Genomic DNA, 56,393 nt, shown 5'->3' with positions numbered 1-56,393 from the left:
ACGCAGCGAGCCATGGAAAGAAAAATGATAGGTGTAACGTTAAGAGAACGGAAGCGGGCAGAGTGGGTGAGGGAACAAACACGGGTTAATGACATCCTAGTCGAAATCAAGAGAAAGAAATGGGCTTGGGCAGGGCATGTAATGCGAAGGCAAGATAACCGCTGGTCCTTAAGGGTAACGGAGTGGGTTCCAAGAGAAAGTAAGCGTAGCAGGGGGCGGCAGAAGGTTAGGTGGGCGGATGAGATTAAGAAGTTTGCAGGCAAAGGGTGGATGCAGCTGGCAAAGGATAGGGTTAATTGGAGAGACATGGGAGAGGCCTTTGCCCTGCAGTGGGTGTAGTAAGGCTGATGATGATGATGATATTGCCACACTGCTCACATTCTGCAAGCGCCGCCACGCGGCCAAGCGGCATGACTGGGCTCGTGTGGGAGCGAAGAAGACAACGTTCCTGCTCGGACGCGCGCTGCTGTTGTTCTTGGCCATCTGACTAAAAGGCCCTTTTGCATCTCCCTGTGTTTGTCGGTGAGATTTTGGTGGAGGTGCTGGGTTTCGTCCCATGAACGCTCACCCCGAGGAAAAATCTGACGCTTATCAGCGACGCTTGGAAACAACACCCGTCCACAAAGCGAGCCGCCGCCTGCGAGGCCTGCAACGTGAGTGTAAGCCACTGACGAGGTCGGTGCGTACCATGACGTCCACTACTGGCAGTCAGATAGGTCAGCCTTCTGGCAGTGTCCCACCGGTTGTAGTCCTCACACCTCGCTCGCCGCCATCCTTTTACGGCGATCGGTTCAAGGATGTCGAGGACTGGTTGTCCAGCTTTGACCGTGTGGTCACTTTTAACCAGTGGGACGACGATCGAAAACTACGAAACGTGTATTTCGCGTTCCAAGACTCGGCGGAGACATGGTGCGAGAACCATGAGGCATCCTTTACTAACTGGGAAGCGTTCCGTCGTGAGTTGCACGCTACCTTCAGCACAAACGCACGCAAGGAAAACGCCAAAGTCGTCATTCGCTCCAGGGCACAGCAGTCGAACGAAAGCGTCGCCATGTTTATCGAAGGTATGGCACGTATCCTCAACCGGGCTGACCCTGCCATGCCCGAGGCTACGAAGGTGCGCCACCTTATGCGTGGTGTGGAGCAGCTCTTCGCTGGCCTCACACGCGACCCTCCAAGAACCGTCGCTGACTTCGCCAAAGAAGCCACAGGCATGGAACGTTCCTTGCAGGAACGCAGTGCGCAGTACGGTCGTCAAGGAAGTCTTGCGGCCACCAACTATTGTGCGTCACTACCAGTCGCCGGAGACGAGACGCTTCGGGAACTTGTGCGGAGTGTGCTTCGCGAAGAACTGCGCAACCTCCGCTTTAGCCGATGCCGTTCGTGACGGAATTCGGCGAGCGGTCCAGTCACCACAGGCACCACAGCCGAAACCGTACATCGTGAGCTACAGCGAAGCCCTTCGGACGCCGCAGCCGGAGCCGTACATAATGAGCTACAGTGAAGCCCTGCGGAGACCTGCGCCAGTGCCACATGCATTCCGCCCTGCTGCCGAACCAACGCAGGGGTACCTTCCCCCTCGTTAACCTTAACGACCAACATTGATCTTCCCTACGCATTACATGCCCTGGCCAAGACCATTTCTATTTGATTTCGGCCAGAGTTGGATGCAACTCAATACCCAAAGCGGCCCTCCAGCCAATGGTGTCGACCGATTTTCACGACGCCGCGGTTAATCCAATTAACCCTTGACTATTCCGCTTTCCCAACTGTTCCCAATTCAGGCCTCGAAATACCTCCTGTAAACATGCGGTGAACAGCATTGGCGAGATCGTGTCTCCTTGCCTGACGCCCTTCCTTATTGGAATTTTATTGCTGATTTTATGGAGGACTATAGTAGCTGTGCAGTTGCTATATATATCTTCAAGTATTTTGACATGAGGCTCTTCTACCCCCTGATTACGCAATGCCTGTATGACTGCTGAGGTTTCCACTGAATCGAATGCTTTCTCGTAATCAATGAAATCTATATATAGAGGTTGGTTATATTCTGCGCATTTCTCTATCACCTGATTGATAGTGTGAATATGATCTATTGTGGAATATCCTTTACGAAAGCCTGCCTGATCATTTGGTTGATTATAGTCTAACGTTGCTCTGACTCTATTAGCGATTACCTTAGTAAATACTTTGTAGGCAACGGATAGTAAGCTGATCGGCCTGTAATTTTTCAAGTCCTTGGCGTCTCCCTTCTTATGAATTAAGATAATGTTTGCATTCTTCCAAGCTTCTGGTACAGTCGAGGTCATAAGGCATTGCGTATACAGGGTGGCTAATTTTTCTAACACGATGTCCCCTCCATCCTTTAAGAGATCTGCTGTTACCTGATCCTCCCCAGCTGCTTTTCCCCTTTTCATTGCTTCTAAGGCTTTCTTTACTTCATCTTTCGTTACTGGTGGGATGACGGATTGCTGTGCACTGCTGTCTTTCTCATTAACGCTCTGATTACATTGGCTACAGTACAGGTCTGTGTAGAACTCTTCGGCTACGTTAACTATCTTATCCATATTGCTAATGACATTGCCCTGCTTGTCCTTAATGCATACATCTGGTTTTTACCTATGCCTAGCCTCCTCTTCACTGTTTTTAGGCTACCTCCGTTCTTTATAGCATGCTCGATTCTCTCCATATTAAACTTCCTTATGTCGGCTACCTTGCGCTTATTTATTAACTTTGATAACTCCGTTAGTTCTATTCTATCGGTAGGGTTAGATGCCGAGTTGGGAATAAGAATAAATGGAGAATACCTAAATAATCTGCAATTTGCTGATGACATTGCCTTGCTGAGTCACTCAGGAGGTGAACTGTAAATCATGATCAATGAGTTAGCCAGGCAGAGCAGATCAATGGGTCTAAAAATTAACATGCAGAAAACCAAGGTAATGTTCAACAGCCTAGCAAGGGAACAACAGTTCACAATTGGCAGCGAGAGCCTAGCAATTGTGACGGAATACGTCTACTTAGGGCAGGTAGTGACAGCTGATCCGGATCATGAGAGGGAGATAACTAGAAGGATAAGAATGGGGTGGAGCGCATATGGCAAATTCTCGCAGATCATGAGTGGCAGTTTACCAATTTCCCTCAAGAGGAAAGTGTACAACAGCATAATCTTACCGGTACTCACCTACGGGGCAGAAACGTGGAGGCTAACGAAAAGAGTTCAGCTTAAGTTAAGAACAACGCAGCGAGCCATGGAAAGAAAAATGATAGGTGTAACGTTAAGAGATCGGAAGCGGGCAGAGTGGGTGAGGGAACAAACACGGGTTAATGACATCCTAGTCGAAATCAAGAGAAAGAAATGGGCTTGGGCAAGGCATGTAATGCGAAGGCAAGATAACCGCTGGTCCTTAAGGGTAACGGAGTGGGTTCCAAGAGAAAGTAAGCGTAGCAGGGGGCTGCAGAAGGTTAGGTGGGCGGATGAGATTAAGAAGTTTGCTGGCAAAGGGTGGATGCAGCTGGCAAAGGATAGAGTTAATTGGAGAGACATGGGAGAGGCCTTTGCCCTGCAGTGGGTGTAGTAAGGCTGATGATCTTGATGATGACGATGATGATTCCGCTTTATCTGTCACCCCTTGCAATTTCTCCCCAGCAGGTCCAGAGGGAAGAATCGGTCGACGTAATTGGCTGAGAATTCCAACTATTCGCGGTACAAGTGGATGGACGCCTCGCTAACACATTTGTCATGCCCTAATCTCGCGATTTCCAAGCCGTCGAGAATTTCGCGTCCTTTATTTTTCCTCGCACATTCGATAACCTTAGTCGGGCCGAAAATCAGAGTGCATTCCTGGTTATCATGCTTGCCGGACTTGCAATACTTAGGTATATGCTCTAATAATTCGCATGCTCTAATAATCTTATTTTTATGCAACGGCCCGTTTGCCTGGCATACACCTTATTACAGCTGAGAGTAATCTCAGATTACTTTCGACCTCCAAGGCCCAAACACAGTCTGCTTGTCTTTGGGCGAGACCATAGGTGATTACCTTGGAAAGAGGAGCGTATGGTGAGAGCATAAAGCCCAAGCGGAAGGTGATTGTGACGGGAACCACCCGTAGTGTAGGTTTGGTTTATGGTTTATGGGGGTTTAACGTCCCAAAGCTACTCAGGCTATGAGAGACGCCGTAGTGAAGGGCTCCGGAAATTTCGACCACCTGGGGTTCTTTAACGTGCACTGATATCGCACAGTACACGGGCCTCTAGAATTTCGCCTCCATCGAAATTCGAACGCCGCGGCCGGGATCGAACCCGCGTCTTTCGGGCCGGCAGCCGAGCGCCGTAACCACTCAGCCACCGCGGCGGCTCCACCCGTAGTGTAATTACCCAGGATGGAGGAGGGTTACTCTGTAAGGAGGACATGGCGAGAGCGCAGTAATCCTTACTCGGAGTGTGCTTATCGTAGAAGGAGGAGGGAAAGTATGGCGAGAACGGATGAATGTGGCATTTTACATCTGCGCCAGCTGCTGCGAAACGCGCCGCTGTAGGAAAGGGTCATCGGTGTCGCCTCGCGCATGGAGTGGCGAAAAGCGAGTATAAGTGCAAAACCAAAAGTAGCTCTCTAGAACTTTGCAGATATGAAGTCGCTCTAATATACTCTACCTCATCATATCGCAAAATATAAATACCTCAACAGCTGTCGCTGAATGGCGCGTTACACAGTGGTAACCATCGTGTCATTTTTTGCAAAAGTAAACATCGTGATAGTCTTCGCACAGAAAGGACTGCTAAAGTTGCAAACAAAAATTAAGCTTACTGAGCACGTTTTATTTCCGATCATTGCCGTTCACCAGCCTGCACTGTGCCACGCTCTCTGTGAGCGCTGTGAACATTTGTCCGAAGTGCTCCTCGAACTCCGGAAGCTCCCGTACAACTCGGTCGTGGTATTCCCCCAGTTCCTTGAAGTGCTGCACTGCCTCTCCACCTAGGCCCTATCATGCCGGAGGGAATAAAAGGAGAGCTGATTAGTGCATCGAAACTTTGAAGCAGCTCAAGTGCGGCTAAAAAGTCCACTATCACAGCACGTCGACAAATGGAAGAATGTAAAGCGCAGCGCGAAAGTATTAAACTATGTGACTGGTTGGAGCGCGATAGAAGACCACACGTAGAAAAGTGCAAGAGCACCGCGTTGGACGACCTGCGGGTTAGGGTGCCGGTCGAAAATACCTTAAAGGTCTGTGCCGCAGGGCAAGCCCTTACTGTATCGAACCTGAAATCCCTGGTGCATCCAGATGACGGCAGACAAAAAATGTGGAGATGCCGTCTCATGATCGTACATCGTACAGTTATCAGTTTCTTATGCTCTACAATGAAGGTCTTCTTAAAGCAGGAGAGTAGTGTGCATTCACATGTAAATAACAAAGAATCGACCATCGTTTTTACAAATAGAGGGGGAACGTTTTTTTTTTTCATATATAGATCAAGTGCTCAGACACCGTGCGCCAGGTGAACCACAGTGACTGCGCTCTAACAGCTGCGCCGACTACTGGCAGACAGTCCAAGAGATGGGTAAGGGGAAGGAGGTAATGGGAGGGGACAGGGCGAGAGGGCAGGAGAAGAGAGAGCGCTCTAGACTATCGTAGGGAGCACGGAAGTTGAGCCAGGAGAGGTAAGGAACTTAGAAAAGAAATATATGGGCGAGTGTAAGTACGGTGTTAGTGGGCTTTCCAGAAATTTACGTCGTCTAGCCGAAACATAATAAGGCGACAACTGGGCCTAGTTGGTATTCCGTAGCTGTAGTACAAATGCGCTGAGTTTTTAATTACAACAATTTTCACGACCGGACGAAGCGCACCGTGCGCTTCATCCAGCGGCTTATGAGCCGCTTATGTTCTACAGCTACGAAACATATATAGATGGCGATGCTGGGCGTTTTCAATGCGAAAGCCCTTCTAGTTGCACTCCACGTGCTTCAGCGGTGTCCGTCTGTGTGAATCCTCTGAGTAGAAAGTGTAGCTGGGTCACTGGACACCTCTGTCGCAGTGTGAGTAGGCGTCGGTGTCCACCTGCAAAAAAACCGAGCTTTCGCACAATAGTTCCTTAGCAATCTAGAACTGGTAGCCATTTTTTTTTGCATTTCTCCTCGGCTCTGCGACCGAGCTTGAACCTGGCGGCGGCGGCCACATTTCGAATGCGGCAAAATGTAAGAATGTCCGTGTGCTGTGCGATACTAGCACACGTTAAGGAACGCCGGGTGGTCTGACCAGCTTATGAACGTTACACCTCACATAGCAATACCTCTAAACACTCCACAGAGAGCTGGAATGAACGTTTCACTGCAGCCGTTGTGTTTTGAAATGAAAGTAAAACTGCAACAAAGAAAATGAACAAAGGGGAAAGCAGATATGGCAAATGAGGTTGGAAAGACCAATTTGTAGAAACAGACAGGAATAAATATATGATTTTCTACTGCTGTATATTATCACACCACCCACTGAGTGCTGGAATATTAAAGTAGTGCGACACGAAATGGCGATACCTTTAGTGTGATTCCAAGACTCAGAGCAAGTCCGATGTCGGGCAACGTCAGTTGATCGCCGGCAAGGAAGCTCTTGGACCCCAGCAGTTCCACCGCCGTTCGGAGACCGTTGTTTACGATCTGCGCTCTGTCGTCGGTTAGACTTCCCCGCTTGATGACGTCTTTCTGCGTGGTGAAGGGGGTGGAAGGGGAGAAGGGAAACGAAGGGGGCTTTGAAACAGCCGCGCTTTTGCCGCTGTTGTTGAGGTTTTCGACATCGACAGGCGTCAAGAAAGGTCATATGCCACAGAATGACTGCAACCCCAGCGCTATGCCGTAGTGATGATCTCTCATGAACGCTTTCGTACGGCTGATCTGCCATGCTGGGATCACAGAAAATATGAAGGTTTTACTGAAGATTAACGAGAAGCGGGAAGTAAAAAAAATTGCTAGTGGTTTAGTCTGGTTAACCCTACTCGAAAGCGAAAAGATGCATCTCCCTGGCTACGTTTGTGGCCGAGCGACCGGCGGTTTCCGTAGATAAGCATCTTGCTTTCGTCGAAACGACATTAAAGGCGCTCACACAACACAGTAATAATAATAATAATAATTGGTTTTTTGGGGGAAAGGAAATGGCGCAGTATCTGTCTCATATATCGTTGGACACCTGAACCGCGCCGTATGGGAAGGGATAAGGGAGGGAGTGAAAGAAGAAAGGAAGAAATAGGTGCCGTAGTGGAGGGCTCCGGAATAATTTCGACCACCTGGGGATCTTTAACGTGCACTGACATCGCACAGCACACGGGCGCCATAGCGTTTTTCCTCCATAAAAACGCAGCCGCCGCGGTCGGGTTCGAACCCGGGAACTCCGGCTCAGTAGTCGAGCGCCCTAACCACTGAGCCACCGCGATGAGAATTGGTTTTCGGGGAAAGGAAATGGCGCAGTATCTGTCTCACATCTCGGCGGACAACTGAACCGCGCCGCAAAAGAAGGGATAAAGGAGGGAGTGAAAGAAGAAAGGAAGAGGCGCCGTAGTGGAGGGTAATATTAATAATTATAATTAATAATAATAATAATAATAATAATAATAATAATAATAATAATAATAATAATAATAATAATAATAATAATAATTGGTTTTTCGGGAAAGGAAATGGCGCAGTGTCTGTCTCATATATCGTTGGACACCTGAACCATGCCGTAAGGGAAGGGGTAAAGGAGGGAGTGAAAGAAGAAAAGAAGAAAGAGGTGCCGTAGTGGATGGCTCCGGGACAATTTCGACCACCTGGGGATCTTTAACGTGCACTGACATCGCACAGCACATGGGCGCTTTAGCGTTTTTCCTCCATAAAAATGCAGCCGCCGCGGTCGGGTTCGAACCCGGGAACTCCGGATCAGTAGTCGAGCGCCCTAACCACTGAGCCACCGCGGCGGGTAGTGGAGGGCTCCGGAATAATTTCGACCACCTGGGAGACAGGCGTCTTTTTCCTATCCTTAAAACCTAGTTTATTTCAATTTCCTTCCCTTACGGCGCGGTTTGGGTGTCCACCGAGATATGTGAGGCAGACGTCATTTCTCATGGCGTGACTTCTACCTACATTGAAGGTGAAACTTGCGGCTACACTGACCACTAGCTACATTCAAGGTCAAACATGCGGCCCCGCTGACGTCTCGAAAAGCTGGCGTAGTGAAGCTTTTCGCTTCAAAAACAAGTTAGTAAAGAGGACAAAAACGAGACACTTCAAAACGGTTTGCAGAATCTCCAGGTAATATTATCGCCTTTGACTGTAATAACGGTTCGTAATCATTGACGCTGAGGTTTGCATACCTCAAAGCCCTCACGAGCACTGCATGTAGGTTTGGGCGCATAATTATCCTTGAAACGTATGCACAGACCATACGAAAGCTGTTGTGATTGTGTGCGAACGACTCAAAGGACAGTTTTTTTTCTTTCGTGATGAGAGAGTGTCAATCGGTGAAAATGAATGTGGTAGGCATTGAAACCTTAACACGATACTGACACATAAGACAACATAAGCAGCAATAACAACTTAATTCAGTAGGCCTGACACGCGAGGAATAGCCATGACAAGAATTCTTAACTGCTTTGTTTTCTCAATATTGTCACACGAAATTGTGTACCAGATTAGGGTCACCATACGCTCAGATTATAGCTAACTTTGTTAACAAGCGAATTGCGCTCAGAAGCCCAAGATGTTTTCGTTGGGTTAATAGACAAAATCTTCCTGGAAAATCTCACCGAAAAGTTGGTGGAGATGAACGACTTATATAAAAGCTCGTTTCGAAGAACTGACTGCGCCGAGCACTGCTTTTCCCCAGTTTTTTATGCTTGTGCAGCACGTAATTTCCGGCTTATACAGCGCTGTTGTTTATTTATTTATTTATTTATTGCAAGTACCTACAGCGCCCATGAGGCATTATTGTAGGGGGATATAGCTACATACAATAACGCATGCAAAGAAGATATTGGGAAACATGTTATCAAGGTAACAACAATACTATAAGTAGACTAAAAAAAACGCAACATAGATCGGCACAGCGCTGCTAAAACGTACGAGACCTGGAAGAAATACATTAGATCACCCTTTCAACAGCACTTTGGAAATAAGGTGCACAAACCACATCATTCGGAAGCTTATTCCAGTCCAGAATTGTGTTAGGGAAAAACGAATACTAAATACATTAATGCGGCATTGATTACTCTTAATCTTTTTCGTGTTGTCTAGTCTCTCCGAAATGTAAGATGGCTGCTTTAAATAAGTGTTTTTATTAATCACGTGAAAAAAACCAGCGAGAAAAGACGCAAGACCAGAGGAAGACACACAGACCGGTACAATCATTGTAAGTGCTATGCAAGAACTTCAGCCTACAAATTTTTCTTTGGGTTGCCAAAGTCTTCCACCCAATACGGTCGCGAAGTTCTGAGCTTTTTATATGAAAATTATAATTCCCAGTCACAAACCTTGCAGCACGTTTCTGTACCCTTTCTAACTTGTCAATGAGTGTACTCGTGAAAGGGTCCCATGCTACACAAGCGTATTCTAGCATTGTCCTGACATTTGTTAAATATAATGTTTCTTTTAGTACCTGGGCAGAGCTTTTGAAATTCCGTTGGAAAAAATACAGAAGACGAGAAGCTTTTGCAGTTACATGTCAACTTGGGCTATCCAATCTAGGGATGTTGTGAGTATTACACCAAGATATTTAACCTTATTTATAGTCTGGATAGTGTCATGGTTTAAGAGGTATGATCATAAAATTTTCTTTTTTTGTGTGTGTAAATTGCACATGGAAACACTTAGATACATTCAGTGCCATGCCCCACTTCAAGCACCAGTCACAAATTTTGTCAAGGTCAGCCTATAAGCCGCACAAATCATCAAGGCTCGTGACTGGGGAATACAAAACGCAATCGTCCGCACACAGTCTGACAGTGGATCTGAGGCCGACAGGTATGTCATTGATGAATATGAGGAACAGTAACGGTCCGAGCACAGAATCCTGTGGCACTGCAGATAAAACATCCACAGGCGATGACGACGCACTATTTATTACCACCTGCTGCTGGCTTGCGCTTAAATAATCTTTCAGCCAACCGAACAGGTAGTCAGGAAGGCCAAGGCATGATATTTTTTGGAGAAGAAGGTGGTGCGGCACATCATCAAAAGCCTTTTTAAAATCTAGAAAAATGGCGTCAGAAAAATGCAATGTCATGAATGAACTCAGTTAGCTGCGTTGCACATGACAGCCCTGATCGGAAGCCGTGCTGCGCTGATGTGAAAAAACTGTTATCCTGAAGGTGTTTTACAAGTCCAGAATAGATTATGTGCTCCAGGGTTTTGCACCAGGGTCTTGCAGGGCCCTGCAGTTATTGCTAATTAGTCTAGACTATAAACAAGAAACGCTGTTAGCCTTTCGGTAACTCGTTACTGTCCCTTGAAAGACGAGGAATACATTCAATCAAAAGTTTTGTGTTGTTTCGGCGTCCAACCGTTGGTACGGTTGCCGTTTTGAAACAACCATATTTAACAGTATTTGCGGTTGTGTACCCTGGTGATGAGTATTTTTTAGCGTAATCGACAAAAAACAGCAAATAATGGCTTACCAGCGCGGGGTACGCGTTCTCTTGCATAAATGACATCTCGAAGAAGAGCATTCTGTCCACGACGGCCCTTCGCTGCGGCTCCTTCGGGTACAGGGTGCTCTCGGGGGCGTACTTGTTCACCAGATACATCCCGATGGCGCGGCTGCGAACGCGCACGTGCAACATTTTCTGAAGCCTTATCCTTGGAAGTGTCGGCGTAACGAGTCTTTTCAGGTACAACAGGACATAAAGAATGGAGCGAAAGATCACCGCCAGGCCCAGTACGGCCCAAGGCAAAAGCCTCGCATTGGTGCACTGAATTTCGCCATGAGCCAGTTTCACCCACCTCACTCCCTGTCGCCCTCTGCGTGGTTTGTCTTCTCTTGGAATGAACATGGTCACTCAAAGCGACTACGCGTTATCAGCTGTGCGCCTTACATAACATGGGACAAGCGCTTCTATTTCCTTTGGCTGCCAGATCCTTTCTGAAGTAACCTTTAATAACATTTTGTTTTCTCGAAGTCATATGCTCAAAACAGCAACTGAATGGTAGCTTGCACAGCAAGCTCAATTGCTTTATAGGCATTAACTTTGAGTGCACACAGCACCTTTCATTGGGTGGGCCATAAGTCATTAAACCTGCTCACCGTCAGTTGTCGTGGCAAAGAGGCAAATATCTTCAGCGATGACAGGACACTCTGGCACATCATGAGGTTACTCTTTCATCACACTTTTTTGTAACAGTCTCTGAACAACAGAGCAGTGTGGCGTAAGAGGGCGGCCTTGTGTCGCACAAAAGGTTAGTATGTCGTCCAACTCATCCGCCTGTTGTACAAAAAGCCAATATCTCGTAACAACAGGGCAGTCTTCTGTTGTAGAACGCGTTAGTGTGTTGTACAAATGATAGTGTGTTGTACAACACAAGTTTTGCTTCTGTAGACAACACGATTTTGTGCTGCTACAACAGGATAATTTGGCTGTATTTTTAGATAGGGTGGCTTTGAACATTAAAAAACTGGCGCGTTGTTATCCGTACAGGCCATAAGAAAGACAGCGAATGTGCGAGTTGCTAAAGAACAGAAGGTGATAGGCCTCTAGGCTAAGCGGCACTTGCCGGGCGCTCTAACACAGGACGAGACTTGGATGACAGATGAGAATAGACCGACGAAAGGCAGACCGCGTTACAAATTCCCAGTCACGCTCTCTCCCAGTTCACGCTCATTCTCGTCCCTTTTCTCCTAACTAAACGCTACTATACAGTAGCACGCTTGCCGAGGCCGTCTTGCCGAGGCCGTCTGGCTTACTTGTTAGTCATCTTGCTATCGAATTCAAAAGGAGCAATGTTAAACAGGGCTTACGGAGCAGGTGGTAGGAATTTGACACTCCAGAACACGTTTAACGGATTGGCATAAGGATTGAGACAGCGAATTCGTTTTACTAAGAGGCATGGTAGGCAGTTTTTTTTTGTTCTGCTTTTTGATTAACTTACGAGTGAAGCAATAGCTGGCTTCAATGTAGTACACTGCGTCCGCTTAGTACAGAAATGATTAAAAGGAGAGCTATTTTTGTACGTATTTGTAAAAGAGTTATGGACTAAACTCTCCAACTTAATCCGTCAGGAAGGCACCTTGCTAACGATTCGTTTTCGAAAGTTTTGCATATCTGATGTTATTTAGAGATAAAGGTCGAATACTCGTGCTGACAAATTATACACTTTTTTCCAGTGCATTAGGACGATCGTGTGACAAACAGGTCAATTAGGCTAATTTGTTGCACCATGGAAGGCGCACAGCAAGAGAGAACAAGATCATTTGTAGCTTGCGTTGATAATAGAGTGCCGCCATAAAAAGCACAAGAGCGCCTGAACAAGAACACAAAACGCCGCGTTGGTGTCATCAAACACGGTCCGGTCATCGCGCATTGTTTTGTAACACTACGCTTGACATCTCAGTATCGTTTGCTCTGTCTCGAAATTCAACTTCTTTCGTTCAGGTACGAATTTGTCGGGTGAAAAAGATCCTTCCACTCCAAACAAACGGATAAGTAGCTTAATAGGATTTATTATTCATACGCACTAAAGAAATCAAATGCCCCGCAGTTGAGCGTATAATTCCTTTGTTATATCTCACCTTTCGGCCAGTACGAACCCATCGTCGTCTATAATTGGCACGGTACGCTGGGGATTCATCTGCAGAGACCAGTAGCATAATTAACACCACACGCTTAATCGCTTCGCAGAATTCCAGAAGACTCGCTTTAAGTCACTTCTCAGAAAGAACTCTGCTACTCATTTCTTTGTCAACGACGTGGTAGCGCTGGCAGATTAACAGGTTTTAAAAGCTCTTAGGGCACTCTGTTAGTAACGATCTGAAGGGAAAATGGAGGGGTGTGGGTTCACAGACAGCGTAAACTTCCCGCGCGACCATATTAGTAACTGGCTGCTGACAGCAGTTCCGGTAATCTGTACTTAGCTGCGGGCACTTATGCTGGTAATTTCTCTCACTGCATATAGACCGGTATAGTTATTATATATAAGCTACAGTCTTTAGATGGTCTTCGTTCTGAATGGATTTTTCTAAGCTCATTCTGGGGGATTTAGCTTACTGAAGGCAAAATTACCACCATCAGCACATTTAATGACACAGCCTTGCGCATCAGTCAGTAGTAAAGGTTTGAACAGAAACATTTCCTTAGCCGCCGTGGCTGAGTGGTTATGGCGCTCGGCTGTGGACCCGAAAGACGCGGGTTCGACTCTGGCAGCGGCGGTAGAATTTCGATGGAGGCGAGATTCTAGAGGCCCGTGTACTGCGCGATGTCAGTGCCCGTTAAGGAAGCCCAGGTGGTCGAAATTTCCGGAGCCCTTAACTACGGTCTCTCTCATAGCCAAGTCGCTTTGCGACGTTAAACCCCATAAACCAGAAATATTTCCCCGCAGTTTCAGCGCCACTTTTGGGGCAATTCGTGCATGAAATCTACTGCAGCAAACACATGTCTGAATCCTTTGATTACTACGTGCACATCAGTGCTTTTGAACGTAATGAAAAAGCGGAGTTTTGTATAATAGAATGTTATAAAGCATATCTTTAGCGTCCGCGGAAAGCCATGCCGCAGGCTTCCTCTGCTGTAGGAAGGCAATTCCTTCCTCCGAGCCTTGCACCATGCCGATGTCTTTGGGAGGTGGGGCGGAAAGGTGAGCCTGGAGCTACTCGGCTATGTGCCTTAGTCATGCAACCCTGTCCTTGGTGATCATGCCGTACCGGCTTCCTTTGCGGATTTTTTGAACGGGAATGACCTAAAGCAGGCCATCTCGCCCCCTTCACTTCGTTACTGAGCTTGTCTAGCCCCAGACATCCATGCATCTGTGCTTCCCTAAGCAAGTTCTTGCGGTACATCGTGGAAATGGGGTTTAACTGCGCTCTATAAACGTGGTACAACAGAAACAGAAGGGACTGCCTCAGGTAGTACCGTGACAGCTGTTGACAGATCAGGCACGCTGGCAGTTTGTCCACGCGCGTGTTCAGTTGCAAGTGTCAGCCACACTTCTCAATACAGTACTGCAATACTGCTTTTCAGATAGAATTGAAACGTCACTTATGAGCCATATACACTGGCGTCTGCAAGAGCTGGGGAGTGCATTAGCGTACTTTCAATGGCGCTGATAGCAGCAGAAGTAGAATTGTAGCGGGTACAGCAGTTGGGAAGAGAGTTTTAGAATCTGAGCACCCATACTTGAAGTGCCTGATATTTTCTTACCTGGTTCGAGCTTGTTGACATGTACCTGACTCATGCTCTCTGTATAAGGGATTCCCAACTACTACTGAACAGTCCATGCTACGATCCGAATGTTACCTATCTCGTTTTCCGTCCTTTCGGTCTTGGTCGTTCTATACAGCCGTGCTTTTTTTATGTTTGCTGCTGTCGCTTTACTTTCCACCAGTTATTCGGTGTTGCCTTTTACTTCCGCAGGCCTCGCGAGATTCTAGCCAGTGTATACGTGTCTCTTCAATCTATCTAGGAGTAATGGCGCTGCAGGAAAGACATTGACGAAAGAAAGAAAGCACACACGCAAGTGCCAAAGTGTTTTATTTCTTTCGTCCGTGTCTTTTCCTGCCGCTCTTCCTCCCAGAGCATGTCGCACCAACTTTCCCAAACCTTTACGCCGCTCTCCCTTATCTGATAAAGCGCGTCGCCAAAAAGTAAGCTAGTTTGCGCCATGGCTCATTGGTACAAATCAAATCAATGCAAGGGAGACGAAGTGAACTGTGCCTTAGCGCATCATTGTTACAAATCGAATCGATACAGCGGAGAGGAAGTGAACTGTACCGCCTGCGTTATACAGTTCCCATGCACTGCCTAACCGGTTGCTCACCTTGGCGAATTGCTCCTTGGACGCGTCTCTCGCAGCGGCGTTGAGCGGATGCAGTCGCAGCTCAACTCCGATCCTCTGAGCAACGATGCGCACGAAGGCGCACTGCGGACTGGTCGGGTAAAAGTACAAATCGACGGTCATCCTTGTTCACCGAAGCGATTCCGATGCTGCGCGCTTCCTTCCTATCCGACGCGACCTGCGCTAATGGCAGCGAGTGGCAGTTGTCTGCAGCTGCGCTCGCGAGGAAAGAAAGATGTGACGACACCACCACCCGCCGCTAAGCTGCTTCTGCGCCACGCCTACCTCACACTCCCCTCGTCTACAGTTCTCGCAAGTGCGATGCTTCGCTAGAAACGCCTGCGACTTTTATGTCTATAGATCTTGCGAACGCGAGAACAGCTATGATGAGAAACAAGCCCGCACAACAACGCGTTTGAATACTGAACCGAGAAGCTGCGTAGCTAGAAACTCAAACGCAAATTTCATAATTTATTTTCTCGCTTATTCATGATTTGCCGGGGACTTGCGAATATTGATAACGTGTTCTTGAATTGTCCTTCTGAGATTAACGTTTGTGATGGGAGAATAACAAAATAGTACTTTTCGCAGCAAGCTAAGAGACGTGGGAAAGCTGTTCACTTTGCTGGAAACAATAACGTTTCGTTTGAAAGAGCGCATTAGTGGGTGCCTTTCGTTTGCGTGCCTTCCTTCATGGCAGAGACAGCGACAGTAGCGAATCGCTTTCGAGCGACAGCATTCATTTTTGGCTTTATTAGTGCTGAGCATTTGCGTTCTCAGGTGTTCTTGCAATAAAATCTCGGCGAGCATTTAAATTACCCTAATCTCGTCCACGTAAGATTTCGAAGGATATTTTGTTTCATCCAGAGCTCTTGCCAATCCCTCAGTCTTCACCGTACATGGAATTCGCACTTCTCTGTATTTCAATTTAATCAATTCTTCAAGAACCCCTTCAGCAATGGGCATTTTTGTCGCTTGTAGGCAACCCTTCACGGCCTACATGGTGCGCTGCGCCGCGTTTCACGTGAACGGCTAATTTCTAAATCCGCTGGTAACAATAGCTTGGAAGTGCTGTGTGCATGTTGCTTATTCTCAGACAAAAATTTTGAAAATTGGGAAATTGTAAGACACTTTTAGCGAAATATTGAAGGTAATGGTCCATTGTTCTGCTACATAGCAAACTCTCTCTTTTTTAAACTGTCTCCATCGATCTCATCGAACAGTTATGACTGCCGTGGAAAACCAACGGGGAACGCTTTTGACGATTGCAAATACATTAATAGAGAAAAATATACAAGACTGCCGTCGCGTGGTCTGCGAATATATTGATTGCTAAGTGAAATCTTACATTATATCTGGAAATTGCATTCGTAAACGCAATTTTTCCGCTGAAAATTGCTTTTGTCTAGAATTGCTCGGTGCAAGCTGAAGAGTGACCTAGCGCGCCGAAAAATACACAGTTGACGAATGAATATATTTTAAGTAGCAAAAGTGATAAGCCTTTCTGGCTCAAGGAGCCTGAAAAAATATTTTCGTCAGTGGCACAGTAAAAGAAAAACATTTACAGGGCGATCAAGTAACGTGACGCAAGAAAGCTGCAAAAGAGATGTATTTGCTGTCGATGATTATTTTGATGCTTTTATTCTGTGGGTGGAGGTGTGGTTTAGAGGCGGCTGGCGGGTGGTGCTTCTGAAGGGTGGACTCCACTCGGATAACGCATGCGTCCGGCAAGGGCCACTGTCGCAGTAAAATGCGACCTGTCGAGGTCGTGTGCATATTGTTAGTGCCCACCAGACCACTCCCTTTGACGTCACACTTTTCCAAGAGGGTCAGTTTTGTTATTTATTTAATTTAACCTTTATTCTCCTAAACAACCCCCACTGGGAGTAACACATATCACATGGGATAATACAACGTCCAATGCTAGATCATTTTTATGCGAGGTTAGCGGAGATACTTTCGCGGATATAAGAGGTACAATTGATGCCCGCGATGTGGTGGGGAAGGCCGTTCCAGTCGGCAGAATGTCGAAAATGTGGCGGCACGAATACGTGGGCGTGAAATTTGAAGGGGGTGTCCGGTATGGCAAGATATGCGTGGAGCTGGTGCGCAGATTCTGGGTTTCGTGATGAAGTGTGGAATAGAAAAACTTGTAATAGAATGCAAGGTACTGTAATCAGATTTTAAAGAATAAATCCCGACTTTCTTCGCTTCTTTCTTCGTTTATTTCCTTCTTCCTTTCTCTCTTTCTTTCCTTCTTCCTTTCTATCTTTTGTTCCTTCTTTCTTTCTTTGCTGTCTTCGTTTCATTGCCAAGAAGTGCGGAGGCTGAGGTGAAGCCCGCTAGCAATTGGCTTTACTTAAAATGTAACAATGTAGTAAAGATTTACTACATAAGATTTACTGCATAAAAATGTAGTAAATCTAGTGGCTCTCTCTTGAACAACGTCTAGAGCATTAGCGAGGTGTACTATATGTGCATGCCAGACTGAGCATTCAAATTCGGCCAGACAAGGATTGTCTGAGCGAGTAGTCTCATATGCTGAGGGCCATAATAAAGGTGGCGTCATTTGATACCAGCGTGGAATGCTCAGTCACGAATTTGGTCTGAAGCCGAGGAAGTTTCCGTGAAGCTGAGGAAGTTTCCATAAAATTAAAAAGCTTTGGCTCAAACATTTGCAGGAAGTCTAAATGCGGCGACGGCCTTGTGGCTTTCTCTTTTCGATGGGGACTGCAAGCAGCGAAACGAAATTTGCGTCTACTTAAACTCTTGCGGTGATTGAAAGACGTAGTGCGAACTCTTGATAGCAGATGTGTTGCTGTTGAATATAATTTAGCTCTAGAACTTGGGAGTTCATCCTAATTATTCCTCTGATAATTAGCAGTCGCAGTTTAAATAATTAATGTGACGCTGCTCCGCAGCCCTTGCGGTTGCTATTGGAAATTTGAAAAAAGCTGCCTTTAAGTGAAGGCTGGTGGAAATTGGCGAAAACAATTGCAGCCAGTTCGCGCTCTTGCATTAAGGTTTAGAACACTTGAGAGGTCCCTTGCGATAATAAAATACTCAGCTCAGAACCGAGCGCCCAGCTACCAACTGTCAACGTCGTCGTCGTTCCGCGCACCGCCACTTCTTCGTTCATGATTCGTCCACTTGTAACACTATCCCCCTCGGCTGAAGGCAACGCCCCGGTGCGTGTTAGGCGTGCGATGTCGATGGTGGGTGATAGGGCTTGAGGCGAGCTACATGAACGACTTCGGACTTCAGTGGAGCGGACGTCGACTTTGGGTGCAGCGGCGTGATTTCATACGTTACGTCGGTCACTGCCCGTAATACACGATAAGGACCTGTGTAGCGCGGCAGAAGTTTTTCACATAACCCCACACGACGGGATGGGAGCCACAGCAGGACGAGAGATCCGGCAGGGTATCGCACGTCACGGTGCAGGCCATCGTAGCGGTGTTTTTGAGCCTCTTGGGAGGCGGAGAGCTTGTGTCGAGCAACCTGGCGGGCGGCGTCTGCTCGGGCGATAGCGTCACGCGCATATGTAGTGACAGGGCCAGCTGTGGACAGCAGAGTGTCGAAGGGCAGTAAGGGGTCTCGTCCAAAGAGAAGATAGAAGGGCGAGTAACCAGTGGTATCATGGCGCGAAGAGTTGTAGGCGAAGGTGACAAAAGGCAAGCTTATGTCCCAGTCCCGGTGGTCGTCGGATACGTACATGGCGAGCATGTCTGTCAGCGTGCGGTTGAGACGCTCCGTAAGGCCGTTCGTCTGAGGATGATAAGCAGTGGTGAACTTGTGACGAACGGAGCACGAACGAAGGATTTCGTCAACAACTCGGGAAAGGAAGCAGCGGCCACGGTCGGTAAGGAGTTGACGGGGAGCGCCATGGTGTAATATGACGTCGTGCAGAAGGAAGTCAGCGACGTCAGTGGCGCAGCTGGTTGGAATGGCACGAGTGATCACGTACCGCGTGGCATAATCGGTGGCGACGGCAATCCACTTGTTCCCCGTGGAGGACTCCGGGAAGGGCCCAAGTAAATCTAGCCCAACACGAGAAAACGGGTCGGTCGGGATGGGGATCGGCTGCAGGTGTCCAGACGGCAGGACAGCGGGCTTCTTTCGGCGCTGACAGACGTCGCAAGCGGCGACGTAGCGTTGGACGGAGCGGTACAGACCAGGCCAGAAGAAACGCCGGCGCACGCGGTCGTACGTACGGGAGACACCAAGATGACCAGCCGTAGGTGCGTCATGCAGTTGTTCGAGGATAGTGGACCGTAGGTGGCGGGGAACAACGAGCAAGTGCTCAGCGCCATCAGGTCGCATGTTGCGGCGGTACAGCGTGTTCCCGTCCAGCAAAAACCGGGCCAGAGAAGTGTCGCGGCGGTCGGTGCTGAGGCGGTCGATGAGAGAGGTGAGGGTGGGGTCCAAGCGCTGTTCGTCGGCAATGTGGGAGAGGTCGGAGATGGAGAGGACACAGGCATCCGACTCACCCAGCACCTCCACCAAAAGATGTTACGGGGATGTTACGGCGGTAAGTCTATATGGCGGCTGCTCTGAGAAGGCCAGCACTCAGCTCAGAACCGAGCGCCCAGCTACCAACTGTCAACGTCGTCATCGTTCCGCGCACCGCCACTTCTTCGTTCATGATTCGTCCACTTGTAACAATATATATCCTACTGAACAGAAGCCTGAAAACGATTATTTTTTCTGCGCACCTGTTTATAAAGCAAATTCTTAAGCGTTTATTCCCTGTCTCCTCTTTACACGGTTCAGAAAAGATACTTCCCATCACATGTATTATTTTTGGAGTCGCCGCTAATAAAGATTTATTGCGGCAACAGAGTGCACCTTTTTCTTTATGTGTTAAAGGCGAATATATACGGGATATTTTTTCCCGACGTTTCCCTTGGCTGCATAAAAAAAACATGTATTCAACACGCGCGCACAATGCGGAGTGTCCGTTATTGCCCTGCTTCATCATGAACTAATCACGCTCGAGACCTGCGCATATTTGTTATTGTATTAGTAGTTTTTGTATATTACCTCTCCCCCCTATCATTTCTTCCTGTCCCCTCACCTCTTTCATCACATTTCTCCATTATGTCTGCTATCCTTTAAATCCGCTGCTTCAGCTAGGCTGCTTCAATGTCGATGGCAGATGCCGGGGCTAGGAAGAGTCTTTTCCTTCCTTGTTATTGTTAATTTAATAAACCACTCACTACTGCTATTGGCCTTTCACCGACTTTATTGAAATAGGGAGATTCATGTAATGATTTTGAATTTTACACCATACACATTGTGTCTAAAGTGGACTTGGTCTCGTTATGTGATGCGATTGGCAGACAATCGATGTCTGTTGTATGTCAGTCGCATCACATGACGAGACCAAAGCCATTTTAGACACAATTAGCGTTGTGTAGTACATGGTCCGCTAAGGTGAGTGATCAGTCAGCTAAGGTGAGTGAATGCAGACGGGGAAGGGCACAGTTAGATTAGGAGAGGAGGTTGAGTGCGACACGACGCAGTAAGGAGCTAGCGGAGGGCAGGGCCATCTCTAGACCTTTTGCAGAGGCCTCCACCCAGAATTGGACATCGCTGGAGATCATTTTTCTTGCTGGAAACAGTTTTCCTCAACGCCTGAGTCGCTTTGGGACGATATACCCCTATAAACCAGCCAACCAACCAGCTTCATCACAACCCGTGTAGCACAAAGTGAGATATAAAACATCTTCAAAGCAACTATCCGAAACGAAACAAACGGCTACAAAACATGCATGGAAAATCCGTTTCCAGCCGGTTAACGTCTTAAATCAGTCATTTAGCTCCTGTTATGTCCGGGTAAAAAGACTTTTCTGAGTCCGTCTTTTAGGCATAATCAAGAAACTTCTAAAAGTTGTCTACAGAATACCTCTTCTAAACTTCGTAAAGCAGCACGAACCATTTCTATACGGGTGCAGAAAGTTTAGAAGATGTTGACAATACGATTTGTTACCCTTATTTTGTTCCCGCGAATTTCGTTCGTTTTGTTCAGTCACCAGCATCTGATGCAGACAAATGGTGCACCAGAAAAACAAAAAAAGAAAACCGTCATCACGACAGAAGCAGCTACGATCCCGTTCGGAATCTCCTGAGGCGTGCTACTTTACATAGTCGTGGTGACATGCATATGCATGACCGCGCTTGTTATAAAGTGGGTAGCCGAAGAAATAATAAAAATGGCCCTGACCGCGCCGCTTTTGGCGCAACGGCCTAAACCAACTTATAGCAAATAATGAAGCAATAGATCGTGAACTTTCCCGCCACCTTGCACAGACTGCGTGGCTCATCGATTGTTCTTTTATCCCGCAATATTTCTATAAGCCGGAAATTTACCAATAGGCTGCAACTCAAAAACAGCATTTAAGCGAAACGCGCGCAAGGAAATGCGTCGATTTTTTTTTTACCCTGATGCTGAACGGGCCCTGTGCTTGGCGTGCACATTGCGGCTTCATCTCTGAGGAAAAAAAAGCAATGGCGCTATTAGTACAGCTGCGGTTGTGTGTAGATAATATGTGCGCACATCTTCGCCTGTCCGGAAGGCGAGGAGACCACATAAGCACGGCGAATCAATTTTCTTAGCAAGAGCTAAAGCACATTCTGCATACTAACTTGATAGAAGAAGGGAGTCAAACCATACCCATCCATGGGAACAAGATAAGAGGCGTACTGTGACAATATTGATGCTGTTGCAAATGGGTCGCAAGCCCCAAGGGTAGCGTTGGCCTGGCGGCCTGGGGCACAGCTGGAAACATCCGAAGGTCCTGGCAAAGGATGAGTCGACTGCCAACAGAACAACTTGTTTATTCTAGCATCGCAAAAGAGCAGCTGGTCAGGGCGACCACGTTACTCGACGGAAGAAATCGAAGCCTCTCTTTGGCGTCCGGGGTAGCTGCCTTTATACCCTCGGAGTCGAGGGCAAGAAGAAACGGCTCGGGATGAGGCGCACGAGACGGCGACGCACGGACACGTTGAGACGTGACGCGTCCGCCGGGCCGGCGCCGGTCAGACCTCCTCGCCTCCCAGTTGGGGAGCTCCTCTCCCCGTCTGCCGCGCTTTGACAAGCGTGGGCACCAACATGCGCGCGCGCGCTCGCGCGCACGCACACACACACACACACACACACACACACACACACACACACACACACACACACACACACACACACACACACACACACACACACACACACACACACACACACACACACACACACACACACACACACACACACACACACACACACACACACACACACACACACACACACACACACACACACACACACACACACACACACACACACACACACACACACACACACACACACACACACACACACACACACACACACACACACACACACACACACACACACACACACACACACACACACACACACACACACACACACACACACACACACACACACACACACACACACACACACACACACACACACACACACACACACACACACACACACACACACACACACACACACACACACACACACACACACACACACACACACACACACACACACACACACACACACACACACACACACACACACACACACACACACACACACACACACACACACACACACACACACACACACACACACACACACACACACACACACACACACACACACACACACACACACACACACACACACACACACAGACGAAGACACGTGGCATTGAAACCTGCCTGGACGCGCTTGGCGGGAGGCGTTGCTACAGCGCTGAACGGGCCAAAATGACCGCCACTTTGAACGAAGCCCCGGCGTCCGTTGCATCCGCGCCGGCTATACCGCGCGTCGTAGGCGAAACGTAACAGACCGCCCCGCCGGGAGAAGGAGATCCCGATGGCCAGGAGACTGCATCCGCTGTCCGGAGGGATGTCGCTCGATGATGCTCGTAATCGAAATCGGTCGTCCCTCGGCGTTGCCTGAGCGCAGCGCACATAGAAGGCCTCGTTCTCAGGTTCAGGTTCACACATGACACTGCAAAGTGACTTCGGGAGAGTTGCCATTTTTGTTCTCGTTCCCAGCAAGCGTTAGAACTACGCCGAAACGCAACCGCTCAGTCAGCAAGCACGACACAACCCTCACTAAGCTCTGCCAGGGTCTTTCCCCTTTTATACTACTGCCTAGTTCCTTACAGTAGTCAAGCAGCACTCAGAACGCGTCCACAAATGGGAAAATTTGCACTAGAAAGCACGTCATTACTTTGAAACACAAAACAAAAACCAATATGTTAGAAATCCTGCCTCAGGAAGAAAACATCAGTAACAAACAACATTGAGGCGGATTCCTACGTTAGGGGCCTCGACTTAAGCCATCGGTATTACCGTTGAGACTCCCCTTTTTGTAACGCGCCTCAAAGGAATATTGTTGCAAAGCGAGGCTCCAGCGCAGGAGGCGACCATTTTTGGGAGAGACTGTCTGCAGCCATTGGAGAGGGCAGTGATCCGTCTCAATGATAAACCTCGAGCCGGCTAGGTAGCATGACAATTTCTGAACGGCCCACACGAGACAAGCACTCTTTCTCGGTGGCGCTGTACGCCTGCTCACGACAGGTCAGCTTACGACTAGCATACAGGACGGGGCGTTCCACTTCTCCATTTTCCCGTTGGCACAGTACAACGCCCATGCCTCGCTCACTAGCATCGCACTGAACAACGAACCTTTTTGTGTAGTCTGGCGATCGTAGCACAGGCTGGCTTGTTAGGGCGCTCTTTAGGGCGCTAAAAGCTCTTTCCTTTGTCTCGCCCCAGACGACTGTTTGGGGCTCTGTTTTTCTTAGAGCATCCGTCAGGGGAGCCGCGATATCGGAGTACCTGGGGATGTACGTACCTCTGATAGTAGCCGGCGACACCTAAGAACGACCGAATATCGGTCTTCGTGGGCGGTTGCGGGAAGTCTCGCACAGCGGCCACCTTTATTTCAGAGGGGCGGCGACGACCCTGTCCAATCACGTAACCGAGGTAGACAACCTCGGCCTGTGCTAATTGGCACTTGGGAGCCTTGACTGTCAATCCCGCTTCGCGCAGGCGGGTTAGCACTGCCCGCAAGTGTGCCATATGCTCAGACCAGGATGATATCGCTACGTCGTCTAAATACGGTAAAGCGAATTCTTCCTGTCCCCGCAACACTTTGTCAATGAAGCTTGAAAAGCAGTATGGCGCGTTCTTCAAACCAAAACTCAAAACTTTAGGACGGAATGTTCCCATTGGTGAAATGAACGCCGCATACCTACTAGCCTCTTCTGTAAGTGGAACCTGCCAATAACCCCTGACAAGATCTAGGGTGGAAATAAACTGAGCGCTACTAACTTTCTCAAGGCGCTCCTTGATGTTAGGGATCGGATAAATTTGATCCCTAGTGATGGAATTAAGCCTGTGGTAGTCGACGCAAGGACGAGGTTCCTTGCCCGGTACCTCAACTAAAATCAAAGGGGAGGTATAATCACTCTCACCCGCCTCAATAACACCGAGCTGTAGCATTTTTTTTTCTTACCTCAGCCTCCATACTATCGCGCTGGCGGGGTGACACCCGGTACGCCTTGGATCGTACTGGCTCTGGGGAGGTAAGTTCTATTTCATGAGTAAGGACAGAAGTCCTACCAGGCCTCTCAGAGAACTGACCTTGAAACTCTTGTAAGAGTTGGTGTAGTTCGGTTTTCTGCTCAGGCGACAGCGGTGCTTTACTGAGTAAGTCGCTAATGACCTGATCGGTGTCTTCCCTGTTCGTCACTGAGCCTAGTCCCGGAAGCTCGACCGGAAGCTCTTCGGGAACGTTTACCATCATACACACCACTGCTTCCCGTTGTCTATAGGGTTTGAGCAGATTACAGTGGTAAACTTGCTGTGCTTTCCGTTTTCCTCGCAGACTCACCACGTAGTTAATTAACGTCCGACAGTTTTTGAACAATCCGTGCTGGGCCCTCCCACTGCACGTCGAGTTTGTTTTTTAGCAATGTGCGCAATATCATTACCTCATCGCCCACCTCAAAACGACGGACCCTGGCTGTCCGATCATAATAAACCTTGGCCCTCTGCTGGGCCTTTGCCATTGCTTCACCTGACAACTCCTGTGCCCTTCTTAAGCGTTCTAGGAGCCTAAGCACGTACTCGACCACGACTGGGTCGTCGCCCCTGCCTTCCCACGAGTCTCGAAGCATGCGAAGCGGAGACCGCAGCGAGCGACCGTGCACCAGCTCAGCTGGCGAAAACCCCGTAGCCGCATGCGGCGCGGTCCTTAATGCAAACATCACCCCAGGCAGACACAGCTCCCAATCACTTTGTTGTTCAAAACACAATGCTCTCAACACGCGCTTCATGACGGAGTGGAGCTTCTCAACGGAATTCGACTGTGGGTGGTACACTGAGCTGTGTAACAGCTTTACCCCACACCTTTCGAGAAAGGCTGTCGTCAAAGCGCTAGTAAACACTGTGCCCTGATCTGACTGGATTTCCGCAGGAAAACCAACTCGCGCAAATATGGACGGTAGTGCATTGACTATCTCAACTGAGCTGAGTTCTTTAAGCGGCACTGCTTCAGGGAACTTTGTCGCTGGGCAGATCACAGTCAAAATGTGTCTGTACCCCGTGGCTGTTACCGGCAGAGGTCCCACTGTATCCATAACGAGCCGTCTAAAAGGCTCCGTAATGATAGGTACCAACTTCAACGGCGCCCTCGATTTGTCCCCTGGTTTGCCAACCCGCTGACAGGTGTCACATATGTCCTCACAAAGTGTTCTGCGTCACGAAAACACCCTGGCCAATAGTACTCTTGCAAGAGACGGTCCTTAGTCTTCTTAACTCCTAGGTGTCCGGACCACGAACCGCCATGCGAAAAGCGCAACAGATCCTGACGGTAGCACTGAGGCACGATCAGCTGATCGAACTCCACTCCCCTGCGGTCTAGATACTTCCGGTACAGGACCCCACCTCTTTCCACAAAACGAGCATTTTTCTTGGCGATACCTTCCTTGACATTGCAGCGCATGTTTTCTAGGCTGCCATCCTTTTTTTGCTCGGCTATCAAAGCCGACCGGCTGACTTTTAGCAACCTATTAAGTCCATCTGACGTAGGCGGGATGAGCAAATCTGCAGATAGCTCTTCTAACTTTCCCGTGTCGGGCATTTCCTCTCCAGTACCTGGTGCCTTCAACGCTACAGGCTCAATTTTATTCAGTTCGGACGTGCTCTGAATATCAGCTTGCTGCTCCTCCGACCCTTTCTCATTGTTCGACAACGTCGGCCCCGCAACTACCGCCTTTGCAGCGAGCTCCCGAACTCTCGATCTGGTTAAGGCCTGAACGCTAGCCTCACCAAACAAAAGCCCCTTCTCGCGCAGGAGGTGATCGGACCTGTTCGAAAATAGGTACGGGTACTGGGGGGGGGGGGGGGGGGGGCAGCATAGATGACACTGCGGCCTCCGTCTCAATTGCTCCGAAAGGTCCTTCAATAAGCACTTTTGCTACGGGCAGACACACGCTATGAGCTTCCACGGCTTGCTTGATCCATGCGCACTCGCCTGTGAACATATCGGGTTCTACGTAAGAGGGGTGAACTACATCCATTGTAGCTGCGGAATCACGAAGCACTCGGCACTCTTTCCCGTTCACGAGGAAGTCTCGCATGTAAGGCTCGAGAAGCTTCATGTTCTCGTCAGTGCTGCATAATGACAAAAACACGACTTTTGATTTTGTTTCTGGACACTGCGCCGAAAAGTGACCCGGCTTCTGGCACGTATAACACACGCGCGCTTGCCTCGTCTCGAACCGCTTTCTGCGTTCGGCTTCGGCTGCCGCCGTCTCCTTACGTTCGGTCGGACTGCTTTCACTCGCATCCGCACTACGTGTGTCCCCCCTTGCTCTCAAGGGTGTGAACTTCGGCCTCTCAGACTTGGAGCCAAATTCACCCTTTTGACCGTCCTTAGCTCCGCGAGCCCGACGCGTCACAATCTCCTCGGCTAGCTCGGCGGCTTTAGCCACTGTACTAACGTCTGGCCTATCCAAGACCCAGTACCACATGTTCTCAGGTAGCCGACTATAAAACTGTTCCAACCCGAAACACTGCAGAATTTTCTCGTGGTCACCAAACGCTTTCTCTTCTTTGAGCCACTCCTGCATGTTTGACATAAGCCTGTAGGCAAACTCTGTATATGACTCACTTCTGCCTTTTTCATTTTCCCGAAACTTCCGACGGAACGCCTCCGCTGACAGCCTGTACTTTTTTAGCAGACTCGATTTCACTTAGTCGAAATCCTCTGCCTCCTCTCTCTTCAAGCGAGCGACAACGTCGGCCGCCTCGCCGGGTAACAAAGTGAGCAAGCGCTGTTGCCATGTTTCCCGAGAGAACCCCTGCTTCTCGCACGTTCGCTCAAAGTTAACCAGGAACAAACCAATGTCCTCTCCAAGCTTAAACGGCCGCATCAGGTCATTCATTTTGAAGGATACTCGTTCTCCTGCACCGTGTGCCTAACTTCCATTACGAGCGCGTTCCATCTCTACCTCGAGACGCTTCATTTCCAAAGCGTGTTGACGGTCGCGTTCTTCTTTCTCTTTATCTTTTTGTTCTTTACGTTCGCGCTCGTCTTTCTCTTTTTGCTCTTTACGTTCGCGCTCCTGTCTTTTTTCCCTCTCCTCAATGGTGTCAAGGCATTCCGACAGCTCGTCATCCTCAGCCTCCAACTCAAGAATAGCCCTTAGCAGTTCTGGTTTTCTGAGTTTGTCTGAGACATCCAGACCCAACTCTCTTGCAAGCTCCAGCAATTTCGGTTTGCGGAACGACTTCAAATCCATGGCTGCTCCGAATGCTGCTTTCTCTACTGCCTACTATTGTCTTGCCGCAAACTAACCCGGCAGCAACGACAACCACAATTACCAGCTCTGTTTCTGACACTAACAAAAGCCTGGCAAAACTCAGAAGAAGAAAGTCCCGCACTCACCAAACCTCGCAGCCAAGAATTCAGCGCAGTCGCTCCGCTGCAGGCAACCAGTCATCACACAGGGCTCGTTGCACTGCTCCCGGGATGGTCGTTGTGCTGCTCAGCATACAGTCGACCGCATATCTTCGCTGCTGGCCTCCGTTGTCGCGATCCCACCGCTGCCACCAGTTGTTGCAAATGGGTCGCAAGCCCCAAGGGTAGCGTTGGCCTGGCGGCCTGGGGCACAGCTGGAAACATCCGAAGGTCCTGGCAAAGGATGAGTCGACTGCCAACAGAACAGCTTGTTTATTCTAGCATCGCAAAAGAGCAGCCGGTCAGGGCGACCACGTTACTCGACGGAAGAAATCGAAGCCTCTCTTTGGCGTCCGGGGTAGCTGTCTTTATACCCTCGGAGTCGAGGGCAAGAAGGAACGGCTCGGGATGAGGCGCACGAAACGGCGACGCACGGACACGTTGAGACGTGACGTGACGCGTCCGCCGGGCCGGCGCCGGTCAGACCTCCTCGCCTCCCAGTTGGGGAGCTCCTCTCCCCGGCTGCCGCGCTTTGACAAGCGTGGGCACCAACATGCACACACACACACGCACACACGAAGACACGTGGCATTGAAACCTGCCTGGACGCGCTTGGCGGGAGGCGTTGCGGCAGCGCTGAACGGGCCAAAATGAACGCCACTTTGAACGAAGCCCCGGCGTCCGTTGCATTCGCGCCGGCTATACCGCGCGTCGTAGGCGAAACGTAACAATGCATAGGGACTCACATTTCTGCTGCCCTTTATAAGAACGACGGCTCGGAACTCGAGACTGGAGAAAAGGATTGTGAGGAGATTGGGTGCATAGAGACACAGAAGCAGAGGGGGACGTGGAGCAAGTATGAGGAACGTGGTTTGTGAGTGCTAATCCAGGACACATGGGAGAGATGGGTGGAATGATACACTTAGCGCTGTGCACCCTAACTGGCACAGGACAATGACAACGGGCGGCGGGACGTGCGGTGGCAGGTAGGCACATGTGACACACGCAAGAGCAGAGGTGCCTCCAGACTCACACATCACACCCAGTGGTGTCTGCTGTAGTTGGCTGGTGGCCTTAACTGCTGCAGTGACACCAGCCCTCGGAGACATATGCTCGCTGCGGCCAATCCAGGAAACACGATCCATCACTAGTCGGAGCCGCCGCGGTGGCTTAGTGGTTATGGCGCTCGGCTGCTCGCCCGAAAGACGCGGGTTCGATCCCGGCCGCATCGGTCGAATTTATAAGGCCACACCTCTTGCGTTTTGAAGAGATGTGCCAAAACCTCGGCGTACTAGCCGACACATTACCTGCCATTGCTCGAAGACGAGATCCACTGCCTCCATGATACTATTTTCCTGCAATCTGTTATTTCACTCTTACACAGTTCCGTAAAATTTAGGCTACACAACAACATATAATACATGCATTTCTTGCACTCGAAGAAAAATACAATAGATTTACAGAATTTTATACTGACGGATCACAAACAATTAATTACGTAAGAAGCGCAGCGGTGCAAGGGAATTCGGAGGAAATAGTACGACTACCAAAGTGTTCATCCATTCTCACTGTGAACGCTACAGAGTATGTGTGGCCATGGAAAAAATACTGAGCGAGAACCTCAAAAACGCTAATAATTACAGAGACTCCTTAAGTGTACTTACAGTTCCCCATTCTAAAAATGCAAGCACACCTCTGCTTGTTTACATCATATATAGCATAGTAATTGCCACAGCTCAAGGACAAAATATAAAACTGTGCTGGGTCCCAAGTCATGTGGGAATAAAAGGCAATGAGAGACCAGATTAGTGCGCTGCTCATGCTCATGGGAATGAAATAAACAAAGTATATATACCCTTTAAGGATTAAATAAAGTTAGTACAGCAGAAGTTAAGGAAAAAATGGCAGACAGCTTGGAACAATGAAACAGACAACAAACTGCGCCTGGTAAATCCAGTCCTAAGTGCATGGAAGTCAAGTTTGCACCAAGAGCGTTTCATTGAAGTTTTTGTATGTCGTCTCCGTATAGGCCACAGGCACATCACACACAATTTTCTATTGACAAAAGAAAAGAAACCGGTTCGTGAAAATTGTGGAGATGACCTAACAATTAATCACATTTTATACTCATGCACAAGACTTGATAAATTAAGGAAGAAATTTTTAACTCAGTTTTATGACGAACACATCCCTTTAAACCCAGTACTGGGTTTGAATGAAGATGCAATTGTTGACATAACTTGTGTTTTTAACTTTTTAAGAGAAGCCGGTTTTCTCAGAAAACTCTAAACCTTTACCCAGTGATTCGCTTCATTTTTTGGAACACCTCAGCCACCATCTCATTCTTGAGAGGAAGGCTTAGGTTCTGTTTTACTAGTTAGGAGGCTCAACATCCTTGCCCAGCCGCGGATGCCTGCTAGGACTACCCGACCTTCTTTAAATCGCTTATACTAACCAGTCATAAAATTTCTTTTTTTCCCTTTATTATTAGGTAATGCAAAACAATGTTTTATGCCGGCTATACTATCGATAATTTCCCTTACCTTTAGTTTGGCGCATGCTGGCCTGAGTTGCCTATGTGCCATAAAACAAAACACAACTTAGTTCCCGTCCGTATCCGCAACAAGGCCAAAAAGCCCGCCAAAATAAGATGCAATAAATTTCCCACCAACGCTTGAATCGCCTTTTAGGCGCCTTTGAGAGGGCAGAGATAGAAACCGTCTTCTAAAGTCTTCTTTTAAGCGCATTGTTAGGACAGATCGAATCCTGACGGTGAAAGACATCTTCAAAGCGTTTGTTTTGGTCTAAAATCCCTCTTATTCATTTCTCTCCAAAATAAAAGTTTTTAAGACCTTGCGTGCTACCTGGGATCCTTAATAAACCTGGAACCGAGCGGCTTTTGCCTGTCTTCGCAGTGAAGGGCCATACATAATTGTTGTTGTCCTGCTACATAAAAAGATAACACCTGATCTCCCATGTCCTGAATACGATCAGAAAAAAAAAAGCGGTGTCTGGAGGTGCAAGAGAGTATCGGTTTTTGCAGAAGCTCCCGTCGCTGACATCGTGGACCGAGAAGGGAGCGCGACAAAATGCACAGCTAAGCCACACGCTGCTGCAAATACAGTTATCACACTAGTCAGAACTGCTGTACGTTACACAAGCTGCCCGGAATCCGGGATAGTAAATTCGAGAGGATAAGACAAAAAAATGGCTGCGGTTTAGCTCTCGTTAAACCTGGTTGAATTGCGAAAGCTTGCTTAGCTTTCGCCATAGAATTTAACTGTTCCGAAGCAGTAGAGCAACTAGATTCAGATATAGACCCTTCGTCGGTAACTTCCATGGCGAGACTGATCAACTTTCGCGTAGCGCACCACTATATATCCCAGTGAAGCCGCCACGGAGCGATCGCAAGGCGAGGTCGTCATATCAACGGAGAGACCACGTGTTAGGCGCGGCGCCGGCTCGGGGGCGACGGCACACGCGACGAGCGGCTCCCTTCTAGCTGCGGCGGGGAGCAAGCTGACGTGATGCGTCGTCATAGCAACGTAGAGAGCTGACGTCACACCAGCTGCCAAGCGCAGCGCCGGCTTTGGCGTATGGCATACGCGACATGCGGGGGGACCTAGCCTAGTATTGCTTTCGTAATAAAACCGAAACGTTAAGAATAGAGAGAGGTATTTAGAATCATGCGGTGGTAAATGGCAACTCCCCGCGTAAAGCTGGGGTGAAAGTATTCTACCTGCTCCAAGCGCAAAGCCTCAGCCGGACCACCAGAGTAATCTCCTCGAACACACTGAGCGACACACAATACTCTGAACAGAAAGGAGTAAAAGGGAGTGCACTGTCCTCTCGAGCAGGATAGCTGTCCTCTATAACACCCCCTTTTACAATAATGGAAGACTTTTACAAAAATGAAGTGCGCTAGAGAACAGCTTACTCCCCTTTCACTGCATTATAGGCGCATTCGTGTTTGGAGTGACAGGGTCTAGGGCGGTCGCCGCCAGAGATGTTCAAGCCTGTAGTATAGTGAGGCAGATAATGACAGACGGGTGGAGGCTGGCACGGCGGGAATATTATATTTTGCTAATAACACGACCTGTTTTTAATAAGCGCGAACAAACTTATAACCTTGCGTACTTTACGGACGCCCGTTTATGTTAGCTCAAATGTTTCGTTGAAGCACTTGGCTGCTCTAACTGCTCGCCTTCAAATTCTCATCAGCCTTGTTTAATATCGAAGTTCAAGACACTCGCAGCCGTTTTGGCTGACATTAACGCAAATAGCGCGTATGTGTTCACCTGAGAGACCTGTTTACCCAAGATTGCTCTGAGCAGAGTGACGGAGTTATTTTCAGGGTTCATTTAGACACAATTGAATGAATAAACGTTCTTTTAGGGATAATGCAATTGAGTCTGCCGTTCGTTTGAAATGGCAGACTACGCGAAATATAGCGAAATGTTCGTGCCACTACTACTGGCAACGCGAAACACGGCACGTCCGATGCATGCAGCCTCGTTCTCTGAAAAATGCTGCTGATTTACCGGTCTTCTATACAAGTGTTCAATGTGCGTCAGCGCAGCTGTTCCGGCAGACGTCAGTTCCAGAAAGAGCCTGTTAAGCCGAATAAACACAATTCAGTCGACTTCGTCACGCGTTCCTTGGTGTTGTTTCGAAAAAAAAAATTCGTCGCGCTCGCTCTTCGTAAAGGTCATACGCGCGTCTCGAAGTCTTGCGGTGAAAATTCTGTACATTAATTAGTATCAAAAGAGATAGAAGCGCCGCTGAGTTTACACGTGAGGTACGCAGAGAGAAACGTGGGCCTTCTTTGTCATTGATAATCACACTACTCTCACGGCTTCTCGTGTTGTTAGGACACTTGCCATATAGAGGAAGATAGCGATGCCACTGACCACGCAGCTAACGAGCGCTAACGACCGCGGCGTTGCCTTCCCGCCACCACCCTGCTTTCTTCCATTATGATCAGCGACTCGGAAACATTTTTATCAGCCGAGGGCACGACGTCTAGTTTGCTATATTTTTTGCTCCATCTTTTTATGTAAGCATTTATGGTATTCTACTTTTGCTTATTTTTTTCTTTCGCACTCTTCAATGTTGTCCTTGCTTAATGCATATAAAACTTAAAATGAAAAAAGATATACACAGAGATGTATACAGAGTATATGTACACAGAGTAGTACATATTTTAAATATGTACACAGAGTAGTGCTCGGCTGCATTTAAAAAGTTGGCGCATAATTTTTCAGTTCTGCTAACCGTGCTCATGAATTAGAAATCAATGACTTCTGTTTAGGACATGATTGGTTTGAACGAAGGTGATGATTTTTTGGCGCAAGAGCACCTGTAGCCAAAGAGCGCCATGGCGCAAGGTATTCTTCGTCTAATCAAAGTGGGGCGAAGACCCATTTGCCAAGCATTTCACCCTAAGCAAGCAGAGAACAGGCTAAAATAAAGGTTGTGCCCATTGTATCACAGGTGGTTAGCCGGGTACACTGGGTATCGAACCCTGCGCCTCCTGCATGCGAGGCGGATGCCCAGACCTCTAGGCCGCCTCTGTGGCACGGTTTCAAACGAAGACATTTAAATGTGGCAATGCGGCTACAAAGTCAATTCAGCAACATTGTTCTGTAATTGAAGCTTGTCTCAGAGCTTTGATATGAGTCCAAGCAGATTTTTTTTTGGTGGGGGGGGGGGGGGGGAGGTGTAGGCAGGCCGACCGCCCTTTTTGTGCCCCCATACTTCCGTAGTCCCTGGCTGTCATCTTGGTTCCTTCAGTAAAGTCAGTACGTTCATAGTAATAATGCCACAGAAGTTAAATTGTTGTCTAAAAAAATTCTGGCTCCTCTGTCACGAAATTTCCTTATTTGTCGATAGAAGCCACATGATCTTTTGACGTAGTCACGACCTGTACACCGTATTCGGAGCAAACAAAATGCAGTTTCCACCTGCCTACCATGAGGCTCTCAAACATAGTGAGGTGAGCTCGGGAAGAGAAACGCATGTCTCTCACAAGCCCCATCGGTGGCGATGGGGCTTGTTGTCACAAACATCGGTGTTGATGTTTGATACCTGTGGGTGTGTTTGTGAAAGGCATCTGCGAGGGCAGCACGCATCGCTTAACCGCTACGCCAATGCGCCAGGAGTGGTATGAGGACTATCCGCGATGTATAAATACATTTTAAACGGTCGTGACGCCGTCAACACCACGTGACTACCAGTGGGCGAATCATAAGGCACGGCCGAATTTGAACATCTGAGGACCCCCATAATTTACAAGCAGAATATCCCCCAAAACCCAAAAGAATCCCCAAAAATTCAAAGCAGGCCCTCCCCGGAAAATTGGGTGCAGTAGGTTAGTGACCGAAATTACTATAGCCCCCAACGATAATCCAATGAAAGGTACTAGAATGTTCTAGAATGTGATGACTCATGCATTATACATTCATTGTAGACTCTACAGGGGCAACCTAAATGCTATCGCATTTTATTCTTTAAGCATGCGGTGAAGAAATACACCACCTTTTACTTTTACAAAAATCAGGCTCTCCCTCTGTGCGCTGCATGCCTACTTCCTATTTATGTGTGATATTCTAAAAAAAGTCCTAGAAATGAAAGGAAGGTATATTTACAAAGACGTTCTTATGAGCGCCTAATTTATTTATTTATTTATGTATTTAATCATTTATTTATTTATGTACATACTGCAGACCATGGTTAGGTCCAAGCAGGACGGGCACTTTACACAACAGGTAAATCAGAAAAATCACATGGAAACTTGCAGTTTACAAAAAAAACGCATTCAGTTACAAAGGATGGTTCCTGTAAAACATGTCAATGATGGTCCGTGGGGGACAGAGTTCCAGTCCGCTATTGTTGGGGGAAAAAAAATTGAACAGATTTGTGCGTGCGAGGTATGGGGCTAATAAGCTGGTGCGATAGTGTCGCGTGCTTCTTACGGGCTGAGGGAATAGATATAATGACGAAATGCTCACGAAACAAGACTATCTCTATGTTGCTTTCCGCTGGGGCCCGAATGTTAGCTGCGCTTAAAAAACAGCTACAAAAAAACAACTGCACAATAAAATAAATGAATGTGCGTAGCGTTTGTAAACAAAGGCGCTTTGGAATTATATAATGTATCTCCCGATGAGCCCATCAACGAAGAACAGAAAGCAAGTACTCGGCAACGAGGCGCTGTACTGCAATGTTCCTGGCACTCGCGGTTTCGTGCGATTTACTTCGTTATATTTATTTTGTTTGGCGCAGCGTGTGTCCTCATCCGTCACCACTCTGACAGTGTATAGGGTAAACAAACGGACTTGCGAGACAAAGGATTCTTGTGAGGGATGGATTCGGATACTGACAGGCACCCTGTGTCGTCACGAGCTCATGTCTGACTCATAGCGATGCAGCTCGCTATCGTGCGCCGGGGTGCGCGGCTTCGGTGGAACATCTGCTCGCCCACTGCTTGCCACAGCCAGTGTCAGGGTGATTAAGTGCTCCGGGAATAGTTTAATGAGCAAGGCGAAGCGCAGCGTCGCAGGAAGAGTTTGGGGAGCAACGTGCGCACTAAGGTTGTGCCTTATAACCTGCAGTGCCGCTTTTCTCCAAACTACTTATTATGCTCGCAAACAACTGTCGTATACGACTACATTGCTGCGTCGGTGGCAAGGGTAAAGGCTTCTGTATGGTAAAGCTACTACACCTCCACTCCACTACAGTTAAACTTTATTCTATTCCTTCTGAGGGAGGACGCGGCGGTCAGCATAATTTTTATTGCGCTTACAGTATAGGTGGTCGTGGTGATGGTAGCTGTTTATTTAAAAAATGAAGGAAAAGAATGTTGCTGGCTGTAGCATTTGCTACCTATCATTAAGCAACCGACCTGCAGCCGGCGGAGATAAAAAAGAGAGGATAGCGAGAAGTTTAAAGGGGAGCTATAGTAAGAAAGGGCAGGGGAGAGGTTTTGTACACCATTTACAAAATGCAGAAATTAGTAAACTTCGCGTCGATCGCACGCAAATGTCCAGGCGCTGTCCGAGAATAAGAGCGCGCGAGCAGCCACTGCAGTTATTTAAAGTACATAAAAGACACTGTATATATATATATATATATATATATATATATATATATATATATAGCCAGGCGCACGTAGTGTCCTCTCGCGAACTAGTCACCTAGTCACGCGCGCGGCACAGTGCACGCCTAGCCGGGTTGGGGGCCCAGCCGCATACCTGCCCAGGTAGCGGCCACGTAGCGTACACGTCACGCGTGCAGTACACGGCAGCCTCAACCCCACAGAAGCCTTCACGCACGAGAAGGGCACGCAGCACCGAAACGAAAAAGCGATTCCAAAATAAAGCCTCCACCAGGCACGGGCAGTATTGAAAATTCATGTATTGTGAGCACTGTGTGTGCCTTCATCGTTGTCGCCTCTGGCTGCGACTTCATTCTCTTTGGCCTGTAAATTCCCATAGTCATCGCTTGCGGCTGTAAGATCGGAGCTAGAATAAACCTCTTCCGCGAAGTCTTCCCTCACACGTGGTGCAGGTACACCTTGGTTCCCCCGTATCCTCTTTCCCCGCTTCTCCATTGGAGCTGCGTTCGGATAGCCGCTTGTGTAATGTGACCGTCATGTCCGAAGAGGAGAACGCAGACGGCCTGGGTACCTCCCGCTCGCCCTCCGCTGTGCCCGCAACTTGGACCGTGAGCAGCCGTCAAGGCGACCCTCAGATGTTTGCTGGCCTGCGCGGCGACGACGCCGACGATTGGCTTGACCACTACGACCGCCCGAGTTTGTGCAACCGATGGGACGACTCCCTTAAACTCCTGAATGTGTCTTCCTGTTAGACTGCCGTATATTCCAGAGTGTATATTCCAGAATGTATATTCCAGACTGGACAAGTTTCAAGCTGCAATAGCGACAAATTTTTGGCACTCCGGCTGTTCGGTCTGAAGTACCCAAGAAGAAGCTCGTTGACCGCATCCAGCGCCCTACTGAGTCGTACACTTTTTATATTGAGGATGAACTTGCTCTCGTTTCGGCGTGTCAGTGCCACCATGACCGAGGCTGGCCATGTTCGCCACGTCCTGAAGGGTATCGGCTCTCTTGCGTTCAATGCCCTTGCCGTTCAAAACCCTACGTCTGTCGATGCCATCATCGCCTCCTGCCAACGCCTAGGTCAGCTGCAATCCATTCATTTGCAACCTGACCCGGCTGCCTCCGCCGACTCCGACCTGCGTGCTCTAATTCGTGCGTTCACTCGTGAGGAGCTTCTCGCGCACGGTTCTTCGCGCCGCACCGAACCTGCGCCTCCTGCTCCGTCCTCTGCTGGTGCTGTCCTTCGCAGCATCATCAAAGAAGAGAGCGTCGATGGCCTACTCTCAGGCACCAGGCACCCCTGATCTTCGCCCTACACCCACGTACGCTTAGGTCGCTGCCATGCCACCTGTCTTTGGTCCGCTTCCAACGCCAGCGCCGCCACGTGACCGTGTCACAGCTTTGGCACCTCCAACCTCAACGTCACCCTTCTACTCGCTCCGGCGCCCCAGCCACCCGATTTGTTGTTATTGCGGCTTCCGGGACCATATTTCCCGCTTCTGCCATCGAACGTGGCGAGTATGAAGCCTTCGAAGGTGCGCACAGTTCTCACAGTATATTTGAATTATTCGATATGTTTCGATATTTTTGTTTGTGGGTATTAGGTATCCCTTGCCAAAAATTAAAGTATCGGAGCAGCGGTATCGAAAATACATTTTTAATGTATCATGTATCTTAACCATACCTGTTACAAAAAATAAAGTTGCCCTTGATTTTAAGGCTGCTTCGAGTAAAACTTTGGGCTGGCGGCGCTCACTGATGAGGGGCAGAACCCTGAAAAAAGGGAGGAAGTTAAAAGACAAGATGCGAATTCTGTTGTTCCGGTCAGCCGTCTTCCATTCTACTGTAGTTATTGGGTGGATAGACGATATAAATGTTGTGTTTTGCACATGCGGTGACAGAAGGGACGAAGAGGCAGGGTCACCGTTATGGCAGAAACCACATGCTTTCAACCCCTATTTAAAGTTACGGTGGTTGCCCGACAGAAATGTAAGACGCGCCTTCATGCTCAGGAGCTTATATAACATTTGTTGTTTGCTTCTTAAACGCGATAAACGTCAAGCACTCTTCCGCACTCAGGTCAAGGGAGATATTAGAGCCGGCAGTGTCGACTCCATCAGCTGACGCCTTTATTTTTTGAGGAGAAACGTAATAGAAGTCGTAGTTGTCAACAGGCGCTAGTGAAACTTGAGTTTATTACCTATTCCGCGAGGGTCCTCAGCGCTTCTCCACTGCCTCTTTTCGTGCACAGTCGTGGAAACTGGAGCCACCTCGCGCTGTTGAGCGACTTGTGGGTTTGGCAGTAAAGACTTAGTACGAATAACTGTCGTGTGCGGCTGCTGCAGAAGTAGTTATGCTGATGTGTTGCGCCGTCGATCCTGGTTCGGACGACGCCTTCATATGGCAGAAAACGCGCCTACACATTACGCTGTCTCACTTCCGAAACGAGTCCCCGCAGGGGGGCGTCTGCAGCGTCCAGACTTTGGTGAGTGGCGAAACCTAGGGTTCCTGAGCATCCGCAGGGACATCCCCACAGGAGGTTGATGGTGAACATTGTGTCACCACGGACCCGAGCACCCGCGCTTAGCTGTGCGTGGCATCGTCGTGCCCGGGGAAAAGGGGATCGTGATGGTTGAGCCATGCCGAGCGTTTCGACTTTAAGGCCCCTCGGCGGTGGCAACACACCACTTTGGCCCCAGCTTCCTGTAGGCGGTACTTCCGGCCTGACCAGACCGGGGGAAATCAGCAGTCGCCTTTTCCTATGCTCCTCTCTATCTTTCACTTTCCTACGCCTTTCTCACAACTCTCCTGTATCCTACTCTCTTCTTTATTTTTCTTTTTCCTTTTGGCGAAGGTTACCTTGTGTGGCCAGCCACCGTTGCGTCATATTTGATTATAGTTGGTCTGTACAGCTGGCGTGGGCAGGACTTGCTTTCAAGTTCCCGTCCCGTCCCTTTGTTGGGCTCCGGGGTGGGTGGCTGGCACCATGACCGAAAAACTAAATTTTTTTATGGCTCCCCCACTTTACAAATCTGATTGCTCTCTCAAAGGGGGTGGAACGAGGAAGCAGAATTTACTTGCAAAAAAGAAAGCAACATCACAAGGTTTCACGTGATCCATAGTGAAAGTGAATAAAAAAACACAGGCAAGACTCATATCCCTGTTCCTGGTATCAAAGTGCCTGACAGACACCTTGGGCCCTGGCTACAAGGGCTCAGAAATGGCTAGCGGTGACTGACTGCTTGAACTGCGCGACAGCATCCAGTGTTCCAAACTCTCAAACATTGCGTCTATCTGGGACATCTCTGTCTCCGTGACCCCCCACCGATCTCTCAACAAAGTAAGAGGCGTTATCTCTGAAATTGACTTTATCCATCTGACAGAAACCAAAGACTCTCTGACCAAAATGTAATTTACCTTCACAGAATGGAAATCCGCAAGGATAACAATGAAATGGATAATAAACACTTGGCCCTCACATTTAGCACCAGCACTTTGCCCGAACTTATCGAAGTTGGATGCCTTAAAGTCAACGTCACACACTACATAGCGAATTCCCGCCGATGTTTCATTGTCAGAAGTTTGGCCACGGCTTGCAGAGTTGCCGCGGTCCAAAAGCTGCGCGAAATGCGCTTTTAAGGACCACCATTCTGAGGAATGTGAAGCAGCACTACGCTGCGCAAACTCGAAGGAGACCACGCTGCGTACTCCAGGGCATGTCCGTCCTGGAAAAAGGAGAAAGAAATGATCACCATAAAGACCAAAGAAAACATTTCAGGCGGTTTGCGCTTACCAACACATTCTCCTTCACAGCAAAACCAAACTTCGCTGATGTGGTGCCCAGGGGCGTAGCACCAAACAGCACTCCGGCACCTGCCGTGGTCAATTCCACCGAGCCTCTGTCAGGGCCATTCACGCCTCAAGTAGGGACAGCGAAAGCTTCCCTGCCATTCAGGGAGCGTCGGTCCATGGGTCGGCATCCCGCAGGGCTTCGCCCCGTCGGGGGAGGCCTGAAATACACACAACTGCGGCTTCTCCGCGGTCCTCTACCACCTCTGGCGAGGCGATGGACGTAACTCCCAGTCCACCCGCTTTGCAGCGGCGAAACAGCTCCGTTGAGCGAAAAAAAAAAGACAGAGCCCTCATAACGGGGCCAGAAATGTATATCGCTTCCTTTCCGATCCTACCCAAAAACAAAAACATGACTTTTGTGTTTCAATGAAACTGTAGGGGACTGCTGGAGAATTACAGTGACATAACACATATCCTGGGGTCAACGTTGCCTCTATCCTGATGTGCTCAGGAGATGAATCTTGGTCCACAAAATGCAAACATTTTAGAACATTATAAAACTTTTCGACAATATCGCGAGCAGGCAAAGAGACTCTCGGGAGGCGTCGCTATTGTTACTCAAAACGGTGTCCCTGCTCAAGAAATCAAACTTAACTTAAAACTTCAGGTGGTTGCGTTTAGCGTCGTCAGCTATAAAACAATAAATATATGTTCTGTATACATTCCCCCGTACATCAACATTAACAATCCAAGATTTTGAAGGCCTGATAGATGAACTGCCGCAGCCATATCTGGTAGTTGGCGATTTTTACGCCCACTCTCCGTTTTGAGGAAGTGAACGCTGTGACTCAACGGGCCAAACGATCGGAGATTTTATCCTCTCAAATAACGGCTGTCTTTTAAATACGGAAAAAACCACATATTGGCGCCCAAGCTCAGCAACAATGAGCTGCCTTGATATAGGTTTCGCATCAGCATCTCTTTTTAACGATTTTAAATGATATGTTTTAAATGACCCCCTGGGGAGTGGTCACTTACGTGCTCTCATCAGGGTCTCCAACCGCAACCGCACTACAGTCATCCCCTCAAAATCACGGCGCTAGAAAATAAACCTCGCCGACTGGTCGGTTTTCGCAAGAAGGGCCACTCTGGAAAAAGAACTGACTGACGACAAAGCATAGACGAAATTAATTAAAAGTTTACTACATGCAAAATATCGGCCGCAACACTCGCTATACCACAAACAACCGGACTCGTACAGACGAAACACAAAGTATGGTGGACCCAAGAATGTACACTGGCAAAAAACAGCAAATTAAAGCCTGGGGCGCTCTCCTTTGGTATACCACTGTGGAGAACTTGCCTAAATATAAGAGGGCCAAGGCCAGAGCGCGGTTCGTTCGCAGGAATGCAGAAAGATAGTCGCGGGCGGCAGAAATATGCCTCCTCAATAAACAGCTCAATAACCTCAAAGAAAATGTGAGAAAAGTTATTTAGGTTCACTGGTGACCATACCCATTTCACACTTACTCTCCTGACAACACCTTGGACAAAGATCATTAGAAGAACAGGCCAACCTATTGGGCTAGCATTTTGCTGAAGATTCAAGTTCGTCCAATGATACAAACACATTCCAGAAGCGCAAAGCAGCAGCAGAAAAACAAAAGCTTCCACCTGGTTCAGGTATGCATGTGGACTATAACCAGCCTATCACCATGCAAGTAATAAATAGAGTATTATCTTCCGGAAAACAGACAGCACCAGGCCCAGACAATGTGCATTACAATATGCTTGCCTTTCTCTCTGATGCTGCCATAGAGGTACCGTTGAAATCCTTCAGTAAAATATTGATAAGTGGGAAAATATCTGAGGAGTGGAAGAAAGCAGTCATAGTACCTTTTCTGAAACCCGGAAAGCCACCAACAAGTCCTAGCAGTTACAAACCAATAGCCCCCACCATCTGCATTTCGAAATCATTCGAAAGTGTAATAAACATTAGACTCACCTTCCTACTCGAATTTCGGCGACTGCTAGATGTACATCAATGTCGATTCAAAAAAGTATGCTCGACCACTGATCGTATTGTCCTTTTAGAAAACAGCATCCGGGAGGCGTTCGTCCACAAGCAGCACTGTATCGAGGTCTTCTTCGACCTGGAGAAGGCCTGCGATACCACGTGGAAGTTCGGCATCCTCCGTGACCTAGCAGAGCTAGGTATCGGCGGCAGGATGATGAACTGCTTGAACGACGTCCTGGCTACCGCACATTCCGAGTCTGCCTAGAAGCTACTCTTTCCATGACTTTCACCCAAGAGAACAGCGTTCCCCAGGGGTGCATCCTGAAACCAATGCTGTTGACAGGAAAAATAAATTCCTCAGCTAAAGTAATGCCCAAGTCCATAATGTACTCGGTTTCTGTAGACGACCTACATATAGCTTACACTTCCTGCAGCATATCGACCTGTGACAGAAAAATACAAATTACACTAAATAAACTGGCTGCTTGAGCAGATAGAAATGGATTCCAGTCTTCTTCTCTATAAACAGTAGATGTTATGTTTTCATTGCGACGAGGCCTACAGGTTGATCCCAATCTATATTTGAACCAATCCGCATTACCAATTGAAGAAGAACATACATTTTTAGGTGTCACTTTTGACAGCTCACATTTCTCCCACAGATTAACAACCTTAAAAAGAAAGCATCCCAAGCCGTGAATGTATTAAAGGCGCTCTCGCGAAAATGGTGGGGGTCCTATAGAGCATGCTTATTACAAACCTATCGCTCTCTGGTGCGCTCTAAGCTGTAGTACGGGTGTCTAGTTTATGGCCCAGCAAGTGCATCCTTCTTGAAACGATTGGACCCTGTCTTTAATCTTGTTCTGCGCCTATCAATTGGAGCATATAGAACACCCTCAGTAAACAGTCTTTATGTTGAAGCTAATGAGCCCCTCACTAGAGTACCGAGGAGTCGTACTGACACGCGCGTACGTCCTAAAAACGCGTTCTCTTCCTAAACATCTCTGCCATCCCATTGTCACCAAGTGCGCATCTAAAAAAATTATTCGACAACAAACCACATTTCAATAGCTACTAATACTATGCTTTGAAGGTAACTGCGAATAGTTAGGAGTACTAGATTCCCTACCGAATATTGTACAAAGATATGAATATTTGCCACCATGGTACCGCCTCCATTCTGTATGTGACTTTCACTGACACATTTACACAAAGAGGAAACGCCACGTGAGCACATAAAACGAATTCTTTGTACTGCAACAAAAACCTGACACCTAGACTGAATTTTACACTGATGAATCAAAAACAGAAATTCATGTTGGATGTGAAGTAATTCAAGGAAGAAATGAAAGAGATGATATGGCTGCCGCAGTACGCATTGGTTTTTACTGCCGAGTGTCACGCCATCTTTGTAACCGTAGAACAAATAGTAAAAGAGAATATAAAAAATAGCATCATTGACACTGATCCCCCAGTATGCTCAAAGCACTGCACTCTAGAAACGCTGCGGAGCCCATAATAGAAAACATCATACATAACATAGTAACAATCACAAAACAAAAGCATAACAACACTATATTCTGCTGGGTCTCTAGCCACGTTGGAATTGTGGGTAATGAGAGAGCAGATTGGTCAATTAAAACAAGTGAACAAACCTTACAGGGATTGTTTGAAATTACTGCACAGTAAACTAATAAATAAGTGGCAGCTTGCATGGGAAAAACACATAAACAAGAAACAGCACTGTATAAAGCCCGTCTTAGGAGAATGGAAATCACGTAGATACAAAGAGCGTTTTACCGAAATTATTTTATCCCGGCCCATTGGACACACACCACCTTACGCATATCTTCCTCCTGGCAAAACAAGACAAGCCACTCTGCGAACTGTAACCCACAGTAAACCACATTTTAATTTCGTGTACAAAACTTCTCTCCCCCTTGCTCGCGCGCTCTCTTACGTGCGAGATTGCTGCTTGAGCACAGCCGCGGAAACGAGACACATTGCGCTGCCGTAGCTGCTTGTGGCTTTGCAGAATCTCGGACGAACTAACACCATGCTGAACCAGCAGCCCTGCTGCTATACTGAGGGATCAATTTTGACTCGGACGACGAGCCGCCACCGCAGAATAATTAGCGCTCCAAATGGATGTTGGAACGGTTGCGAAGGGCGCGTAAGCAAGGTGCTTTCGAAAACTTTATGCGAGAGTTGGCCGTAGAAGGTGCGGAGTGCATGGTACCGCCGCTGGACACGCACGGACACCTGCTCGTTTGAAGAACTTTTAGCCCGAATAAGACCAGGAATTAAAAAAAAGACAAGTTCCGCCTTGCTTTTCCTGCTGCAGGGCGACTCGCCATTCGACTGCGCTACATCGCCACAGCTGAGCTCCTATAGCTTAAAACGAGGGGCCCGCCGCAGTTTCTTCTGCTCGGAAGATCGCTACGGAAGCTTCTTCTCCGATGTTACCTCGTGCGCTGTTCTATTTGTGGGACGTACACTGTCCGTTATACTTAGTGGCACGGGCAGGGACAGTAATTTTTCGTTATTTTTATGGTCCCCCAATAATTTTTGTCCCCAAAGAACGTGAGTCCATGCCGCGATGTGTCCATCTTTGCATAGCGATAGCCTCTTCCTCAATAACAGGGCTAATTCTCTCTGTGTTTTTCTCTCTCGATCCGTTCTATGAATAGATCTCAGCTAATTGCTGATATGTGGCCTTATTTTCAGGAGACTATCAAATTTCCATCCAGCGGATGTTCAGATACTTCTCCGGGATCGTGCAGGATGTTTTCAAAGCTATATATGCCAAACTGAAAGACGACTTCTTGAAGGTATACAATTGCTGCAGTTTGTCAGATCTGCGACTGATGTGAAACTATACAGGATAATTTTTTAAAACATATTTTAGTTTTAAAACTCAGGGACACGTTGCCATGGCCTGTAGATGACTTCTACAGCAGAGCGGACATTGTGTGCCTGATAGAGCTCCATAATTTGATCAGTGGATAATTAAAATTAACAGATCAACTTTTATTTTTTATTTTAGGGGGCAACATTATATTGCGAAATTCACGGACGCCAACATCGAAGATGTGCACCGTTTTTTAAATTTTTGTAGTGGGAGCTCCACTAGGCTGCCAGTCGAGCATTTCGGGGTACATGGGAGAGGAAAGTTGTGCGCATGCGCTGTTACCATGGAAACCGAAGAGGAGCAAAATGTGGTTTGCGCTTCGCCGTCGCCGCGGCCGCCAAAGCCGTCAAAGCCGAGCGTGACGTCACGCGGATGAGCAATTGTGCGCATGCGCCGATACCATGCTAAGCAGAGATACCCCACTGCTGCGCCGCGTTTTTCGTCGCCGCCTCCCCGCACGCCGCTCTATCACCCGAACCTCGCTTCGCTTGCGCAGGATTGCGTATAAAAGGCGGAGATGTAGTGGGCGTCTGTATCACAACGTTTGACATGCATGCAGAGAAGGAGAGTGCAGCCGCTGCTAAATGGCGGTATAGACAAGAAAAGATTAACTCTTCCGATCCTGAGGTTGTCGCCTGGAAGTTGGCTTGAACCAAATAACGCTGGAGACTGTGTGTACGTGAAAATTGGTGTCACCGCTGTCAGACATCTCCCTTCCCTCCCTCAGATCGCGGTGAATAATGGTGACGCCTGCGGTGTTCAGCTTCTGGACAGCGGCATTATTATGCAAGGAGTCTACGTGGCACCGGGAACATCTCTCAAGCAGACGATTGGTGTGGTTGCCACGTGTGTACCAGCCTACTGCACGGTTTCACAGTTGTGTATGACTTTGGGTGATTTCAAAATGAAACAGGACTCTCTTAGTCAGTGTATGAAAGAAAAGGTTGACTTTAATTTAGCTTCGGACTCTCACGTCTGTACTACACAATGGGAAACTACTATAGAGCTTGTATACTAAGAGGCTCTACCAAATCGAAATACTGTATCCACAAAACTGATACCGCTGCACGCTACTTCACAGATCATCAGGAAGTCTTCGTCTTTGTCAAGCAAAATGAATAAAAGATGTGTATACGCAATGTCTCTCATTGCTAAACATACGGTGACCGCAACAAGCTCAGCCAGGGAAACGCACCTCTCGCTACGAATATCCTGGTATAGCCGAGCTAAGCCACTGCCAATTTTTTATCTTCAATATGGTTCAAAGTTCATATTATTATTATTAGAAGGTTTTATCAATAAAATAAAAACGGAAGGAAATAATTTGTTAGCCGCGGCATCTGCCATCGAAACCGAAAGTAGCTGAGCTGCGGCTAGCGGAAATAAAAGGAGAGGAAGAAGACAGGAACAAAGAAAGAAAGAGGGGAGCGATAGAAACTGATCAAGAATAGGAGAGCTTCGAAAGTCAAAATTGCGCATTTTAAAGCTCTTTCAGTTGCTTGTCCCGCGCTGCATAGTTTTAAAATGTCGCTGCGCGCAGTATCGCCGCCGAAACCGTGTGGACTGTTTCTGCGCCTAAAATACAAAAAGTGCGTCCCTATTTGCTACATTAGAAATGCTATCGACCCCATTTTATAAATGTGCAACGCGGGAAAGCCAACTGAAACAGAGATGTGGAAAGTATAGCAGAGGGATTGTGTCGTGTGCGTTCATATGTGTGTTACGTTCCTCTGAAGAAAGCAGAGGGTGAATTCCGGTCAGTGATCGGTGAACTAATGCGCCGTTTCTCTCCTGGAGAACTATACACAGGGGCTTGGACATCGGCTACCGCTCCGGTCCATCAGAGCGTCGTATATTTTATTCAAGCAAATGTGGAGAGTCAAAACGTTTCCTTTTACAAATTGGCCCGCCAGCTTTTGTGATTCTTTGCCCTCAAGCGGCAATTCAGGTGCAGCATTTTTAGGCCTCAAATATTGGACAATTGCCGGCCTTTGGCACGTGCCGCAAGTCTGAGTAATGAAGCAGTAGAAGAAGAGGAACAAAAGCGCGCGTCGTTCTCAGAGTGTCCGCCATTGGTATCGCTTCAGGTATGATTCCAGCCGCGTACGACGACCACAAGGACACAAAGAGGCCTGACTCCAGAAGAAGCTCCGCAGAGAACGAGTCTTCTCCCGGATTGGCTTCCTCCCCCCAGTATGGAGGATCACACCAAAATGTGAGCAAGCCCAGCCATGAAGCTCCTGCAGCTTCTGCGCAGGGCTGCATCCAGCCGGACGTCGCCACCTCTGCCTCCGACAACTTAGGGGACAGCCGTTCTAACGAACCTTCTGGAATCAAGCGAGAGCCACTGACTCTCGAAGACATAAAGCCTCGAATCATGGCTGCTGAGCAGAGCGGGTGTGCCAGCACTGTATTGTGCGAGACTCGCATCGTTTCATCCGCGACACCGCCTTCATTGACTGCCCCCGAAACAGCCATTGGGCTTCCTAGACGGTCAGAAATAGGGGACAGCGAGGATCCACAGCTTCCAGCGCCAGATTACGAGGGCTCGCAGCCACAACGATTACTAGAGAAGGCGACGCCTCCACCCATTGCCTCTGATATTATTGTAGGACTTTCTACACGGCCGCAGCTTGAGGTGAGCGACGATCCCCCGCCAGCAGTGCAAGAGTACGAAGGCACGCAACCGCGGCGATCGTTAGAAACTGCTGTCAGTGTTGAGAATTATTTGTTACAAACATCGCCCGGAGCGTCACCTCGTGACGAAGCGCGCCCTCCGGGCAGGCGCAGAACCAGCATCCAGAGTGAGACCGAGCGATCTGGCTCCGGAGCTAGTTTACCAGGAGGCGGCCAGACACCTCCATCTAGCGTCTCCTCCACGAGCAAGAGCAAAGGCTCGGACGGCAGCCTGACGGCGCCCGCAGCAACTTCGGCTTGGCTGTTGCGGAAACCAGCAGAAGGTCAGAGGGCGTCCATGCGTAACGGTTTGAGAGCGCATCACCAACCGTCACTGTCCTCCGGATTATCATCAGTGAGGGAGGGTCAGAGATATCGGCGCAAGCAGTCCTTGTCGTCCTTTTTTCAGAGGCTCAACACATTCAGCAACGAACCCGATGGACAGCAGCGTTCGAAGGTAACTACCAGGAAGTTCTCATGCCAACACTTTAGGCTGCTTGGTGCTTCCGTTACGTTGCATCCGCATGTCCGCAAAGCGTAACCTTCATCCTCCGGGATCTTCATCACAGAGTCATGCTAGCGTACTCTCGGCACAAAAGTCGTGACGTCACGTTTAGTTGACGAGGAACTTATACATAACAGTGCGTTCCCGGTCCTTTGTCACAGGAAACTACCAGAAGTATACATGCTGAACTTTTGGGTATATTTAAACGTTTTTAAACTCACAAAGGACAAGTATTAAAGATATATCGTCCACTACGCAGTGTGATTTTCCTAACACAGTTACCATTTCTTAACAGTGCAATTAAGTTAGCGCTATTTGAGGTCGCTTAGTTGCTGCCCGTGCGTGTCCCTTTTATAGCTCGCCCTCTAATATATCGAGGAAAGACTACGGGTTTGCTTTTTCGAAAGCGTTTTATAATTTTGGTACCCACCTTTTCACTTACAACATGGAAAAATCTCCCTAATGGTCCCAGTATTGTGCACAGGTGCTCCGCGCTGAAGCTCAGCGCTTTATTCTTACATTTCGTTTTTTTTTGTGCTCCCTCGTTACGGGCGGGTCAAAATTTTTCTTGTACTCGAGCGATCAGAGGCCTCGTCCATCAACAAGCGCGCTGGCACGAACACTTTCCACTTACACGGTCGCCGTCAAGCAAGCTCCCCACACTTTTCTCACGTGTGCCCGTCCAAGCCAGTTTGTCACACGCCATGGACTCTAGCCTCTGCAAGAGAAAATTTCCTTTACCCTCCTTTCTGGTACGGGCGCGAAGCTACATTGGAACACTACCCAGCCGTTTCTGCTCTGCGCAAACACATCGCCTAGACGCGGTGAACCACGACAGCACACCACGCATTGCGCTGTGCTAAGATGGCAGAAGTACTGTAAGGCGCAGCAACTCGTCAGCAGTGACTTAGGATGCAATTTCTAAGAGATCACGCTCGGGTATGCACTATATATGGCTAATACGGTGAGATAAAATGAAGCAAGCGAACAAACTGGTAAAGATTCCACACAATACACAGTTCTGACAAACGCAACATGGCTATATTCAGCCTCAAAAACTACAAGCAATTTAGAGGAAGCTACGAGCCCAACACGAAGACTTCGTGTTTTGTCCCGACGTGGTGGGAGGCCAACCACGCAGGTTTGTAAAGATATCTCCCTGTACTCAAATAGTTTGTACTCCACTGGCAGCAAGTTGTGAAACGAAGTTTACAAACCCTAACCGAACTTCCTTAAAAAGAGCACACGCTTAAAAAAGGCATCTGACCTAATGGTCTTTACCATGCAGGCCTTTGGCCTGAAGGCTAATCTACTCGTATTTACCTGGAAGGCATTTACCATGGAGGCCTTCACCCCAAAATGTCTTTACCACAAAGGCTCTTATCCTGAAGGTCATTTGAAGTGAAGGCCTGCCAGGTGTACACAACAGGCAGGTTGTCCACAACCGGGTGGTCAGGTTGGCCTCCTGCCTCAAAGCAGGCTTCAGGAACGTATTTACGTATGCCGAGAATCGGAAATTGGGCCCAATAGTGCTGTAGGGGTATGCTTAGATTTTTTTAAATTACTGCTATTTGTCAGTTGGATATTAATAGAGTAGTTATTTTACTGTAGATTTAGAAGACGCCCCGTACGCACAGTTTCTACTCCACTGCCGGCATGTTACGAGACGCATAAAATATATACCCTATTAATATCCGTTTGATCAACACAATGAATTAAAAATATCTGAACATTCTCCTATGCTTCTTGGTTTTGGTGTAGCCTAATCAGGGGCGGTTTTATCGCATGACGTTAACCTAATGCAGAGAAAACTCAACTCTGTTATAGCAGAGTTGTCGTGCAAAATGTTAATTCTACGATAATTACTTGTAACTAAGGGTATAGCATGTACCCGTTCGGGCTGAAGATGCCCCGAAATGGGTTCGACCGCTTGAAATACAGCTCATCATAACTTTCAAAGGCTACATCGAGTTTGACAATTCCGTAACGCCCCATACTGTGCAGTGTCGAAGAATCGTTGGCACCTCTGTGGCAGGTATTGAATATAACGAGCACGGTCCCTTTTTATTATAACGCAATCTTTATTAATAATTTATTCTGTTTTGACAGCCTGTGCTTTCGCGTCGGTTTTTTTAAAATCGCAAGTTTAATTGTACCGTCTTCTCCTAGAGTAACTCAGCAACGGGATTTGTTCCTTCGCCTTGTAGAGGAACACTTATGGCGCCGCTTAAGCACTAAATCTGTGGAAGGTAAGGATAGTCCTTCTCCTCACCTATAGAGACCATTGCGTCTTTTTGGGCGCCGTAAAGGCTACGCTATGCGGCAGAGAAGCAAACCCCACTGCCTGGTTACTTTCGGCAAAGACTGCACGTGGTATAGCAGTCGTGCACCTCAGAGGTTGTCTAAACTCCATGTCATAAGCAGCCTACTGGTGAAAAGAGGATTTGATAGCAGCTCTACTCATGGCAAGGATTTTGGCAACACTTTATGTGCTATTTTTCTCTCACAGGGACAATGTGCTTCGAGTGCCGCGATCATGGTAGCTGGAGTACCGTTCAGAAAGCGAGATGTGCTCATTGCGGCTTTGTTCGTGGCGGCCGTGACAGCCGTGATTGTCGTCGCAGTGGTCGCGCTGGTGAACGCCACTGAGCCAGTCTCTTCGAAGCGGTTCTGCAAGACGAAAGATTGTTTCGATCACGCCTGGCTGCTTACCGCCAAGCTGAATCGCAGTCTCGACCCTTGCCGAAACTTCAGCGCTTACGTATGCTCCGCCTGGTCGCCTCCCGAAGGCTACCTCGAGCACTCCAACTCGGCCATGGACGACGTGCGCAAATCGTGGTTCCCGGCGTTCGAAGGCATCCTGGTCGATGGTTCACGAACTATTGCCAGCGGGTACAAACCACTTGCCATGTACTCCTCTTGCATGGGCGAGCGATCGCAGTACGGCTCGAACGTTGGCGTATTCCGGAAGTTTCTAAACGACTGCAGACTGTCCTGGCCTGGCGAACAAGATCCCGGCGACACGAAAGCCCTCGACGTGCTGCAGACGCTGGCCTTAAAGTGGCACGTTCCCCTCTTCTTTCAAGTGAGAGTACTGCGTCTGACATCCGTCTCGAAGTGGCGCTTTACTTTGGAGCCTGGATCACTCATCCCTCTCATGTTCCAGCACCACGTCACGGTAAGCGAGGCAGGAGGTTACGCCAAGTACTGGACCACGTTTCAGGTTATCCTGAGTGGCGCGCAGAACGAGGTGGAGATAAACAAGACGCTTATCGACGCAACAATGCGAATGGAAAGAAATATATTCAGAAGGCTTCTGACCGCCATGCGTCCTCCAGCTGTCGAACCGGCGCTGGTGTCCATCTTGCATTTGGGATCCTACACTCCGCCCCTCGCCTCTGACCAATGGCTTAGGGCTTTCAGACAAACGCAGCTCAAGCCCTCAGTGGAGCCCAGCGACGAGGTGCTGCTCAGCGACGTCGCGTTCTTCGCGGTGTTGGCAAGCGTGCTGGCTTCTTACGACGACAAACAGCTCCTCGCCCTGATAGCCTGGTCATTCGTGCAGCTGTTCGCCCCGGCTGTAGATTTCCGGCTGCTGGAAAACCGATACGACCAGGGCGTCGCTCTGTACCGGCCGTACTTCTGCGAGCGATTCGTCGAGACCGCCTACCGTATCCTCGTGACTGCACTGAGCTCCGTATCACGCTTCACGCGACAGGAGCGCTCTCTCGTGAAGACCGGCTTCAACAGTCTGGTCTTGGCCGCTGCCGACATGGTGGAAGCGACAACCTGGCTGGACGACGTGAGCCGATGGCTCGCCGTTCAGAAGGTCTCCACCACTCGCCTTTTTCTGTGGCCCCCAGAGCGAATGCTCGTGAGCAGCGAGCTCGAACTTTTGTACGAAGCTTTTCCTAATGCTGAGTCCTCGTTCGGCGAATACTGGGTAAAGGCGAGTCGCAGCGCCGCCGCGGCGTACCATCCGCGGGAAGATATTGACCTCTTGGGCTATCCGGTGAACTACGCGTTGCCGTACTTCTTCTACGACGCTGCGACTGGCTCTGTCAAGGTGGCCGTTGGCGCTGTGACCGCGCCTCTTTACTACTCCAAGGGTACCAAAGCCATGTTCTACGGGGGACTGGGCTTCTTCATGGCGTTGCAGCTGGTGGCGTCAATGGACAGTCAAGGGCTTAGGTGGCATCCCGACGGCTCGTTCGGAGACTTCTTTCTTTCCAAGTAAGTGCTCTCACTCTCATCGTTTTTGGGGAATAGTGAGGTATTTCTGTCAATGTGCTAAGGTAATTCAAAACAGTTTTAGGCTTTTTAAAGTTAGCTTGGTTTCATTGTTGGTGAACAGCACAACAAAGGCGGGACAAAGGCAAGACAAGCGCTGAGTCGCAACTGAATTTATTGAATAACGAAAAGTGGTAATATATAGTGAACATAAAGCCTTTTTCCCGCCTTTGTTGCGCTGTTCACCCACAATGAATGCTTACCAACTCGCCCAAATTTCAGATTAGCTCGGTTTAACGGAAGCGGTCACCACCACATGCGTGACTACGGGAAAGTTACGGCAAGACAACGCCTATTTTCATACTTTCGAAAACAAAAATAAAATGAGATTGTGCGCGCCATCAAAATCAGGTGTGCTCAAAGTTGTTCCTTTTCCCTTTTGTATGAGTGGTGAAGTTGCAATCACTTCAGAGCCACGCTGCATCCATTTCTTTTCACTGCATTGCGTTTGCGAAGGTATTTATTTTTTTAACACGTATAACAACTACTGGTCTGAGGGGCATTATATTATGGCTGAATGGGAAAGATCCTGCCGCATATGGGGTATAGTCACAAAAGACATTACTGGTGAATGTAGTATACGAAAAACTGGATGAGGCGACTTTCTGCGCTTAAACTTTGACATCATCAGGGAATCCTACAGTGTGCCGTGTTGTCGGAACAAAAAAAAAACGAACGGAAGCAGACTTCTGTGCTAAATGTGCAATGAATCAAGAGAGATGAAACTGGGTAGGATGCATTACGTATGCGCTTGTTGCAGTGGCACAGCACTTATATTTCGTATGTCAGCTCATTGCTGCTCTGGTGTTCCTTCATCACTTTTGGATCCGCTTGAACGGTTCTAGTTCTCTACGGTGTTATTAACCCTCCTCCGCTGTCCACCTCACATCCATGCCTCCTCCGCCGCCTTAGTGGCTCAGCGGTTAGGCGCTCGGCTGCTGACCCGAAAGACGACCCCCCTCCTCCCCCCAGGCGGTCGAATATCAATGGAGGTGAAATTTTAGAGGACCGTGTATTATGCGATGTCAGCGCACTTTAAAAAACCCCAGGTGGACGATATTTCCAGAGCACTCCACTGCGGCGTTCCTCATACTAGTGGCTTCGGGACGTTAAACCCCCATAAGCTATAACCTAATCCGCCTATGCCTCCGTATTATACTTGTGTCTGTCCGCTTATGCGACGGCCAGGAGAATAAATGAAGAAAGGAGGTTGTGTTGGCTCTCTGCGACGCGATACCGCGAAGAGTTGTTGCACAAATAGACGTGCAAAATCATACTCGCGGCGCTTCAACAGCCTTTGAAATCTCTGTGAATAAAAGGTTGCGGAAATGGTGTCCTAGCGACCGTCGCATGGGACACTTAGGAATCACGTGGTCTGGGAAGATCATTGTTAGCTGATCAGTACGGTGTAGATTTTGTCCTCCGAGTGATGCTGTTATACCAACGGGGCTTACCATAATGGCTGACACCACGGTAGGCGAGAATTTGAGGGTGTGTGTATGGGACCGTGGCCACTGCTTCATTAACTGCATGTACAACCGCACCATTCGCAGTGCCTCGGCGGAGAAATTTGCATTGCGAGACGGCTGCCTGCAGACCGAGGGGCAGACCCTCGGCGACAGTAGTGACGACGAGACCCGAACCGGAAGGAGGCGGAACAGCGTGTTTCCCGAGATACCCGCCCTGGAAGTGGCACATGAGGCCTACCAGCGCTCAGTGCGCGACGACGATGCCCCGCAGGGCATCGCGAGCGAGCTCTCCGGGGAGCAGGTCTTCTTCATGACCCTGTGCTACATGATGTGCACGCTGCCCGGGGCCGTGGGGCCGCACACACTGGACTGCAACAAGGCTGTGCGCAACTCGGCGGCCTTCGCCCAAGTCTACCGCTGTCCAAATGGATCCCCTATGAACCCCGCTCGGAAGTGCTCCTTCTTCATTTGATCTGGCGCCAATGGCGACATCGACGATGCCGGGAGTTTTATACGTGCCGACGATTTGTTTTCCTCGCTGTTACTTGCAAACTGAAAGATTATGGCATGCACACAGGACCTGATGCAATTTACCCATGCCCATGTGATGCAATTTTTATTTTATCTATTTCCCTTATCCCATACCTTTATTTCTCTTCTTTTATTTTCGAGTGGTAGTTCTTTGCGCTTCTTTTCTGACTGTCCTCTAATGCTATGCGCCATGGAAACAGTTAAGTGTGAAAACGACATGCTTTTTTCGTGGCTACCTTTGGCAGCTTTTGTATTGTAGAAAGCACAAATTTTGAATCTTGACACTTTATTTCGTCCACTTCCCCAGACGACGCTCGGTTTTACACTACTGCTGATGTTTTGATTGCCTCCAACATAACTAGGCACTTTAGCGATTTCTTGTACAGGCCCTTAACGCCGTTGTATTCATTCGTATGGCATGGGCATTCATTGTTACAATATACCAAACAGACCATTCTGTTTTAAGAGATAGCAATTCCTCTGTGTTCAATAAAAACTAACTTCAGTATTGAATTAGGTACCGGTAGCCGCCAGCGTGACTTAGCCTGACCGGCTGTGAAGATGGATGGTGTGCACTACCATCAGCCAGTCGTCATATGTTGAGAAATATCAGGATTCTTCGGCTTTGCTGCTCTTCCTGGGCCTCCTTTCAGGAAAGGAGCAGTCTTTTAAACGTTAGCACTCTATTCGAGAGAGGGGGGACATTATTACCATAGATCTTTGCCTTCGTGGGTGGCCGTCTTTATTGGGAAACCCAGCCCACGGCCGACAAGCCCAACCTGGTGGCCGGGCAAGGACAGAGAGTGAAAGGGTAACAATGCGGGCCAGTTGGTGTGGGAACACACCAACTAGCCCAGAACAGAACTTTGAGGGAACACTCGCTGTCCCTTCAGGAAAGCAGCCACAAAAACGAGAACAAAAGTGCCCAGGATAGCACAGCGCTGTTCTGCCTACTACTACTAGCTGTTTCCATTTTCGTCGCTGGTTTCATAAGGTACAGACCCACGGAGTTCTCATGGGGTGGCGGGAGTTCTCGCACATTCGCCGACCACGTGGTAGAAAGTCTTGGGGCCTATGCAAAAGTACGTGTGTGTGTGGGGGGGGGGGGATGTGGTGGAGAGGGGAGAGGATCTCTACGTGGACTTTGTGGCATGTTGATGGGATTTGTGCCTGCAGCTGCCGATACCAGCCGGTGCAAAACAGCCTCCTCTGTTGAGGAAGCGGCTGTCCTCCCGGCTAACATTGTCAGCTGAAACGCTTTTGCAAAAGGTGTCCTTACGACGATAGCATCAAATTATCATAATTAGAACCCTGCGAGCAGCGGTCAGTGACATTTCATTCGGGAATTTCCTCCTATCCTGGGAATCCCTTCTATCCTGGGAATAAAGTTGTGTCTAAACGAAATTTTCATGATGTCGCAGTGATACGAATTCTAAGATGGGAACTTTGTCGCCAGATTATCAGCCGAGCGTTAATAAAACAAAAAGAAGGCTGTTTCATTTCGCGTCTTCTCGCGCGCGTCTTTACGCTCACCTTAGCAATGGGCGCACGCTGCATCAGCGCTATGCGATGCGCTGTGTCGGTCACCTTGATGGCATGTTGGCGACTCGTTGCTCTCTTTGGGCGACCTGTGCAACATTGCAACCTCAACCTCAAGCCTGTCGAATAAGTCTGCTAATGGCTGCTGCTTCGGTTTAATTGAGGCGCAGGTACGGCGTGGTGCAGATGATGCGGCTCAGGACGAAGGCGTGAACCACTTTTAGGAAGTCCGCCTCGCCTCGTCCATGTGCCACTTTGGTGACACGCTTGATCACCTGCAGTGTTGCTTGCGTTGACCGCTTGAGTTGCTTTATGGTTTGCCCGTCTCGGCCGTCTTCGTCTATTTGGAGACCGAGAACGCGGATGATGGGAACTTGGGGGGGCCGGGGTTTTCGTCGATGTGCACGGAGATTGGCGTTTGTGTACGGCGGTGTGTTGGCGGTCTCATAATCAAGAGTTTCGATGTAGTGGGCGAGCATTCCAGTCCAACGCTTCATGCATGTGCCTATACGGTTTCCACCGCGG

The 56,393-nt window shown here is 48.5% G+C and overlaps 2 protein-coding genes across 2 annotated transcripts; one reads left to right on the top strand and one right to left on the bottom strand.

The window, feature by feature from the left end:
- Positions 1-4,800: 4,800 nt before the first annotated feature.
- LOC144119003 (glutathione S-transferase 1-1-like) lies at positions 4,801-15,233 on the bottom strand. Its single transcript, XM_077651757.1, has 5 exons — positions 14,987-15,233; positions 12,747-12,805; positions 10,639-10,780; positions 6,533-6,697; positions 4,801-4,985 (listed from the first exon to the last, which is right to left on the bottom strand). Exons 1-5 carry the CDS (start codon positions 15,125-15,127, stop codon positions 4,821-4,823), a joined length of 672 nt encoding a protein of 223 aa, XP_077507883.1. The 5' UTR covers positions 15,128-15,233; the 3' UTR covers positions 4,801-4,820.
- Positions 15,234-50,563: 35,330 nt separating this feature from the next.
- On the top strand, positions 50,564-54,787 carry LOC144119002 (endothelin-converting enzyme 1-like). The gene is made up of 2 exons (XM_077651756.1): positions 50,564-52,272; positions 53,883-54,787. Exons 1-2 carry the CDS (start codon positions 50,576-50,578, stop codon positions 54,268-54,270), a joined length of 2,085 nt encoding a protein of 694 aa, XP_077507882.1. The 5' UTR covers positions 50,564-50,575; the 3' UTR covers positions 54,271-54,787.
- Positions 54,788-56,393: the final 1,606 nt, after the last annotated feature.

Source organism: Amblyomma americanum, chromosome 2, assembly GCF_052857255.1.
Source record: "Amblyomma americanum isolate KBUSLIRL-KWMA chromosome 2, ASM5285725v1, whole genome shotgun sequence".
NCBI classification, from domain to species: domain Eukaryota; kingdom Metazoa; phylum Arthropoda; class Arachnida; order Ixodida; family Ixodidae; genus Amblyomma; species Amblyomma americanum.
The sequence above is the reverse complement of the archived record's forward strand: the minus strand, read 5'-3'. Positions and strand labels throughout refer to the sequence as shown.

Bases quoted from the DNA above. Each gene is read 5' to 3' on its own strand.
- LOC144119003 (XM_077651757.1), bottom strand. From the start codon at position 15,127: ATGACCGTCGATTTGTACTTTTACCCGACCAGTCCGCAGTGCGCCTTC. The intron at 12,806-14,986 runs GTGAGCAACCGG...TGGTCTCTGCAG, and splicing joins CCAAGGAGCAATTCGCCAAG to ATGAATCCCCAGCGTACCGT. The intron at 6,698-10,638 runs GTAAGCCATTAT...TTCACCACGCAG, and splicing joins AGAACGCGTACCCCGCGCTG to AAAGACGTCATCAAGCGGGG.
- LOC144119002 (XM_077651756.1), top strand. From the start codon at position 50,576: ATGGTAGCTGGAGTACCGTTCAGAAAGCGAGATGTGCTCATTGCGGCT. The intron at 52,273-53,882 runs GTAAGTGCTCTC...CACCATTCGCAG, and splicing joins GGAGACTTCTTTCTTTCCAA to TGCCTCGGCGGAGAAATTTG.